The sequence below is a fragment of the Hyaena hyaena genome, unplaced genomic scaffold (assembly GCF_003009895.1).
Source record: "Hyaena hyaena isolate Hyena2069 unplaced genomic scaffold, ASM300989v1 scaffold_568, whole genome shotgun sequence".
Taxonomy (NCBI): Eukaryota; Metazoa; Chordata; class Mammalia; order Carnivora; family Hyaenidae; genus Hyaena; species Hyaena hyaena.
In genome coordinates this window covers 1203425-1275251 of record NW_024081199.1, presented here as the reverse complement: position 1 = coordinate 1275251, position 71827 = coordinate 1203425, and the positions used below count along the sequence as shown (strand labels likewise).

General features: G+C 42.5%; 1 protein-coding gene and 1 long non-coding RNA gene across 2 annotated transcripts; both read left to right on the top strand.

Annotated features, from left to right (window-relative positions):
• The first annotated feature begins 7859 nt into the window (after positions 1-7859).
• LOC120248119 lies at positions 7860-11939 on the top strand. Its single transcript, XR_005532497.1, has 3 exons — positions 7860-8008; positions 10168-10268; positions 11855-11939. It is a non-coding gene; the product is annotated as an uncharacterized LOC120248119 (long non-coding RNA).
• A 4162-nt stretch (positions 11940-16101) lies between these two features.
• HEATR6 (HEAT repeat containing 6) lies at positions 16102-57642 on the top strand. The gene is made up of 20 exons (XM_039256358.1): positions 16102-16322; positions 19957-20064; positions 21669-21809; positions 22258-22373; positions 23175-23289; positions 24822-24923; positions 25788-25925; positions 28289-28587; positions 29291-29468; positions 41727-41933; positions 42323-42422; positions 44187-44536; positions 45337-45459; positions 45826-45912; positions 48958-49092; positions 49691-49813; positions 50779-50903; positions 51745-51841; positions 52892-53096; positions 55522-57642. Exons 1-20 carry the CDS (start codon positions 16104-16106, stop codon positions 56091-56093), a joined length of 3540 nt encoding a protein of 1179 aa, XP_039112289.1. The 5' UTR covers positions 16102-16103; the 3' UTR covers positions 56094-57642.
• The last annotated feature ends 14185 nt before the right edge of the window (positions 57643-71827 follow it).

Here is a 71827-nt window from a genome sequence, read left to right as displayed (position 1 = left end):
GTTATGGTATCTTGATTAACTTTTGGGAGGCCAAGAGTTTGAAAGACCTGGATAAATTATGCAGTCTCTTTCTGTGTCAAGTTGATTAAACAATCCCTAAAATAGAGGCTATGGGTCTTGGGTCCTCCTGACACTTTGAGAGATGAAAAGGGGACCTCTAAGTTTGGGTTGTGAGAATAGTACCATCTCACTTGAAAATGGCTTGCAATGTCCCTCAGGTCTAAATGCCACATGATGCTGCCCAGGGAAGCAGCTGTTTTTGACTGGTACATTGGGATCAGTGCTATAGAAAGTCACTGATGGCCCATAAATCCGTGTGTATTTCAAGCTGGTCCAGCTCCAAAATATTTGTCACACTACCCTTCCCCTCTTCTTCACTGAGCTTCACTTTTTTATTTTAATTTTAATTTAATTTAATATTTTTTACAAATAGTTTATTGCCAAGTTGGTTTCCATATAACACCCAGTGCTCATCCCCACAAGTGTCCTCCTCCATGCCCATCTCCCTCCCTCCCCCCACACCCATCAGTCCTCAGTTTGTTCTCAGCATTCAAGAGTCTCTCATGGTTTGCCTCTCTCCCTCTCCCCCACTATTTCCCCTCTTCTCCCCCACGGTCCTCTGTTAAGTTCCTCCTAATCCTCCTATACGTGCAAACATATGGTATTAGTCCTTCTCTGCCTGACTTATTTCGCTCAGCATAACACCCTCAGGGTCCATCCATGTTGCTACATTGAGCTTCACTTTCTTAGTCTCATGAAATCCCAGAGCTCATAAATATTCCCTCTGCTACATCATTGCAATGCATAATAGTATAACCCCAAAGTCCTCGAGCCCCACCAGCCTGTAATTAATTAGCTGCTGCAACAAATAAATCCCCATATCTTACTGGCTTAACTCACTTGAGGTATATTTCAATCTGGTGTGAAATCCAAAATTGGTATTCTTTTTTTAGTGTTTATTTTTGAGAAGTGGGGGAGAGTAAGAGAGAGCAGGAGGGGGCAGAGATAGAAGGGGACAAAGACTACAAAGCAGGCTCTGGTCTGAAAGCAACAAGCCTGATATGGGGTTTGAACACATAAACCATGAGATCATAACCTGAGATTCAGTTGGATGCTCAACCAACTGAACCACCCATGTGCCCCTCAAAATGGGTATTCTTGAGTAGCAGACAGCTTTCCTCCAAGTGGTAATTTGGGGACGAGGTGCCTTCCATCTTCACCACTTTCAATACATGTCTTCCAGAATCATTTGTCTATGTGCTTTAGGCTAGCAATTGGAGGGTTGCACATGGTTGGGAGGGGGTGATTACGGGCCTCATCCCAGAAGTGGTGCGTATCACTTCTGTTCACATTCCATTGCCTAGAGCTCAGTCACATGGCCATAGTTAACTTCAGGAGAGGTTGGAAACTGCAATGTACTGTTCCCAAGAAGGATATGTGAGTGTCTACCTGCTGCTCATATGGAGGCTGGCCAAGGTTGCATAGGCCCATCCCTGGTAGTCAGACATTCCATAGAGCCATGCTTGCAGAATGAATGTTCTTCCTAACAGCTTTGCAAAAGGAAACATGAAAACCTGTACTTAAAAGCTGGATCGACATTTCTGAGAACCCGTAATAAAAGAAGGCTTGAGGATTCTATATAAAGTGGAAGGAGGAAAAAAGTTTTAATACTCAGGTATGGTGTTTTTTTTTTTTTTCTGTGCCTGAACATGGCAGGAGGCTTATTCACCCAAAGGAATCTCTACCTGTTAGAATTTTAGGTAGTGTGACTAGATGAGGAATTCTAGGTAGTTCTGTGGAGACTGTGAGAAGTAGAAAAGATGCCAGTCACCATTCCTAGAGCAGGTCTTGAGCCCTGTAATATTAATATTTGGATCTAAAATCTGGTGAATGAGAGTATGTAAGGAAAAGGCATAGACTGTGTGTGCGGAGGGAGAGCTTGGGATTTGGATCAGATGGAACTGAGTAGGAAGTTACTGGGGAGTAACCTCTCTTCATGTGTGTAATGGAGATAATGTCTGAGAGTACTTTTTATTTTTAAAGGGGATGGAGATAACATATATATTATATTACATATGTAATTTTAATTATAATATAATATATATATTACATATATAATTTTAAAGATCAATTTATGGAACACTGGGTGGCTCAGTCGGTTAAGCATCTGACTCTTGATTTAAGCTCAGGTCACGATCTCCCCATTCATGGGATTGAGCCCCATGTTGGGCTCTGCACTGGGAGTGGAGACTGCTTGGGGTTCTCTGTCTCTCTCTGTCTCTCTCTGTCTCTGTCTCTATCTCTGTGTCTCTCCCTCTCTGCCCCGCCTCCCTCACATGATCTCTTTCTCTAAAAAACTATTAATTAATAATTTTTAATTAAAAATATCTGTATATATGCTATTTTAAAAGTATATATCAAATATCCAATTTGTCTACATGTATGTTGGTAAAATCTGGTAGTAGAGGCACTTAATAAATGCCAATTACCTTTCACCCCACTCCATTTCACTCTGCCATTCAAAGTGTCCTCTGTTCTTTAGGTGTCTTGATTATTAGGTGGAAGAAACTATTTTACTTGGGCTTTAGAGTTTGATTGAAGATACACCATTACTCAATATTAAACACGGATCTGTCTAATCCAGAAAGGTTGACTGCCTATCAGGGCTTAAGCTTCCAAATACCTGTGACTTTACCCAGGTTCCATACCTCAGCCCATCTGCCTGGTCATGAAAGGAATACTCGACATAGGGGTGTCCTTCTTCTTGCTGCCCTCTCCACTCTCAGCATAGAGTGCAGGGACTGCCCTCAGACTCGCAAGGTGATTGGCCAGTCTAGTTAGCCACGGCTTGCTAGGGTCAGGGTAAAGAACTAGATAAAATGATGTGTGTGCAAAGATGAGGAAGAGGAGAGAATGGGGAAGGTAGGGGCACAAGTTGTTGCATCTGAAGAGGAAGCATAGGGTTATATCTCATGCCACCTCTGCTAGTGCTCAGCCGGCCACCTGCACTCCCCTCCCTTCCTGTGGGCCTCCTCTGTTCCTGCATTCACTGCCGTTTACCATTGCCATTTGCGCCTGGCTGCATATATAGTAGTGCCCAAGAGCACCAATGATACAGAATTCACTTCATTTAAAGGAGAAGCATGAGCCCATGTCTGTGTAAAGGAGAAGTGCTCACATTAGTGGGATTTCAAACCAGGTGGGGGAGGGGGTACTTGTGAGCTTCCTGCCCTAACAACAACCCTTAGAGATGAGGAAACTGGGATCCTGTAAAGACAGGATGACTTATGCAAGGTCACACAGTCATGACTCTGAGGCTTAAACTTGGGTGCACTTAGTTATGAGCAAGAATAACTTTTTATTTTCTTTTAAGTTTATTTATATATTTTGAGACAGACAGAGACGGTGGTGAGCAGGGTAAGGGCAGAGAGAGGAGACAGAGAATCCCAAGCAAGCTCTACACTGACAGCACGGAGCCCAATGTGGGGCTCAAACTCATGAAAACATGAGACCACGACCTGAGCTGAAACCAAGAGTCAGGCACTTAACCACTGAGACACCCAGACGCCCCAAGAATTCCTTTTTAAATAATACCATCACTGATTCTGAAAATAGCAACCTTTATTGAGTGCTTTCTGTCCTCCAGACATTGTGCTGAATTATGGATATAATTATCTCACCGAATTCTCACCTCAACACCCTGGGGCAGGTGCTCATTCTACAGGGGAGGAAACCAAGCCTCACAGGGGTTTGATAACTTGTCCATGGTCACACCACTACTGAGTCGGAGTCAGTGATCTACCCAGGCGGTCTGGCTCCTGAGCTCAGACTCTTGCCTGCTGCATGATCTAGATTTGGCACAGCACAGAAAGGTCTACGTGGGAGGGAACATGCTTAACATTCTCCTGGAGACCAGATGTTATCCTCAATCTCGGTCTCACGCTCTAATTTCAGAGGCCAGGGAGCAGCAGAGCTGGTATTTGGATCAACTGCATGTTCACTCATCATTGCTGATCATGAGCTCTTTGAACTGCAAAGGCTATCATTTGGAGTAGGGACTCTGGATGGGGACAGTCCCTTGTAGACAATGGCTATCCTCTTTACCACCTTGTAGAGAAATGATGTAAGACTGTGACTTCATTGATCCTCCTCTGGCAGATGACTCTTTAGACAAAACTTGGCCACATGCTACATTTTCTGACCTCTGGTTGGGCATCATGAACTCACATATAGTCGTTGAGTTGACAGTAATATCTGCTTAAGCCCTAGAAGTCCCTTCATGGTTCAGCTTATATTTTGCAGCAGAACAGAATATGGACAGATTTTGATTTCCCTTTCTTTTGTGATATTTCCTTAATGGACTGATACATTCTTGCATGGGCTTTGTATAAGTGCCCTGTTCCAGGGAATACAAAGACATACATTCTCTTTCATAGAAATTAATAATAGTAGCTGCCAGTTTTGAGGATTCTGCCAGCAATAGATATGTGTACATATAGGTTTATTTAATCTGCCCAACAAGCCAATGAGGTAGGAATTATAATGCTTGCTTTACATATGAGAAAGTGAGGCTCAGAAAGGGAAATTAATTTCCTCAAGGCCACACAGCTACCAAGTAGTGGAGCCAGATACAAACCAGATCCGTTGCACCCCCAGAGTCCTCACTCTTATGCACTGGGCTATACTTGCTTTGGCCTTCATGAACAGCCAGAAATAAGGGCCATATTGCTCTTCCTCACCTCTCTTAAAAGCAAAGTTACAGTTTTAGGTGGATGTGCCTTACCTTTAACCTGGCTGGGCACCAGAGTTGACCATAGCAAACAGCTTAGCACAAAGCAGTTGTGTTCTGCTAATGAAATCTTAACAACATGCCTATTGCTGTGTCCTTAAAAGCCCATCTACGTGTGTAAATGACCAGCCTGACAGTAACATGCACCAGTTAAGAGCTGCCTTTGGAGTTTGATCCTAGTTCTGCCATATTATTTTGGGTTTGTTACTAAACCTCTTTGTGATTTCGTTTTCTCATCTGTAAAATGGCAATAATAATGCCTGTTTGTATTGGAAACCATGTGTGGTGTCTTCCTAATTACAATGGCTCCCTGAATGTTCCCCCGATCCCCCCCCCACAGCCCTCAGCAGCTCTGTTTGTATTATAGGGTGAGGGGCAGAAAGCATTTGACAATCAAATTCTCTCCTGCAGCATTATAAATTTGAGATTGAGAAAATCTAATACTTTCTGAATTGAACTTAAATTGACAGTTCCGGAATGGTCACATTCCCTCCAACATATGGTTTGAGAAACAGGAAGGTCCACAACTGGGGAACCCTTTGAAGGTTGCTGATTGGGGCAGATTAGGAGTACAGTCAAGTTTAAATGCAAATGAAACTCCCCTTGGTAGGCAGGCGGGGGAAGGGGGGAGCAGATGACATTTGCTTACAGTTTTTTTTGTATGAACAGAATATTGTCTTTGTCCCAGACCAGCAGGGGTGCCGTAGAATGTTTACTTCCTCCTTTCTAGGAGCAAGCTCACCTTGTTCATGCCACACTCCCAGCATTTAGCACAAGGTGTGGTACATAGTCAGAGATCAATAAGGATTTTTCTAAAAACTGAATGCAATTTTTAAATATATTAATGTTAGTTCTGGCCCACTTATACACCCAGGAAGTGTCCACATGGAAGGATTCAAACAGGTGTTTATCCAGCTCCAAAGCCACGTCCTTCCTGTCGTTAGTGCCCTTATGGAGCTTCAATTTTGGCAAATAAAGGACATGCTTCACCCCGTTCACACCCAATCTCAACCTGATGTCCCCACTCTCTAGCCCTTCTATCTGTTCTCACCCATTAGCCAAAACTCCCATTCACTTATCGCTGTCTCAACTGTGGGTTCATTTAATAATGACTGAGCATAATAAATGCTTATCATTGAAGCACAGAAGACAAGAGATAAAGAAGACCACTCCCCCACCCTAGCCATCAGGATATTCACAGGAGAGATATGTAAAAATAACACTTAATTGAAATACAGTGTGCTAAGTGCTATGACCAGGCAAGTATACAGACAGAGTTACCTCTTCCAAGAGTGGGAGTTGAGGACAGTTTTGACAGTGACTTTTGTGCTAAACCTTGTGAGATGTGGCAGAGAAAGAAAGGGAAATGATGTTCCAAGTTCAAGGAACAGCTTGAACTTAGCATGAAGTACCTGGCAAGGGGCAGCAGCCAGAGCATCCCAGAGCCCTCAAGGGTGAGGAAGAAGACAGGAGGGAGGGAGGGAGGCTAGGGCCCAATTGCCAAGGGCCCTCTCAGCTCCGAGTAGCCCAAAGGACAAACAAAGCAGGTGCTTGGGGCACCAGCAAAATAGGGCACACAAATAAAATCAGAAAAGAGCACATCTAAAAAGAAATAGGTTTAATTTCAACACACATTTGAGTTTTGTTGAAATTTCAAAATTAGTTCAAAAAATATTTTTATTTCAAGGTTAAGCATGGAGAACATCTTTATAATTTTTTCAGTGTTTAGGGTCTCTTGAAGGCTTCTTTCTGTCTCTGACTCTGTTCCAGGAATTGGACACCAACCAACTACAGCTTTGGCAGGATTGAGTTGAGGCAGTTTTGCAGAATTGCTTTATGAGTAATCTATAGTTACTCATGCACTCCCTAACCTACCCAGGGGTACTAATGATTTATGAAGTCAGTTTTTTGTCCGAAGGACCTCTTCCTGGTGGCATTTCAGAAACTGTGAGAAATGAAGCAAGATAGGGAGGGTCTCTTCCTGTAGCCCTAGAATTAGGAACCAGGGCCTCTGGTGAAATGACAAGGATACTACTTTCTAAAGAGAAGTCAACCATCTCACCAGAGCTGTAAGAATCTGTAAACTGGTTCTGCCATGCCCAAGCAGCTCAGTCATCCTTATCCCATATTGAATAAGACATCTTACCGGACACAGTGTTCACAGCCAGAAGTTACACATGCCTCTGCCTGCCCCCACTGTCACTGGGGAGGGAAGGAGGACACATTTCTCAAAAAAAAAACAAAAAAACAAAAGCAAAGAGAGTACAGTTTTCAGAAAATAACTTATTTAGCTAAGGAGTGCTTATAAGAAAGGAGAAATGAAATCTCACTCCTCACCTGGTTGGTTACTGTGGCTACCCAGCACCCCCACTCCCACTGCAGTGCTGCCTGATGAGAGACATCCTGGAAGAGCCTAACATGTATATTGAGAATTAGGGTTCTCGGAATAGAAGGTGTACAAGATGAAGTGAAACTCCATGCCAAGAGAATGACATATATCATATAGGCAAAGACCACCACAAGTGCCTAAATTAGACCAAGCCAGGAGACAAATGTGGCCTCATTCCCACCAACAAGTGACCTAGGAGCACATCTGCCAGCTCTCCTGACTCTCCCTGACCTCAATACCAGAGGTCTTAGGTCCAGAGCAGAGAGAGGAGATGTTAAAGAGGGGGTTGCACCCTTGCTAACACCCAGTACCTAGACTGTGATTTCTACAGGGATGTATTCCATGCCTGGCATGCTCCTGGCCCAGAGGAGATGTTTACTTGTGTTAAAAAAAAAAAAAGGGAATGAGTGGATAAAGTACATAACAAAGTCCAGTGCCCACTCCCCATCCCAGTCCACCCCTTTGTCTGTCACTCATAATTTACCTGCTTTAGGAAACTCTTGTCTGCAGAGTCAGACATTTCCTGGGTCAGACGTTTGCTTAGGCAACAAGGAGGCATTACCCAGGATACCTACCGGTGTGAGTTCTTCAGAGTAGTTTCTGGGCAGGGCTTAAGGCTCTCACATCCCTAGTCCCACCTTTGGCCTTGCATTCTAATTCAGTGGGTGGAAGAGTATAAATTTCAGCTCCTCTCCGCCTTGCTGCCTTCCTGCCAAAGACTTTTGACGGCAACATGAAGGTGGGGGGCTTCCTCTTCCTGGTGATGCTCATCATTCTCAGCTTGGAAGTACAGGAACTCAAGGCTGCGGTGAGGCCACTGCAATTGTTGGGTGAGTCCAGGCAGAAGGCAGCCCTGTTCTCTGAACAAGGGAGCTGGAAAGTGGACCAGCAGAGACAGATGTGTGTAGGGGGAGGAGAGAAGAAAGGAGAGAAGGAAAGATGCTCTAGTCAAGGAGTCGCCTTCACTGCAGAAACCTCTCTCCCTCTGCTTCCACTCTTCCCCCCCCCCCTCCTTTCCTTGGGTCATCCTTCATCTAGACTCTCCACCCTTCCCTTTTGCTGCCCTGTCATCTCTTCCATCTCCCCCAGCAGTTCTCTCCTCACAGGCTTCTCGGTGTTTTGCAACAAATAGATCAGATCACTAGAGAACACATTGTCTTACTCATAGTAAACACAAATCATCTCAATTTCCTCTTTTCCCTTTACCACCAATATTCTCAAAGGAGGAATCTTAACTCTCTGCCCTTAATTTCCCCACAACTCATTCCTTCACCCCTAAAGACTGACTATCGCTCTTCCTGTCCTCATCAGTCTCCAGAAACTTCGCTCCCAGGATCTGCTGACAGATCTCTTGACTCTCCTCAGGAGTGAAAGCCTGTAGCCTCTGCAGCATCTGACATTGTTTGCTACTCCGTCAATCCTCAAACTTCCTTCTCTCCTGAATTCTCTTCACTGTAGCTCCTGCTTCTCCCTAAATATTCCTGGATTCAACTGTTACTCTCCTCTCTTTTTTACTGTCCTCCTCCCCCCTACATTAAACCAGTTGCCAAATACCATCCATTCTTTGAAATTGTTTCTTGCATGTGTTCCTTCCTTTCCCCTTCCCATTGCCACACAGCACTTCCAGCCCTGACTACCCCATGCTTGGGCCAGTGTGGGTAGTTTCCTGACAGCACCCCCTGACCCTCTTTCCCTCCTGGAGTCTGCTTGCTGATTGAATCTTGGTCTGTTCTATGCTATCACACCAGGATAATCTTTGTAAGCAAACTGTAGTCGTATCCTTCCCTTGGCTTACTAAATGGAATCCATACTCCTCAGGTCCTCAAGATCTGGTCCCAGTAACTTTATCCCCTACCTGTTTTTCCTGCTTAACTTCCAGCTATTCCTGTGTACTTCTCAGCCTTGCATTTGCCAGTCCCCTTGTATTCCTTGCATTTCAGGCTGAAGAGTGAGGAGATGGGGTACCTAGGGTGCAATATTGAAGGAGGTCCTACTCTCAGGTTTGTGCAAGTGCCTCCTTAAACTTTGTGCCCTGGGTGCCTCACATGCCTATATTTCCTCTTGTGAACTTTTGATAGTAATTATTTTCTCTTCTCACAAGACTCTACGACCACCACCCCTCAATTCTGCCATAAAAAGATTCCTGTACTTCAAGACTCACCTTTTCTGGTTAATCTAATTGGAAGTAATGTTCTCTCTCCTCTGAGCCCCCTTTCCTTTGGATATACCTCTCTCAGGACCCTGTCACATACTGCTTTGGTTTTAGAATTTTTTTAAAAAAAAATATATTCATGTTTATTTATTTTTGAGAGAAAGAGAAAGAGTGGGGAGGGGCTAGAAGTTTCTGTGTGGGGTCTTAACCAGCCCCTTGGACCTACTTCACTGGTTCTCAAGGACTGACTCTGAGGCTCTGAGAACCTAGGGGCCCTCCACTCAGGTCAAGAGTGACTCCTTGAAAATTGGCGATGTGTACTTCATCTTAGAGTCAGTTTCACCATGTGGGATGAGAGGGAGCTTGGCCTAGGAGCCAGACAGTTCTGAGTTCAGTTCCATTTCTGTACCTACAGAAATGAGCAATTTATCTCTGTTCATGCTGGCTGCCACACTTATAAAATGAGGTTAATCAGATTCACTGCGCAGGGTGACAGCAAGGCACCCTGGATGGCATTTGGTTAATGTGTTTCCCCTTTTCTGCCCCTTCTCCTGCAAAGTAGGGAAGTGAGGACATTTGATTGGGCTTCTTTGCACTGCAAACACAATTCTTTGCTTTAAAGTAGACCTTACTTTATTGGGATTATATGAATGTATTGCTTTTAACTGATATATAAAAGATGTTAATGAGAGTTGTTCTGTTAATTATTTACAAATTCCATTATTTATTGGACTGAAAGAAAAAAAGTGGAACTGGACCCTTCAGTCAGTCAAGAGCTGTCTTCTCTGATACTTGTGATTAAACAGGGTGGTTTTCAGCTGCTCTGTTCTAATATAGGTAGCTGCATTAATCTCTGCAGTGGTGACTGGGATTGTGATCCAGAAGAACGCTGTGTCAGCAATGGGTGTGGCCACATTTGTGTTCCAGTCTAAGGACAGGTAAAAACATTCCCTGCTTCCTCAAACCTTGTCCAAGCTAAGCAGGCTGCCTCTGGTGGGACTTTCTACAACTGGGCGGGACAGAAGCCTATCACTCTGGCTTCTCTGTCTTTACATCCTTCTCAAGAAAAAGAAGTACCTGTCACAGGATGGTGGTTTCCAAACCTTTAAAATAATTTCATTACCCAGTACATCCAGAAGAGAAATTGGACTATTTGGACAAAAAGAACGTTAAAATCGGTCACATTATGCCCCATCCCCAAATGATATCTGCTTGATACTTTGGTGCATATTCTATATTGAAATGAGATAATCTTGTGTCTATTTTGATTTCTTAATTATTTCACATAGAAATAGCTATGGAACAACAATACCAATGCTTCTATACCATCACCTTTAACAGCCTTATAGAACTCCATCATATAGAACTCCATGATATATGCTCATTTACTTAGTAATCCCCATTAATACACATTTGATGTTTATTATTTAATTAATACAGTTGTGATGAATACTAAATTGGTATAAATGCCCTTATTCATTTCCTTGGGATAAATTCTAAGAATTATAATTTATGGCCAAAGAGCATGTTCATTTTATACCTCTGATGAACGTTGCCAGATTGACCTATGAAAACCCCGTTCCTGTAGAAATATTTCAGGGTCCTAATATGATATTTTTAGTAGCCATCAAATGAAAAAAATGCATAATGAAAAGCTTTCATGATTCAGTCTTAGTTATAAATTAGGTTGTATATATTAATTAATGTCATAACACAACAGAATATAAACCTAAAAAAATTTTAATGTTTTATTTATTTCTGAGAGAGAGAGAGATACAGCGTGAGTAGGGGAGGGTCAGAGAGAGAGGGAGATACAGAATCTGAAGCAGGCTTCAGGCTCTGAGTTAGCTGTCAGCACAGAGCCCGATGTGGGGCTCAAACCTGCGAACCGCGAGATCATAACCTGAGCCGAAGTCGGACGCCTAACTGACTGAGCCACCCAGGCACTCCTTTAAAAAAAATTTTTTTTAATGTTTTATTTATTTCTGAGAGAGAGAGAGAGAGAGAGAATCAACATAAACTTTAAAAGTAAGCCATTTATACAGAAAACGATGTTTTAGTTTAGAATGAAATCTTGGGGTTTTTTTTCGGTCTTATCAGAAACTTTATTTGTTTTTTGTATCATTTTTAAAATTTACATTCTAGTTAGTTAACATATAGTGTAATATTGTTTCAGGAGTAGACTTTAGTGATAGAATGCAATCTTCTAAGTAAATGAATTAGGTATTAATTTGTATTAACCATTAAGACCAAGTAGCAAAAAACACATTTTTTATTCCTCTTCATTTCCCTATACAGGTTAATAACAGATAATACTTAAAAAAAAAAGTAAGCCATTTGTATTCAGAAGTTACTATTTGTCCAATTCATCCACAATCCTTGGGATGCTTGTGGCCCTGTTGGCTCTTTGCAGGTGCTTATTGATTCCCAGAACTGGAATCAGTCACCTCTCAGTTGCAATCTGCAATCCCAGGTCACCAATACAGCAGGTCTCATGCATAATTTTTTTTGGTCCATTTTTCAGATGAAGACTTATCTTAAGGTCATCCTTCTCCAATAATTTCTCATCACTTCCTATCTTCAAAGATGAGACTGGAACTCCTTGTCCAGAAAGACAGATGAAAATGGGGACCTGTGGATAGAGATTATATGCGGTGGGGAAGGAAAAAGAGTCATTTCTTTCAATAAATCAGTATTGTTAAAAGTATCCACACTGCTTGAGTTATTTGGTTAGAGTTGATGATGAGGCGGTGGGGGACACATGACATTTGCTGAACACTTGGTATACACCTGTGTTATATTCTCCATGAGCACCATTTAATTTATCCTTAAAACCACTTTGTGACTGCTTATTACCACAACCATTTTACATATAAGGGGGCAGAGGTTTGGAGAGATTAAGTAATTTGCTCAAACTCATATAGCAGGTAAGTGTCAGGGCCTTATCTCTAATCTCATGTCAAACTCCAGGGCCTATGCTTTTTAGCATTGTAGTTAGGAGCTCTGATTCTGAATTTCAAACCCAGGTCCACCACACAACTGTGTGATCTTTATCAAGTGTCCTAACCTTTCTGTGCTTTAGTTTTCTGATCTGATTATCAATATATACTTCATAGAGCTACAAGGATAAAAGAACTCAGTTCATGTAAAGTGCTTGGCATGCTTGGCATAGTGCCTGACACAGAAAACATTCAATAAATCTTAACTACAATTGTTATAATTATTACCAAATAGATGGGTTGATGGCCCTTAGTTCTATTTTTCTAAGATTCTAGAACAGAAGCCAAGGCCAATCCTAATTTATCTAGATAGTGAGAACTAGCCTTTCTCTTCTGGTTTTCCCCATGTTACAAAACATTTGGTCAACTTGCTGCCTGTGTGGCCCTTGACAAACCATTTAAACTCTTTATATTTTCTTTCTTTAGGCCATTTAAACTTTTCTTATTTTTAAAAAGGGTGAAGTAACAGTATCCACATCATTTTGATGGTAAGATTTATAGAACTTTATAGTTGACGAAGAATTTTCACAAAGACCCCATCTGATTTTCACATCAAGTAACAAATGGTAAGTTGGGGGCTCCAAATAAATGTTGAAGCCATTAATTCTGTCAACAAGTATTGGTGAGTGTCTATTATGATGCAGATGCTGTGCTAGCATTGGTGAACAGCTATAGATGTTACAGACAGTGAACAACAGTGAATCAGACAGATGGGGTGTGTGCTTTCACAAAGCTCACATTCTAGAAGAGGAAACAGATAAAAACAAGTAAACAAATAAGATAACTACACATTATGGTAAAGGTTCTGAAGGAAATAAATAAGGGTGTAAATTAGAAGAGGGAGGGGGTAAGGTAAAGCCTACTTTAGTTAGGATGATCCAGACTCAAATGAGGTGATAAAAATGAAGTCTTGACAGAGTTCCAAAATATGAAAGAGGCGATATTCCTGAGTAAGGCTCCAGATCACCTTATGCAGAATTTATAAAAGGAAATGGCTGTGAATATGCTAGGCATCCCTTAAAGTACCAAGGTCACTGTAGGATTAAAAAAAGATTGAGAGTGAGGAGGAATAAGGATATGTGAGATTTTCTTGGGAGAGTATTTGTCAAGCTATGAATCCACAGTTGGGGGGGGTGTGTATCATCTAAACACAAGCCAACGTAGGAGGCCTACAAGTCCTCCCTGAAAGTTTGATATGTTTCTTCAGTTGGTAATCATCAAAGGGTAGGAGTGTTCATTTCTTTAGAGAAACCACATTGCCATCTGCTAGGGTATATTCCATCAGAACTCAATAGACTGGTATCAATATACTTTACAATATCTAGGTCATTCAGTCTTGAATAACAATATGTGTGGGCCATTCTTGTTGCAACCTAAGATGAGCCACACCAAACCCTGATCCTTTCCAGTCTCTGTCATACCACCTCCACTGTGACGATCAGGTTTCACATCCTTCTAGCCCACTGTGTTGGATATCACTTGTGCACTGCCTCATATACTCTTGGCCTTACACTCTTATTCTTATTCTAATCATTGCTGCAACAACCAGCTTCTGTCAGGCATCTACTAGCTTAGCACAAGTTAAGACTCTTGTCAGAGCTTTGTCTTGGACTTGTACCCCAGTACCCTATACTTCTCACTTTTGTCTCGGGGCCTCTTTGTGCATCTAGAAACTCCTGCAGGAGCCACCACCCACTGATGCATGCTCAAATGAGAAGCACTGGAGAAATGATGCTTGGTGGGGCAAGGTTTGACAACAGAATTCAAAGGCTGACAGATACATGCTTCCATCTTCCATTCCTCAGGAAGGGGGTTCTGACAGCATTCCATAAGGCTTCTCAGAAAATCTTGAGGATTGAGCAAATACTCACCCCTTGCAATGGTTAATTCAATAGCACATATGTATATTGATTCCCCTTTCTTCCCTGTTCATTCCTGAATAAATCACTCATATAACAACCTCACCTAAGGCTCTGCTTTGGAAGAACTCAGACTAAGACATCTGTGACTCGGTTCAGCTCCTAATCTTTGAGCAAATGCTTTAATATCACAAATAAACGTACATAACATACACACATCTCAAGAATAAGCAATAATATACAAGCATAATGAAATCTGAATTCAAACAAAAAATTAATATTCTCCCCCTAAAAGCCCAAAGTCTTCAGAAAACTAGCTCTTCCAAAGTGTGCCCCCAACTGTCATTGTTAAACAGAAATGTTTGTCTCAAGATAAAACATGTACGTTCAGGTGACTTCAAGGCTTCCCCCAAGAATCGATGAGAATTTGCTTTAAAATTGCATAACTCAAAGGCTCAGGAAATTACCAAATGTAAATTTCAGCCCTTCACATCTTGGATGGCTAAAAAGTGTTTATAGCTTTTTTTTTTTTTTTTTTACAAATAGTTTATTGTCAAGTTGGTTTCCATATAACACCCAGTGCTCATCCCCACAAGTGCCCTCCTCCTGTTTATAGCTTTTTTTTTTTTTTTTTTTTTTTNGAGAGAGAGACAGCGGAGCAGGGGAGGGTCAGAGAGAGAGGGAGTCACAGACTGAAACAGGCTCCAGGCTCTGAGCTGGCCGTCAGCACAGAGCCCGACGCGGGGCTCGAACCCACGAACCGCGAGATCATGACCTAAGCGAAAGTCGGACGCTTAACTGACTAAGCCACTCAGGCGCCCCGTTTATAGCTTTTTAAAATGGCTATTTTCTTTTCCAGCTTCTTGCTTTTAATGCTATTGGAATTCTTGGGGTGTCCAATCTCAACTAGGTCACCCTTAGGCAGTTTATATTTTACATGGCTCAGTTTGAACTTTCAAATTACTTTTCTTGTATGGTGAAGTACCTTAAGATTCACAGGAGGATGCACACTTAACTGCAAGGAATACTGGGTAATGTATCCTTTATTCAGGGCCATTTTGTGCCTGGGAAAGAATCAGGGGCTCTCACACGATGTAAGAGTCCAAGGACGTCGTAGAACTAGCAGTTTTTGCCATTGCACATCGACAACGGCCCCTCCCCAACTCCAGTCCGAATCTGAGACGCTAGTACTAAATAAGCATGTCAGCCCTGCCCAGAAACAAACTTTCTAGGAGGACAAATAAGAATCTCAGTTTCAGGGGCACCTGGGTGGCTTAGTCGGTTAAGTGTCCGACTTTCGCTTAGGTCATGATCTCGCGGTTCGTGGGTTCAAGCCCCGCGTCGGGCTCTGTGCTGACTGCCAGCTCAGGGCCTGGAGCCTGTTTCGGAGTCTGTGTCTCCCTCTCTCTCTGACCCTACCTTGCTCACTCTGTCTCTCTCTCTCCTAGAAATAAATAAAAATATTAAAAAAAAAAAAAAAGAATCTCAGTGTCAGAGCTCAAAGAAAAGTGGGCGGCAAGTAAAGCCTCCAAGCTCATTTCCGACAATTATTCGCACAGCAGCGCAAGCGGATCCCAGGGCTTTGGTACGCCCGCTCTGGTCTAAAGAAGCCATTTCCTGGGGCACCTGGGTGGCTCAGTGGGTTAAGCGTCCGACTTCGACTCAGGTCAGAATCTCACGGTTGGTGGGTTCCAGCCCCTAGTCGGGCTCTGTGCTGACAGCTAGCTCAGAGCCTGGAGCATGTTTCAGATGTTGTACCTCCCTCTCTCTCTGACCGTCCCCAGCTTACGCTGTTTCTGTCTCTCAGAAATAAATAAAACATTAAAAAATTTAAAAAAAAAAAAGTATTTCCGGAACTGGCGCTCGGAACCGGGAATGCCCCGGAAGTATTTCATTGTGGTCTTACGTGGGAAAGATGGCGGCGGTGCAAGTGGCCGGGTCGCTGCCGGGCGCGCAGGTGCGGGACGTTCCACAAGAGCCACCGCCCGAGCAGGGCATTGGGTTCCGCTGCTTATCGGCCAGGCTCTGCGCCCTACGTCCGGATGACAGCAGCTCCGCCCGCACCGAGATCCACCTGCTCTTCGACCAGCTTATCTCTGAGAACTACAGCGAAGGCGGCGGCGTGACCCCAGAGGTAGGCGGCCTGCTGGGTGGGGAGGACTCAGGCCACGCCTGCTGGCCCTGGCCCCACCCTCAGGGACCCTGGCTGGTCGCTCCCGCCGGCGTCTCCCGGCTTCTCCCAGCACCGCTTCGGATTACTTAGTTCCGGGCTGGCTTGCTCCCTCCGAGTGTGGTACACTCTCTGCTCTCCTCTTTGTGGAAGATCCTGCAATGCTTGGCAAAATCGGCAGCTTTCAAAACCCCACTTGGTGACTTCTGCTCTGGTAACACCGTAGTTGGCATTTGGTCCAGCCCTCGCCCCCACTCCACTCCCTGCATATAAAACACCGTATATACAATTCACTATTACCATTTATTAAGTAGTGGCACTCGGATCGCCACATACTGTACCGCGCACGATTATAGGAACCTTACAACGTAGGTATTATTAGATCTACTGTTAAAAATACGGAGGCACATAAAGATCCAATGTCATATTGTTGGCAAAAGGCAGAGGTAGAATTGGAGCCTAAGCCTGTCACATGGTCCCTGTCATTTTCTGTTCCTCTGTGCTAGCCTTCTGCCTCCCCTTTAGAAGTACTTTGCCTCGGAGTAATAATAATATTCACACACATCAGGCCTTGGATACTATTTAATGAACTCCTGGAACTTGGCCCAGTCATACCACGGCCTATGGCCTTCAGAGGCACGTCAAACCTGACAGTTCCTAAAAATGAGTTACATTATCTCCCCAACCCGTCCCATCCCCCAACTCATGGAAACATGAACAGTCGGCCAAATCACACTAGCACAAACGCTGGTGCTTTCCCTTTCCCTCCTCCCAGATCTATCCAGTCCAGATTCTTCATAATGTATCTCATAAATATGTCTCATCCCCTTTGTGTTCCGTTGCCAATGCCTTAAGCCCTCAGGCAAGATGACTTTCTCCTGAACCCTTCCACTCAAACTTTTCTTCTGCCTGCAGCCCAGCCTTTCTCCAAACCATTCTTTGCCCTGCTACTAGAGTGCTTTTTTCTTTTGTGGGAAAAAATCTGATTAGAAAGCAAAACTCTGATTTGGGATGATCTTCACGACATATTGGTAAGTGATCAGAGCAAGTTCCAGATCAGTTCGTGCAGTGTGACGCCAGTACCGGGTGAGGAGCGTGTTTTCTTTCTTTCTTTCTTTCTTTCTTTCTTTCTTTCTTTCTTTCTTTCTTTCTTTCTTTCTTTTTTTTTAAATATTTTATTTATTTTTGAGAGAGACAGCATGAGCAGGGGAGGATCAGAGAGAGAGGGAGGCACAGAATCTGAAACAGGCTCCAGGCTCTGAGCTGTCAGCACAGAGCCCGATGCGGGGCTCGAACCCACGAACCGTGAGATCATGACCTGAGCCGAAGTCGGACGCTCAACTGACTGAGCCACACAGGCGCCCCGAGGAGTGTGTTTTTAACAGACTGTGTACATTTATAGATGTAAAGAGTTCACAACAACGAATGGAAGAGTTGACAACAAAACAGTCTGTGTCACTAGGGAGTGGAGTGGAATTCGGGGAGTACTCAGAAAGTTTTTCTCTGCTGGTATAATTTGATATTTTTACATCAAAAATACGTGCTTTTCCAGTCTCCTGTCACTTCTTTTGTGCCTTGTGTGTAGTCACTTAAAACCTGATGTTCCTCAAGCACCTACTAGTGTTTCACACCTATTGGTGTTGCATATTCCATTCCCTTTGCTTGCAGTGTCTGTTGTTGGTTTGTATGTCTGGCAGATTTAAAAAAAATTTTTTTTTAATGTTTATTTATTCTTGAGAGAGACTGAGCATGAGCGGGATAGGGGCAGAGAGAGAGCGATGCATAGAACTTGAAGCAGGCTCCAGGCTCTGAACTGTCAGCACAGAGCCCGATGTGGGACTCGAACTCACAGACTGCGAGATCACAACCTGAGCCGAAGTCAGACGCTTAACTGACTAAGCCACCCAGATGCCCCAGATTTTTAAGTCATCCTTCAGATCATTCCAGGTTATGCTTAAAAATCACCTCCGTATGACCTCTTTAGTTACCATTTCCCCATAGAGTTTGCACTTAATTCTTTCAATATTTAATTTACTTTAATGTTTTGTGAGTATTTCTTGATAATGAGCCATTTGAAATTCAGGAATATGTTCCCCTTTGGAGCTGGATGATCTAACACAGTAGGTGCCCCAGACTTTTTATCCAATAAACATCTTATAGATAAATGAATGGTGTGATTTGCAAATAGATTCCCTGCCTTTTTTTTTAAAAAGAATTACCTAATTTTACACTAAACTTATAGACGTGTCACTTCTTATCTTCCCAGTGGCCTTGAATATATGGTTTGCTTACTTTCTGTTTCCTTTTTCAAGATGAGAATGAATGAGGTTTATTTTTTAATCAAAAAAATTTAATTCCAGTGTGTCAACATACAGTGTTTTGTATATACACATACATACATATCTATATATCTCTCTATATATATCTAGTATGTCAACATACAGTGTATATATATATACATATATACGTATACACCCATCACCCAGTGCTCATCGTAACAGGTGCACTCCTTAATCCCCATCGCCTGTTTCACTCCTCCCCCCTTGCCCACCTCCCTTCTGAGTTTGTTCTCTATGGTTAAGAATCTGTTTCTTGATTTGTTTCTCTTTTTTTCCCCTTGGCTTGTTTGTTTTGTTTCTTCAGTTCCACCGATGAGTGAAATCATATGGTATTTGTCTTTCTCTTATTTCGCTTAGCATTATACTCTCTAGCTCCATCCATCGAGGTCATTGTAAATGGCAAGATTTCATTCCTTTTTATGGCTGAATAATCTTCTACTGTGTGTATGTGTATATATATGCATGTGTATATGTATATGTATGTGTATATATATATCACATCTTCTTTATCCATTTATCTATTGATTAACATGGGCTGCTTCCATACTTTGGCTATCGTGAATAATGCTGCCATAAACATAGGGGTGCATGTATCCCTTTAAATTAGTGTTTTTGTATGCTTTGGATAAATACCCAGTAGTGCAATTGCTGGGATCTTAGGGTAGTTCTATTTTTAACTTTTTGAGGAGGCTCCTATGTTCTCCACAGTGGCTACATCAGTTTGCATTCCCACCAACCATGCATGAGGGCTCCTTTTTCTTCAGATCCTCGCCAACACCTATTGTTTTTGTGTTTTTGAGTTTAGCCATTCTGACAGCTGTGAGGTGATAGCTCATTGTAGTTCTGATTTGCATTTCCCTGATAGTAAGTGATGTTGAGCATCTTTTCATGTGTCTGTTTGCTTACTTTTTGGTATTTTTAACTTCAGTGTGTGCTTTTTTAATATTCTGGAAGCCTCTCTTTGGTTATTTAATTGCACTCTCTACATATGTAGAGACTCTGGAGTTTTTAGCCTGACAAAAACCGTATTGTATCTTTTCCTTCTTTTTTGCACATCTCATTTCTGTGGCATCATTTAATTTTCTTCCTCCTTCCTGCCTCACATTTCATCTTTCCTCATTTTGAGTGTGAACATTCCTTTTCATTTTTCTGTTTGGCTGTGTTTGGGGGGTAGGGGTTGCTTCTTTACTTGACTAATAAATAGGCATATCACCTTTTCACTGTCCTTTTTTTTTTTTTTTTCTTTTTTTTTGGGGTAGGATGTCAGTGCTCTTCTTGTCCAAGCTTGCCGACTGGTGCCTCTTAATCAGAACCATCTTGTCAGCAAAGTGTCTCAACTTATCCACCGTTTACTTAACAGATTACAGGTAATCGTGTGTGTAACTTTAGAATTTATCATGAACCAAATAAGTCCCTTTGAAATACTACATCTGTGCTAGGTGTGATAGGCTGATCTTTTGAGAAATTGGAAAAAGCAGTTCCTTACTAGAAATGATAGTAAATATAATTCTGACCAAAACAGTTATTCTGCACAATTCTAGAAGTTTGTCCATTAGAATTACCCCTTTCTCTTTGGTTCAAGAAACCAATATCATTGAGGCCCCTAGGTTTTAGGGTTTCTCATGGAGCATGTATTTGACCAAGTTATATCTAACAATAAGTTGAAACAATCCACTACTCCTTTCCTACCAATAGGTTTTCCCCTTTCCCAAAGCTAGCATTTTTGTGTTCTACTTTTGATCTTCAGAAAACATAAGAAGTAGCTTGGGAGCAAGAGGCACTAGTTAGAAAGCACCTTGTTATTTATAACAAGGTCTGTGCTATAGCTCCCTTTTCTCCAGACTGTTTTCATTTTGCTAAACAAATCCCATTTTTTAAAATGTTTTATTTATTTCTGAGAGAGAGAGAGAGACAGTGTGAGCAGGGGAGGGTCAGAGAGAGAGGGAAACAGAATCCGAAACAGGCTCCAGGCTCTGAGCTAGCTGTCAGCATAGAGTCCGACCTGGGTTCAAACCTACGAACTGTGAGATCATGACCTGAGCTGAAGTTGGACACTTAACCGACTGAGCCACCCACGTGCCCCCAACAAATCTCATATCTTTTCAAGAACAGTTCGGAAATTGAGGCTGTTACCATAAGATGCCACATGAGTATGTGAATGTAGTTAGCACAAAATTTACAATTAGTACTACATAACCTAGGATGCTTTTGGCTGTAAGAAAAAGAAAAGTCAACCTAGAACAGCTAAAAAAAATTTTTTTAAAGTTGTAGCATGTCACAACCCCCAAGGGAGGCACTCCAGGGTACTTTATGAGAAGCTTACTGGCATTTTTCCATTCTGCCATCAGTGTATGGGTTGTCCTCAGCCAGCATCTCTCCTAGTCAAGATGGCTGCCTCAGTTCCAGGCATCCTGTGCAAAAAAATAAATAACCCCCAGCAGAAGCAAAAGAACAATTTATTTTGTGTCTCTTTAAGAATGAGGCATGTTGTCCCCGTCACTTTCCATCAGACTGCCCCTGATACTTGGCTGGGGAGAGCTAGGTCTGATCAGGTGAATAGTATTACCATGAGTGGCTGAAACCAGGGGTTAACCTTGACTGCACATTAAAATCACCTGCAGGGCTTAAGCTCCCTAGATGATTACAGTGTGCCCCTCAACTTTTATATCAGGGTTTCTCAATCTCGGTACTATTGATATTTTGGATTGGATGATTCTTAGTTGTAGGGCAGCTGTCCTGTGCATTGTAAGATTTTAGCAGCATCCCTGGCTTCTACCTTAGAAGGCAGTAGCATCCCTCTGATTGTGACAGTCAAAAATGTCTACAGACCTTGCCAAATGGTCTGACACCAAAAACATGGACACATGTGCTCTTTCTTTCATAGCCTGGTTCAAGTGAGCATACATGTCTGAAAAGGATAAAAATACTTTTTTACAAGTTAGATGATGCATATTTTTTCCTCTATCGATAGGTGATTGTTGATGAACAGAACCTGGATTTCCTGTTGGCATATACTATCTCTGCTATTCAGCAGTGTAGTTCCTGGACACACATGGAAATTCTCCAAGCCCTGGCAGCTCTGGTTTACTGCAATGGCTCAAAATGTCAAAAGGTAGCTTAAACTGTGTCTGCCTTTCCTTCAAAAAGTTAGGAACACAGGCTCTAAACCAGTAGACTCATGCTCAGGTTTCCATCCTGTCATTAATGAGAGCCCTTATGCAACCACTCTGATCTCATTTCTTCATGTATACAGTAGCTCCTTTGAGGATGAGGTGAGACAATCCTTATAAAGTGCTTGGCACTTGCTAAACATGAACCATTATTGTTATCACCCTTCAGTATGTACCCAAGACTAAAGAGCTTCAGCAGCTACCTAGGCTGAGAGTGACGATCGCAACTGGTGTTTTGGGGCACATCTTTGCATGCCCGTGTGAAGGATTTACCTAGCAGTCAGTCTTCTGGGACTTAACTGCCCTTTAGTTAAAAAAATACATCTATCTAAAGAGTAATATTTTCCAAGAAGCCTTTTCTGACCAACATTAGCTGTTATTTTGTTTTAGTACCTCCCAGACTTGCTTGGCAAGAGTGGGATTTTGATGAAGTTGAGTGACTCGGCTCACCCGGACCCTGAAGTTAGGAGAGCTGCAGTGCACTGTATGGCAAACTTATGTCTCAGGTATGTGGGTCTGGTCACATATCCCAGCTGTAATAAGACAGGGCCTCTCATGTCTGAAGCCAGAGCCAACTTAGAAAAATAACATACTTTGTGTTTCCCATGTTCCTTGCTAATAAGATCATCTTATATTGTTTATTTTTCATTTTAATATTATTTGTTTAATGTAAAGGAAAAAATAGACTAGGATCTCATCCCTAAAATAGGGAAAGAGTAATATATATGTAATATGTCAAGGTTTTGTTTTCTGTTGATATAAATTATAACCATATTAAATCTTCTAGAAGGATATAGTCATGAATTTAAGCTTTGTTGAGGCCTCTATCAAAGCCAGTGTCTTCTAAGAAAGTGGAACCAATGCCATCCACCAAGTTTTAGATTCATGCAATGGAAACTGAGGAGCACAGACTTGAACCAGTGTATCTTGTCTCCCCATTGTGATGTTGTCCAGTGGGGAGGAGGCAGGCTCAGCTGTGTGATTCTAGCCAGACAACCTGTCTGCATTGTTTCCCTCTATGCATTGAAAAGTAGAACTAAAAAAAGATTTCCTTCTCCATACTTCTTCACTTCTGTAACTTTTCCCTGTGGAAACCATTCTTCCTTCTTGGAATTCACTCCAGCCTTGTGCTGTCCCACAGCCCTAGTTAATTACCCAAAATGCACAGTCTTCCTTAATACAGTTTCATCTGAAGGTATATTCCAACTCCACTTGTCTGTATTACTGCTATTTTTAATTCTTACTCTTTTGCAAGCCCCGTTTCAAAGGAGACTGAGTTTGAGTTGCTTTCTCTCTATGTGTTTTAGTGTACCAGGACAGCCATACTTGGAGGAGCCCTACCCAAATATCTGCTTCCAGGCTTTCTTGACCACTTTACAGTCTCCAAAATCATCTGATATGGATGATATCACGTTTTGCATGGTAGGTGGGACTACCACTAATCTTGTGAATGTTACAGATGTGGCTAGAAGCAACAGTAGAACAGAAGCTGTTACTAAAGAGTATGATTTGGTTGCTGAATTAGTTTTGTCTAGAGATAAAGGCATAAGTGGAATATTTATAACCTACAAAGATGGAAATCATATCTTTCAGGTTTAAATTACAAGATAGTTTCCATTTGTTTTGCAGTTCTAGATTTTTAAAGAAAAGTATTTTTTTCCCTCCTGATTATAAAAGCAGTACAGTTTCAGTCTAGTAACAGTCTTTTAGATGGAAGGCTAAGGAGTAGATTTCAACAATATATGCAATATTACTTCTTTTTTAAAAATCTGATGCAGATATGACAATTTGTTCACATGCTTTAAATTCAGAGTGACACATTTCAAAACTTACAGATCTGAGATGGTGAAAGTTCCTGATAGTTCCCTGCTCAGATATAACTACCTGGAACAATTTGTTCTATATGCCCCTAGATATTTTTTCTGTATATAAATGACCATATTTTATAGTTTTTCAGTGGAATCATATTAAATATTGCTATTTTTACCATTTTATCTCCTTTTTAAAGTTAATATTTCTTGGGCTTCTTTTCAGTACCTATTGATGTACCTCATGCTTTCTAACTGCTGTACCTGGGAGACCTTGGACAAGTTACTTAACTTCTTGGGCTTCCATTTTCCTTTCTGTAAAATGGGACAAATGATACAGTTACATGAGCAGTATATGAAATATAGCAGTTAAAGTGCTTGGCAGATGCCTGCTTTTATGGTTGAGTTTCCCATGTAGCAGAGGGTTAGCTTCTTATATAATCATTGTCATAACAGATGGACATTGAAGTTTCTTTAGTGTTTCCTCTATTTCAGAAAAAGACTATGGTCCACATCCTCTCTGTGTGGGGAGTGTTTCTTAAGGACAGTTTTTTTTTTTTTTTTTTTTTTTAAGTTTTATTCATTTAAGTGATCTCTGTACCCAACTTGGGGCTTGAACTCACAGTCCTGAGATCAAGAATTGGATGCTCTACTGACTGAGCCAGCTGGGCATTCAAGGACTATTTCCTAATGAGAATGCTGAGTCAAAAGATCAATCTTGATGAGAATTGTCCTATAGAAACCTATTCCTACATACATTCTTTTGGCTTTAAGACCTAGTGGGGTTGCTGCGTCATAGAGATTTGCTGCTTCCAATCTCTGCTGCCACTTTTTCATCCCTATCACCTTCTTCCCACTACACACCTCTTCTATGTTTTTATTTTCCCCTTGCTCACCATTTGTACATGCTAGCTTATAAACATGTACAATAAGACCATTCTTTTCAGCGAGAACACTCTGATCTAGAAAATAATTAATAGTTCGTCAGATCTCTCCTCTGGATCTTCTTTTTTTTTTCCTGTGTTGAATGATTTTTTTTTCATCATCTAAAGACTTTTTCTCCTTCATCCTAAGTGATGCTAGAAAGTTGATCCCTGAATAACCAAATTTCCCATGCCTTTTAACTTGGCCTCTTTTCTCCTCTAGTTGTTACAAAATGCATTAAAAGGTATACAGTCTCTCCTCAATGGGGGTAAGATGAAACTGACACAGACCGAGGAACTTGGAGCTCTTCTGGCTGTGCTGAAGGTAAATGCTCATCGTGATGAGTGCCTTTCCTGCTCAGACCTCAGGCATAGGGACCGCTTTACATCATTACTCTAAAGCTAGCTTTCAGGTAATATATATTAGGAAAGATCATTCAAATGTTCATATCTAGGCATACTTCAGATTAAGAACTGAAAACAGTAAGCTGTGCTTTAAGGAAATTTATCAAAATTCTAAAATTTTACCTATGAATCTTCACTTAGGAAGGGAATAGCTTATGATCCGTAGACAGTTTAATTGTAGATCATCCCAAACATGTTTGTACTTGAAAGAGCAATCAGAACTTCTCTTTGGCTTTTGGCCCATGTAGTAGACAAGCCAGTCAGATGGCATTAGTAGGCTGCAACCATTGGTTTCTGAGCCTACTGGTCCATGGGCAGGGCCTTCTCTGTACACCCACTTTTCAGGTCAACCAGGAAGCGGCCTTGGGTCAAAGCTGTTTATAACTTACCTTGATTGTGACTAAAAGTTTAAATCTCTCCCTGTCCCATCTGCCAAATAGATAGCTAGATGTGGACGTGGATAGTGAAATAAAAATGATAGGTTGGTTAAAAAAATCATAGATAAAATAATTGGATAAAACAGGTTGGATACATTTTAAAATTTAGTAAGTAAAAATAGTAAGTAAATAAACTAAAATCAAACCTAACCTCATCTGGCCATACCAGATGGGATTAAACTCTTCTGTAAGCCCTAAACCTTCAAGATACCAATTTTCTGTCCCTTCGAATTTCCTTAGTAAGATTCTAGACCTTAAGTGGTTCATTGATGTGATTCAGAACATGGTGAATCAGTCTGTTTTATGGTTTATTTTTGTGTGTGCACTTCCTTAAACATCATTATCAGAAATCTATGTTTCATGGACTCCCGGGACTAAACATAGAGCTGCCCACGGTGTTATACCCCACTCCACTTCCTCAGTATGACGGGCGGCCACCTGTCAAACCACTTCAATCCGAAACCAGCGCTTCTCGACCAACTGTGGTATGCTTGTATTTCCTTAGTGTGAAGTTGTGGATTGTTTTTAATTGCTTGTTATGTGTATTTTCTGTAATTTGTGTCCCTACTTGTGCCAGAGGCTTACCTTAAATTTGATTTCCGTTTAGGATTTTTAGAATAGTAAATGTAAATTCATCAGGCTGCTGAAAACACCCATCTTATACTTCTAAGAGGTCTAGGCAGTGTAAGAGCTATAGCAGTGGACATTCACTTTACTCCTGAAGCCTCACATCCTCATTCCCCAAATGCTCGAAACCATGGGTCAACCCACTTTTTTACAAAAGGCTAATTGGTAAATATAGGTCTCTGTTACAACTGCTGGGTTTCTCAGCCTCTCCATATAGTTGCCATCTCCCTCATGTTTCCATTGAAGAACTGAACATACAGATATATGGACCATTGTATTATATCTGAACATGTATCAAGTATTACTTATAAAATGTTTATAATTCGAAATACTTTTACTCATTGAGTTACTCAACATTTACTGAACACTTGCTACATCCCAGACATTATGCTAAACATTAAGGATATAGACTCTGTTTTTAGGAATTTGGAGAAGCGCAGAGCTTGCTTGGGATTCTCTCCCTCTCTCTCTCTGTCCCTCCCGTGCTTGCTCTCTCTCTCTCTTTCAAAATAAATAAACTTTTTTTTTTTTTTTTAAAGAATGAGTAGTACAAAAAGGAAGGATGGGGCGCCTGGGTGGCTTAGTCGGTTAAGCATCCGACTTTCACTTAGGTCATGATCTCGCGGTTCGTGGGTTCAAGCCTCGCGTCGGGCTCTGTGCTGACTGCCAGCTCGGAGCCTGGAGCCTATTTCACAGTCTGTGTCTCCCTCTCTCTCTGACCCTCCCCTGCTCACGCTGTCTCTCTCTGTCTCTCCTACAAATAAATAAAAATATTAAAAAAAAAAAAAAGGAAGGAAAGTGGTTTTTTTCCCCCCAGAGGAAACAGAAGGTGCCTAAGCATAGAGAATGAGCATAGCCCATTTGTTAACCAGTAGGCTAGAGTGTCAAGTGTGTGCAGGGGAAGGCTGGGACAATTAGGTAGCAGAGACCAAATCACAAGAGTGTTACATAGTATGCTAAGGAGTTAGTTTTTATCTTACAGGTAGTGATGAAGACTCTTGTATAGGGGAGTGATATGACCAGATATGCATTTAGGAAACATCCCTGTAGTAGCAAGTAAAAAGGTGTGAGCCTGAAGCCACGTTAATAATCCAAAATAGAAGTGATGAGGACCTTCCTTTTTTTCAAAAAATTTTTTTAACATTTATTTAGTTTTGAATGATGAGAGAGACAAAGTGTGAGCAGAGGAGGGTCAGAGAGAGAGGGAGACACAGAATTTGAAGCAGGCTCCAGACTCTGAGCTGTTAGCACAGAGCTCCACTTGGGGCTTGAACTCATGAGCTGTGAGATCATGACCTGAGCCAAAATTGGATGCTTAACCGACTGAGCCACCCAGATGCCCCAAGGGCCTTCCTTTCTTAAAGTCAGGGACCTTTAGAATGCAGAGGGAGACATAGATTCCAAAGATATTTGGATGTCAGAAAGGAAGTAGGAGAAAAGAAACTGGCTTTTACTTACTATCTACAAAGTCTCAGTGACCTAAAACGTGCATTATATATAGTGGATTAACGTCTCTCTTTTATATCTAGAGTAGTGCTAGCTGTGGGTCTTGTCTGGGAGAAGAGAAAATTGTCACTCAAGTCATCTTCTATAGACTTGAAATCTGTTGCTGCTGAATGCTTTTACAGCTGTGCAAGAAAGGTGGCATTAGCCTTAAACTCACAGATGAGGAACATCATGCTAAGTGGAAGGCTAAATGATTTGCTCAGAGTCACAGAGGTAGAATTTAAACCAGGCTACCAGCTTGGCTTTGTTGCAGATACATCATCCCTTGTTTCCTGTAATCCAGTAGGGTGTGTGTAAGCACATAGCACAGCACCTCACACCCAGACTATTAAGTAAGTGCCATTTTTTTTTCCTCTCTTTTCTTTTTTCTTCATACTACATGTCGAGGACACATTTTTTTTTTAATTTCTTTTTTTTTTAATGTTTTATTTATTTCTAGGAGAGAGAGAGAGACAGCGTGAGCAGGGGAGGGTCAGAGAGAGAGAGAGGGAGACACAGACTCCGAAACAGGCTCCAGGCTCTGAGCTGGCAGTCAGCACAGAGCCTGACGCGGGGCTCGAACCCACGAACCGCGAGATCATGACCTAAGCGAAAGTCGGACGCTTAACCGACTAAGCCACCCAGGCACCCCTGTTGAGGACACATTTAGTAATTAATCAAATGAGAAGGTACCAATAACTCTCATATTAATGTTTTCATTTCCTCCTAAAATCAGAATAAAAAGAAGAAATCAAAAGTAAAATCAAGGAAGATTCAGCAAGGAGAAGAGGAAGAGGAAGAATCCAGTAGTGAAAGAGAAGCAGCCCCTGTCACTGACTTGGGCAGAGAGAACCTCCTTGAAGGGAGCACTCCCTGCTCCTCCTCCCTGGGAGTGCGGGGTTGGCCAGTAGAGGGAAGCCAGCAGGCGGGAAGAGACAGAGTCTCCGCCCCCTTCCGTTCTGCCAATTGGAAAAGGGTCAGCAGTAGTGAGTCTGACTATTCTGATGCTGAAGGAGGCATGCAGAGTAAAATGAGGTAGCAGTATTTTGTTGTGTTGTTAGGCCTTATAGTCTCAGGTGCACATCAAGTTAATAACTTTGCTTAAAAACATGACTGCTCCGCAAGATTTAGTTTGAAGATTTGTTTATGCTGGGCTTTGCGTCACTCTGCCTTTTGCCTTGTCCCCTTGGTCTGCCTTTGTATGTGTTATTCCTTTGCCTGGAGTTTTCTCTCACTTTGTCTGCCTTCTTGACCTATTAACCACTTCTCCACTTTGGTACTAGCTCAGCAATCACATCCTCTGAGAAGCCTTTTCTGACTACACCCCACCCCCTTCTTTGTGACCCTTTGAGATAGCTCCACCTTAGCATCCATCAAAATGCCCTGCAGTTATCTCTTTAACTGTCTGCCTCTGCCTCTCTCAGACTCCTTGGGGACAGGGTGGGCTTTATGTCTGCCAGCCTCAGCACGGTGCCTGGCACATACTACTCCTGATGCCAAGCTGTTGGCTTCTTATTTTCTGTCTAGTTGTGTTTTATATTGTCTACTATATTAACTTGTTATATAAACTTTAACATGTTTTGATTGTATTTTGAAAAATATTTTTCCAACTATCACATTGGCAGCTTTTGGGTTTATTCAGAATGTTGTTTCTCAGTGCATCATGTAAGTTGGTTGGAATAAATAGTACTTCATGTTTGTATTTTTTAAAGATTTTTTTCTTGCTTCTCTTGGATAGGTCTTACCAAGCCAAAGTTCGCCAAGGAGCATTAGCTTGTTTTCTTTCTACTATAAAATCAATAGAAAAAAAAATCCTTTATGGCTACTGGTCAGCCTTTGTTCCTGATACACCGGAACTTGGAAGCCCTCAGTCTGTGTCCTTGATGACTCTTACGTTAAAAGATCCTTCTCCAAAGGTAGGAGCACGTAAATTCTAAGCATGATACCAGGAAAGTGTTTGTTGTTTTCCCTGCCTCATCCGGTCTCATCTGAACACAGCTCTCATTACTACCAACCCAAGTCCTGACTCGAGAACCACTGAACAGGCAGGAAGACAGGACACGGTGTATGTGAGTAACAGGAGGAGAAGGCTCACGCTGAGGGCTCCACTTCCCAGGGCTTGCTTGGAGCCTGAGCGCACTGACTTGCAGCCTTGGTGTCCCTTTGGAGCTGCACTGAAGCAGCCGTGGCTCTTTCCCTTTTATGGGAATGTTGATTGCCATGGTATTTATAATAGGGAAAAATCAAAAGCAGCTTAAACACTCAGTGGAATATCTTGGTCCATCATTGTTACGAAGAATATGTAAAGCTTAGAAAAATGTTTATGATAAGAAACCTAAGAAAACTTCTGGGTGTCCCTTCAAAAGCTCTTACAGGGTTAAAAAAATAAATGGGCCTCAGTTATATACAAAAAAATTCAAACACCCAATACTCCAAGTAGTTAAGCCAGCAGAAAGTTTTCACATTAACTGAATCAGTAGCAAATGAGAACCTGCAAGAAAAATGGAAAATAAATGGTGACCGATAAGCCATTCTAGTAAGTGAAAGGAAAACTGCTATAAAGGTTAAAAAATACATATATTTGAAGAGCCTCTGGTTGCAGGGAGCTGCGGGCAGGAGCCCAAGAGATGGTGTTGGAGCAAGTGGCAGGCCAGGTAAACCACCTGCACTGCAGCTGCCCAGCCAAGGGGACGAGGCACCTGTGAGTTTGGGTTATGAGTACAGAGAGGTTATAGAGTTGGAGCTCATGAAAGTGGATTGAAATCAGTGTCATGGTGTTTATAGCTTTATAGTTTTTTTTTTTTTTTACAAATAGTAAATTGTCAAATTAGTTTCCACATAACACTCAGTGCTCATCCCCACAAGTGTCCTCCTCCATGCCCATCCCCCCCTCCCCCCCACATCCATCAGTCCTCAGTTTTTGTCAGCATTCAAGAGTCTCTCATGGTTTGCCTCTCTCCCTTTCCCCCACCATTTCCGCCCTTCTTCTCCCCCTTGTTCCTCCGTCAAGTTCCTCCTAATCCTCCTATACGTGCAAACATATGATATTTGTCCTTCTCTGCCTGACTTATTTCGCTCAGCATAACACCCTCAAGGTCCATCCATGTTGCTACACATGGCCAGATTTCATTGTTTCTCATTGCCATGTAGTATTCCATGGTATAGATAAACCACATCTTCTTGATCCATTCATCTGTTGATGGACACTTAGGCTCTTTCCATGTTTTAGCTATTGTGGAGAGTGCTGCTATGAACATTGGGGTACATGTGCTCCTATGCCTCAGCATTTCTGTATCCCTTGGGTAAATTCCTAGCAGTGCTATTGCTGGGTCATAAGGGAGTTCTATTGTTAGTTTCCTGAGGAACCTCCACACTGTTTTCCAGAGGGGCTGTACCAGTTTACATTCCCACCAACAGTGTAGGAGGGTGCCCGTTTCTCCACATCCTCGCCAGCATCTAGAGTTCTCTGATTTGCTCATTTTAGCCACTCTGACTGGCGTGAGGTGGTATCTCAGTGTGGTTTTGATTTGTATTTCCCTGATGAGGAGGGATGCTGAGCATCGTTTCATGTGTCTGTTGGCCATCTGGATGTCCTCTTTGGAGAAGTGTCTGTTCATGTCTTCTGCCCATTTCTTCACTGGGTTGTTTGTTTTTCGGGCGTGTAGTTTGGTGAGTTCCTTATAGATTCTGGATATTAACCCTTTATCTGATATGTCATTTGCAACTATCTTTTCCCATTCCGTTGGTTGCCTATTAATTTTCTGGGTTGTTTCCTTGGCTGTGCAGAAGCTTTTAATCTTGATGAGGTCCCAACAGTTTATTTTTGCTCTTGATTCCCTTGCTTTTGGGGATGTGTCAAGTAAGAAGTTGCTGCGGTGGAGGTCAAGGAGGTTGTTTCCTGCTTTCTCCTCTAGGGTGTTGATAGTTTCCTGTCTCACGTTCAGGTCCTTTATCCATTTTGAGTTGATTTTTGTGCATGGTGTGAGAAAATGATCTAGTTTCATTCTTCTGCATGTTGCTGTCCAGTTCTCCCAACACCATCTGTTAAAAAGGCTGTCTTTTTTCCATTGGATATTCTTTCCTGCTTTGTCAAAGATCAGTTGGCTGTATACTTTTGGGTCCACTTCTGAGTTCTCAATTCTGTTCCATTGGTCTATGTGTCTGTTTTTGTGCCAATACCATACTGTCTTGAGGATGACAGCTTTGTAGTAGAGGCTGAAGTCTGGGATGGTGATACCTCCCGTTTTGGTTTTATTTTTCAGTATTACTTTGGCTATTCGGGGTCTTTTGTGGTTCCATACAAATTTTTGGATAGTTTGTTCTAGTTTTGAGAAGTATGCTGGTGCAATTTTGATTGGAATTGCATTGAATGTGTAGAGTGCTTTAGGTAGTAATGACATCTTAACTATATTTATTCTTCCTATCCATGAGCATGGAATGTTTTTCCATTTCTTTGTGTCTTCTTCAATTTCCTTCATAAGTTTTCTATAGTTTTCATCATACAGATCTCTTGTATCCTTGGTTAGGTTTATTCCGAGGTATTTTATGGTTTTTTGTGCAATTGTGAATGGGATCAGTTTCTTGATTTCTCTTTCTGTTGCTTCATTATTGGTGTATAAAAATGCAACCGATTTCTGTACGTTGATTTTGTACCCTGCAACTTGGCTGAATTCTTGGATCAGTTCTAGTAGGCTTCTGGTGGAGTCTGTCGGGTTTTCTATGTAGAGTATCATGTCATCTGCGAAGAGTGAAAGTTTGACTTCCTCTTTGCCAATTCTGATGCCTTTGATTTCCTTTTGTTGTCTGATGGCTGATGCTAGGACTTCCAGCACTATGTTAAACAACAGTGGTGAGAGTGGACATCCCTGTCGTGTTCCTGATCTCAGGGGGAAAGCTCTCAGTTTTTCCCCGTTGAGGATGATGTTAGCTGAAGGCTTCTCATAGATGGCTTTGATGATGTTTAAGTAGGTTCCTTCTATCCCAACTTTCTCGAGAGTCTTTATTAAGAAGGGATGCTGTATTTTGTCAAATGCTTTTTCTGCATCTATTGACAGGATCATATGGTTTTTATCTTTTCTTTTATTGATATGATGGATCACATTGATTGATTTGCGAATGTTGAACCAGCCCTGTAACCCAGGAATGAATCCCACTTGATCTTGGTGGATGATTCTTTTGATATGCTGCTGGATTCGATTTGCAAGGATCTTGTTGAGAATTTTTGCATCCGTATTCATCAAGGATATTGGCCTATAGTTCTCTTTTTTTGCTGGATCTCTGTCTGGCTTGGGAATCAGAGTGATGCTGGCTTCATAAAATGAGTCCGGGAGTTTTCCTTCGACTTCTATTTTTTGGAATAGCTTGAGAAGAATTGGGATTAATTCTGTTTTAAATGTCTGGTAGAATTCCCCAGGGAAACCATCAGGTCCAGGGCTCTTATTTGTTGGGAGATTTTTGATCACTGATTCGATTTCTTCACTCGTTATGGGTCTGTTCAGGTTTTCTATTTCTTCCCGTGTGAATTTTGGTAGTGAGTGTGTGTTTAGGAATTTGTCCATTTCTTCTAAGTTGTCCAATTTGTTGGCATATAATTTTTCATAGTATTCCCTGATAATTGCTTGTATTTCTGAGGGGTTGGTTGTAATAAGTCCATTTTCATTCATAATTTTGTCTATTTGGGTGCTCTCTCTTTTCTTTTTGATAAGCCTGGCTAGAGGTTTGTCAATTTTGTTTACTTTTTCAAAAAACCAACTCTTGGTTTCATTGATCTGTTCAATTGTTTCTTTGGTCTCTATGTTGTTTATTTCTGCTCTAATTTTTACTATTTCTCTTCTTCTACTGGGTTTAGGGCGTTCTTGTTGCTCTGCCTCTAGCTCCTTTAGGTGAGCTGTTAGATTTTGGACTTGTGCTTTTTCTAATCTCTTGAAATAGGCCTGGAGAGCAATGTACTTTCCTCTTAGGACTGCCTTGGCCGCATCCCATAGATTTTGAATTGTTGTGTTTTCATTTTCATTTGTTTCCATATATTTTTTAATTTCCTCTCTAATTGCCTGATTGGCCCATTCATTCTTTAGAAGGGTGTTCTTTAACCTCCATGTTTTTGGCGGTTTTCCAGACTTCTTCCTGTAATTGATTTCAAGTTTCAAAGCATTGTGATCTGACAGTGTGCATGGTATGATCTCTATTCTTTTATATTTATTGAGGGCTGCTTTATGTCCCAGTATGTGATCTATCTTGGAGAATGTGCCATGCGCACTTGAGAAGAAAGTAAATTCCCTGGCCTCAGGATGTAAAGTTCTAAATATATCCGTCAGATCCATCTGGTCCAATGTGTCTTTCAAGTCCATTATTTCTTTAGTGATTTTCTGTCTGGTTGACCTATCCATTGCTGTAAGCGGAGTATTAAAGTCCCCTGCTATTAGCACATTCTTATCTATAAGCTTGTTTCTGTTTGTGATTAATTGTTTTAGATATTTAGGTGCTCCCATATTCGGTGCGTAGACATTTATGATTGTTAGTTCTTCCTGATGGATGGACCCTGTAATTATTATGTAGTGCCCTTCTTCATCTCTTGTGATTGTCTTTAATTTAAAGTCCAGTTTGTCTGATATAAGTATCGCTACTCCGGCTTTCTTTTGATTTCCTGTAGCATGATATATATTTCTCCATCCCCTTACTTTTAATCTGAAGGTATCTTCCCGTCTAAAATGAGTTTCTTGTAGACAGCATATTGATGGATTTTGTTTTTTAATCCATTCTGCTACCCTATGTCTTTTGATTGGAGCATTCAGCCCATTTACATTCAGTGTTATTATTGAAATATGTGGGTTTAGAGTCTTTGTATCTTTTGTAGGGTTCATGTTTGTGGTGGTGTCTCTGGTATCTTTGTTCCTTGCAACCTTTCCTTCAGAGCATCCCCCTCAGGATTTCTTGTAGGGCTGGCTTCGTGGTGACAAATTCTTTCAATTTCTGTTTATTTGGAAAGGTTTTTATCTCTCCTTCTATTTTGAATGACAGGCTTGCTGGATAGAGGATTCTTGGCTGCATATTTTTACTGTTCATCACATTGAAGATTTCCTGCCATTCCTTTCTAGCCTGCCAAGTTTCAGTAGATAGGTCTGTCACCACTCTGATAGGTTTCCCTTTGTATGTTAGGGCCCTTTTCTCCCTAGCTGCTTTCAAAATTCTCTCTTTGTCCTTGTATTTGGCCATTTTCACTATGATATGTCGTGCAGAAGATCGATTCAGGTTACGTCTGAGGGGAGTCCTCTGAGCCTCTTGTACTTCCACATTTACTTCCTTCCCCAGGTCGGGGAAGTTCTCTGCTATAATTTGTTCCAGGACTCCTTCAGCACCTTTCCCTCTCTCTTCCTCTTCTGGGATTCCTATGATACGGATATTGTTGCGTTTGACCGTATCGCTGAGCTCTCGAATTCTTCTTTCCTGTTCCTGGATCAGTTTGTCTCTTTTTTTGTCAGCTTCTTGTTTTTCTATAATGGTGTCTTCTAAATCACTTATTCTCCTTTCTGCCTCTTCAATCCGTGCATTGGAGGCCTCTAATTTATTATGTATCTCATTTATCGCATTTTTTAATTCTTCATGCCTGTTTTTATTTTCCATTCTGTCTGTAGCCATAGTTTCTTTGATGTCCCCTATGTTTTTTTCAAGCCCAGCTATTAATTTTACCATTATTATTCTAAAATCTTGTTCAGTTATGCTGCTGATATCTGTTTTGAGCAGTGCATTAGCTGTCAATTCTTCTTGGGGTTTCTTTGGAGGAGAGCTCTTACGTTTTGTCATTTTAGTTAGCTTTCCGGCTCTTGTAGGTTTTAAAGACCTGTTATGCTATCTGTTTCTATGAGCGCTGCTATATCCAAGAAGACTCTTTGACTTTCCAGGGCCTATCCTTTCAGAGAGTGTTTTTTGAATGGTATCTCTTGGTCTCTCTTGTTGGGACCTTGGTTATTTTATTTTCCTATTCGTAGTGATATTTGGGACTCTCCACCTTGTGTACTCTAGCTTGTTTCTTGAGGTAGCTCTGGAAAAGAAAACAGATAGACAAACACACAGGAAAAGGAGCACACAAACGCACAGGCTAATTCAACTAACATGCAAAGCTAGAGGGAAAACGAAAAAGTTAAGAGAAAAGACGGAGGAGGGAGGGCGAATAATATGGAGTATAGAATACATAAAAGGGTCAAAAAGGGGAAAAGAAAAGGAAAAAAGAAAACTGATGGACAAAGAACGGTTTAAAGCATATACCTGGATTTCCCAGCTACAGTTAAATAGACGTGTGTATGCAGTGCTGGTTGAAAAGCATAGAGAGAGAGAAGGCAGGGCAGGATGAGGCAAAATTGGAAATAGAATGCACAGGCAGAAGGGATAAGAAGCTTTTTTCAAAGAGGTAAAGGGTAGAATATGGTTGGATAGGTGATAAAAGGATGCTGGAATTATCCAGAGAAACTATATAGTCTAATTACTCCTGAGAGAAAGAGATGAAAATGTCGGTAGGTGTAGAATTTACATTTACAGAATGGACTTGTTGTGATTGTTTAAGCAAGCTGGCGACCAGAGTTAATCAGGTCAGTGTTCTGGGGAAAAAAGAAAAGAAAAAGAAGACGAAAAAAAGAAAGAGAAGAAAAAAAATATGGAGGAAAAAAAAGGAAAAAAAAAAGGGAGGAGGGCAGCTCTCAGGCAGGGATGGACGTGGCGTGATCCAATGCCTCAGGCGGCAGTTCTGCCTTGGCGGTTGTGGGGAGGAGAGTGATGGTGCTCCAGTCCCTTCTTGAACCAAGCGCTGCACCTCGCTTTTTTGGGCGTGTAAACTCCTCGTACCAGGAGCGCAGCCGAAGTTGGTTGCACTCTTCAACCCAGGCCAGTTCCAATCTCCAAATCCCCGTCCGTGGGCCCCGCTGAAATTGCTTTAGACACAGCTTCCCAGGCAACCCCCTCAGGCAATTCCAGGCCCCCTGCGGAGCTCTGGGGGTGGAGTCAGAATCGCTGCTTCCTTCTCTGGGTCGGGCTGGCGCGCATGGGCGGGGGCTTGCCTGCCGGGTGCTCTGAGCCCGAGCCCGCTGGAGTGAGGAAAACCAGGTCCCACTATGGCTCGTCACGCGAAACACGAACTCACAGGCAAATTTCCCAGTTTTTAGCTCATTGCCTTCCCTCTCGAGTTCCAGCCTGCCAGGAGCGTGGACGCCCGGTGTCCGCGCGGCTCTTTCAGGGGCCCCAGCCGCCCTGGAGCTACAATGGCGGCAGGCGCGCCGCTGCTCTGAAGTCCAGCCACCAGGAGCCAGCACAAAGAAGCAATTTGTGTGCTCAGCGCCCCCCCCCCGCCCCCCCGGGACCAGTTGGCGTGAGGGGACCTGGTGTGCAGGTATTTGGCAAGTACGGTCTTTCCATGCACCGAGCAGAGGTTTTTCTGTCTCGGACTCTCTCCTTTTCCCCTCTCACTCCCCGTAGAGGGTAGTGGGGGATCACCTCCCACCCTGGAGTCTCCGATCCCGGACCGATTTTATCTTCCCCAGTTCGCACTCACGTTAGAAGCCTCTCTCAGTGGATTCTGCGTCCTTTTTCTCCCAATCTCTCAGGTTTTATAAGGTTTCCAATGGCTTCAGATCTTTTCTGTGTGATGTATAGGCGCGAGTGCAAATACAGAGCTCCTTCTCCGCCATCTTACCCCCTTTCTCTATAGCTTTATAGTTTTTAATGTTTACATTTCACTTAGAGTGGCATGAGAAATTTTACTGCAAAGTGGTCCTCCTTGATTTGGGTATTTTTTAGATATGGTCTTGCTCTTTAACTGTGGTGAGTGCAGTGCAAGAAATGTGATGCAAAGGAAAGGTATAAACTTCCTTCTGGAGATGTCCTAGCTCCAGTACAAAGGCCACACGCAGGTCCTGGAGAAATGGAAAAACAGTCATCATTCTTAGGATTTGGAAAGATCAAAGTAATGAGTAGAACTTGTCCATTCCATGTAATGGCAAGTGAAATGATTGTAGCCAGCCGCTTTGTCATAGATTTTAGGTTAGAAGGGTGTAAATAAGTGTAATCATGGTCCACAGTGAGACTTAATGCACACCTCTGCAAACTGTCTGTGCACCAAGACATGTGCTAGAAGCAAGTGTTGTGGTCGGTGATGTCAGTGAGAGAGGCTTTTTACAAAGACTCCTAGAAAGTTGTATGCAAAACTTAAAAGTTCACATAAATGGAATGGAGCAACAGTCATTGATCAGAGCTAGATTAAAAGGTACAGCCATGTGTAAAAGCTGAGGTCATCAAAGCTCGAAGGCTCATTGTAAGTATAGAATTGGATGCCTGAGGTTTCTCTTAGTCAGGATGAAGCATGAGAGTAGTGCATCTTGTTGAAGTGCACAGTGATGCCAATTTCAAGTTCATGGCAGCTCTGATATGACCTATGGTAGATTGATTTGGAAGCAAAGTTTTACTTATATGCTGAGAAACTTTCCAAAGAAAAATGGACAGAAAGAAAGGGGACTGGACTCTTCATTCAGAACACTGGCAATAGATTACTTTCAGGAAATTACAGTATGAAATGTTAGAATGGCTAATTCCAAAGGAGAAAACTTAGAAATTACCTTTAGGATTTGGCAGTGGGCAGTACTTGGGAAATGGTCATGTTTTTATAGGTTGGAAATGTGCTTCAGAAGGCACATCTTGTATGTTTCCAGATGGCACAGGGCAAGGTGGCAATAAAAATACCATGACTAATTTATGAATTTCTTCTATAAGATTTCCTTGGGTGTTAAAAAGGTAGATTATGTAGCTATATCAAGACTTGATCTAGGGAACAAACTATGGGACAAACTTTCTTGGTACCTTGAGAATTATCCCGATTTTCAGATTTCATAATTATTTATTTCTTGTTTGGAGATCTATGAAATGTGGAAACAAATCAAAATCTAGAGTAATAGCATAAGGAAAGAGAATAAAGCACGTTTTTAACTATCATGGACTGGTAGGTTTTCCCTTAAATGGCCAACTGAGGGCAGATGGCCTTGGCTTGCATATTCTAAATCTAGAGACCCCGACACAGTGTTCAAATGCCCCCACCCTGGGGCGCCTGGGTGACTCAGTCGGTTGAGCCTCCGACTTCAGCTCAGGTCATGATCTCACGGTTCATGGGATTGGGCCCCGCGTTGGGCTCTGTGCTGACGGCTAACTCAGAGCCTGGAGCCTGCTTCAGATTCTGTATCTCCCTCTCTCTCTGACCCTCTCCTGCTCATGCTGCCTCTCTATCTCTCTCAGAAATAAATAAAAATTTAAAAAAAATCTCCATACCCTAAAGGCAACCAACTTTGGGAGTGCGATCAAATAAAGTTAACCTTGAACAGGTGTGCAGAATATTCAGTCCTGGGACAAAGCCAAAGAAGGGAACAGCCAAGTGCATTGAAACCTCACTGTTACCCACTCCCAGCCATGGCTTCTTTATCATCCTCCCAGAAAGACTGAGACCAAACAGACATAAAAAAGGAAAAAATAAGAATTGACTAAGCTAATTCAGCAGACATTTCTGCCACGTCCTTAAGTAGCAAGAAAGGGAAAGTGGTTTCCTGTTTCATTACCTTTGAACAAGACTTCATGTCCAAGGAAGTGTAACTACCCACTGGTGAAATGGAGCACACTGATGTTTATCAGATTGAAATGTCTTCATCCATCATTGCCAATATTCAGACAATAAAAACTTAACAAAATGAGTTCTCTGGAGAGTTGCCCCTCTTATGATTTGCTTGCACGTCAGTAATTTCTGCTGAAAGTGCTGATCAGAACTGGTAAAGAGTATATTAAATATTGATGTAAGAGTCAGTGAAGCAAAACTTCAACAATTCAGTGTCATAAGTAGTTTTTTTTTTTTTTTAGCAACAGATCTATTAAACAGGGTTTAAAGGAAAGTAAATCAGAACTATGAGAAGTATCTTGTGATACAGTATCACATTTTTAACAGATTTCATACCTTGGTGATACATTTCAGTGCTTCCTTTTGTTTTCATCTGTGATGGTCATGGATACTTTTTCCCACTTAGGTACCAAAGTTAATGGAGCTAAAAATTTTTGGCTTTTGAGTATCAGTTCATTTCTTTCCACAACTTGGTTTTAAATCATAATTGGTTTGTGAGCTGTGAGAATTATGATTTTTTTTTAACTGCCTTCTAAAGAAATGGAGGTTCAGCATAACATACCTTTTTTCAGACCCACCATCTAATCAGGAGTTGGCAAACTATGTTTTTGTATGACCCATGAGCTAAGAATAGTTTCATACTTTTAAATGGTTGTTAAAAAACTTTTTAAAATGGTATTTCATGACATGTAAAAGTTATATGAAATTCAGATTTCATTGTCCATAAGTAAAATTTTATTGGAACATAATCATATTTATTCTTTATTAGTGTCTCTGTTACCATGGCTGAGTGATTGCAGCAGAGAATCTCTGGCCTACAAAGCCTAAAATCTACGGTGTGTGCTACTGGTCCTTTGCAGAAGTTTGGCAGCCCCTTATCTCAGTTTTTCTTGGGTCAGCTGTGCATGAGTTCTTTCTCACTTACGCTCGTGCTCGTGCGCTCTCTCTCTTACACACACACACACACACACACACACACACACACACAATTTCCTAATACACACAACTTCCTAACTTAAATGATTATGCTTAATTCCAAAGACTTATATTGTCATACTACAAATTTATTCTCAAAACAGTAAATCTTTAGTTTTTGGGTTTGTTTTTTTTTTTTTTTGAAGATTTTCTGGAGAAACTTTTTCACACCAAACTCAGATGTACTTCATGATGAGCAAACATTTTGATTTAGAATTACAATGTTGATTCCTCACTTTTAAAATATCTGAAAGTGTTTAGTTGGTATTTTGGGGGTCTGGCCAAAGAGGGTACAGTATTAAATAACTAGTCCTACATTTATCACCTGCATTCCATTTTGGTTAAATTGGTTTTCTTTTTTTTTTTTTCTTACCTGAATTTTGTTTATTTGTTTTTAATGTTGAGAGAGAGCGTGCAAGCAGGACAGGGACAGAGAGAGAGGGAGAGAGACATGGGGCTCAGTCCCATGACTGCAAAATCATGACCTGACCAAAATCAAGAATCAGATGCCTAACTGACTAAGCCACCCACGTGCTCCTCTTTCTTGATTTTTAATACCACAAAATTATCAGAGTATAAATTGAAAGTAATCCTTTAATCTTATAAACAAAATTTTGCTTCAGGGACACTTTTCCTGGCAAGTTCAGCAGATCATTGACAAAGGTGCACAGATTTTCCTTTCCTTCCATAAGGTTTTAATTAATGGTTTTCCTTTCTTTGATTATCAAAGACTCTCACTATAGGCAGTATTATTTTCTGCACCTAAGAATGTTTCTGAAAAGCTGGATCACTGATGATGCCTGCCAACTTTAATATGCACAAAGTTCCTAATATCCTGTTTAATTAACTTTGAGCACTTACGGATGTAAAGTAGAATGTTTGATGTGAAACAGACTCTAGACTTGTGTATTTTTTTCTACCCCATGAGCTGTTTAGTTCTCCCTTTTCACTTGGCCTTTGCTTGAATAAATTAGACCTCTCACTTTTTAAGTTATTCTCGTGTTCATGATTTCAGACTTTTATATTATCATGTAGCTTAGACTTATTCCTTACTGTAAGAAAACCTAGGGACACCTGAGTGACTCAGTCGGTTAAGCATCCGACTTCAGCTTAGGTTAGGATCTCACGGTTCATGAGTTCAAGCCCTGTGTCAGGCTCTGTGCTGACAGCTCAGAACCTGGAGCCTACTTCAGATTCTATGTCTCTCTCTCTCTCTTCCTCCCCCACTCATGCTGTCTCTCTCTCTCTCAAAAATAAATAAAAACATTAAAAAAATTTTTAAATAAAAGAAAGAAAACCTAACAGCAGTGTGATAGAAGGTTTTTTTACACTTGATCTTAGCCAAAAGGTCGAGAAACAATGAGAAGGTTTTTTTTTTAAAGTGAGGGTGCAAGTGGCCTAATTGATGGCTACTTTTAGGACCTGATAGATAATCCTATTGCCTCTGTTTTTCTAACTAAAATGATCCTAAATACTTCAAAAATTAAAATCAAAAAATAGGAAGAAGGGGACTTGACTCCTTATTATTAACTAACTGAGGTGAATCATTCTGAAATTTCAGACACGTGCGTGTGCTCTCCAAGTTTTATCCGCCATCTTGGAAGGCTCAAAGCAGTTTCTTTCTGTTGCCGAAGATACCAGTGACCACAGAAGGGCTTTTACTCCCTTCTCCGTGATGATTGCATCCAGCATTAGAGAGTTACACAGATGTCTTTTGTTAGCTTTGGTGGCCGAGTCATCCTCACAGACCCTTACTCAGATAATTAAGGTAAGCGTGCCAAGTTATCAGTAGGTTCTGGAGGGGTTTGTCAGTTTCGATTTTATATAATGTTTTACATTGTCCAAAAGTAATTTGACTTAAGTAGCAATTTTACTTAAAGATATCCTGTTTCATTTAAAGCTATCCTATTGTGCCTACTGGTTTGATTTTACCTTATGATTTACTAAATATATGATTTACTAAAAATACTCCTATATTTTTAGTATTAAGTTGTACCAGTGAGACTACAAGTGCTCTTCCCTAAAAAAAGGACAAAATAGAAAAAGACTGATTTGCAAATCACTCTCATAGACTTTTTTAATTAAATGCTACAAAATGCTGTGTTTGTGCTGGGGCTTTAATCAGGCCTATTGATGGGCTATTCTTGTCTTTTGCAGTGCCTTGCAAATTTAGTATCAAATTCACCTTATAACCGTCTGAAACTCAGCCTGTTGACCAAAGTCTGGAACCAGATAAAGCCTTATATCCGCCACAAAGGTTGGTGGTAGTTTAAAATCGATTGCTTTTTTGTATCAATCAAATCTATAGATTATTAGTTTAAAAAATATTGAGAGCATTTTTTATAGCTCTAAGATATCTTTACTCATTCTCAAGTTTTTGGGGAAAGCAGCTATTGCTAGAAGCCCACTTTTGACCCCGGAAGCCTCAGTGGACACCTGAAGGAAGTAAGCTGGAGAATTAATTGTAAAGATGAGTGGTTCTTCGCTGCTGGAGTGCAGTGACTTTAGAATTCGGGTTGAGCCAAGTTCAGGATGGGGGGTGCCCTCTGGTACATAATACATAGTTTCTATCCTTCAGGCAGAAGTAAGGATGGATGGACAAATCACATAGACATCATCCTCTCTTTGGAAAGAAAAACTGGAATATAAAATGTAACTTCTGTAACATTATCTCGTCTGCAGTTCGGACAAAATTCCAGAACCTCAACTATCCCTCCGCCCCCTCCCACTGACTGCAGAGTCTTATTTCTTGTTATATCTTGACTCACTCCCACACACAATCTATCTGTGCCATAAACACTTGCCTAGAGAACATCTGTTTTTTTTTTGTTTGCAAACAGACAGTGAAAGTACTATGTGGTCTGATGCCCATACCACATTCTGATAAGTTTTTCAGTCAGAGTTCTTGAAGGAGGCAGTGATGCTTCTGTGTCCTCATGGGAGGGGTACCAGACCTGGAGTTAGGCCGAGGGTCTGCAGCTCATTCCCTTTCCACCATCTCATAATTGTGGCTCTCTCAGAACCCTCATTTTCTCCTAACAGGAAGATGTCAACCTACCTCCTAAGATTTTTTTAAGGCTTAAAGGAGATAACAATGTATACATTGTTATAAGTCCAGTTCACTTGATTCATCAGTGTGTAAAATGGGGCCCAGAAAGATAAATCTTGCCTTTGATGTCTGTCATGTCCGTGGCAGAAGTAATATTGAAACAACCCAAGTCTTTAAGGTCAGTCCCCTGCTCATTCCACTGCACCAGCTTTTCTTCATCTGCAAATTGAAGGGAGTGGACCATGTCTCACCTTCTGGCATTTTTATCATTAAAATGGCCAAACCCACAGAAACTTGAAGAATAGTACAGTGAACATCTGCATATCTCTACTTAGACTTAACAGTTGTTAATATTTATCGTGTTTGCTTTGTCTCTGCATGTATGTTATGTATCTGTGTATGTGTGTATCCATATGTGTGTATAAATAGGTTATTTTTGAACCATTTGAAAGTAAACTCCAGATGTGATATTTCATCCTAAATACCTCAGCATGCATCTTATAAGAATAAAGACAGTCTACTAAAAAAACATATCCCCATTCTTGCACCTAAGAAAGTTACATCAATTCCAAAATACTGTTTCATATCTACGCCACATTCACATTTCACCATGTCTCAAAAAGTCTTCTCTCCCTCTTTGTGAGGACTTGGGTTCATTCCAGGTTCATGTGTTTCATGTCATTATTATGTCAGTTTAGTCTCTGTTCTTTTACCACGCTGATTTGGGAAAGAGTCCAAGATCATTGTCTTAAAGCCTGTTTCACATTCTCAGTTTGCCAGATAGGTTCTTTACAGTGTTGTTTAACCTCTATTTCTGTCCCATGTATTTCTTTAACCTGGAAGTTAGGTCTGGAGGTTTAATTGGATTCAGGTTACACAAGGATGCCAGCATTCTTCATCACCTGAGGGGATCATTGTGATCCTTGCAATAGCTATTCCCACAGTGATAGTGATTCCCATCAACTTTGACAGATGTGAACGTTCGAGTGTCAAGCCTCACTCTCTTGGGAGCCATAGTGTCCACTCATGCGCCTCTACCTGAAGTCCACCTCCTTTTACAACAGCCCTGTTCTTCCGGACTCAGCAATAGCAATTCAGCAACTCCTCACCTCAGCGATTGGTGGAAGAAAGCCCCCTTGGGACCGTTTCTGGAAGAGACTTCAGTTAGCTCCCCTAAAGGGTCTTCAGAGCCCTGCTGGCTTATCCGACTTTGCATTTCCACTGTCGTACTGCCCAAGGAAGATTCCTGTTCCAGTAGCGATGCTGGCTGTGCGGCAGGAAGCACCTATGAACCATCCCCCATGCGACTAGAGGCCTTACAGGTAGGGGGTTTTGTTTCCTCATTTCTAGAATGGAAGTAATCATTCTTCTTTCAAAGTGCTGATTGAATATGAAAATAACCTATAACCGAGCCTCAGATCAGTGGTGGTAGGGAGTTATATTTTAGGTGTGAGTGCTTTGTTGTTTTGGTTTGGGTGCGGGTTAGGAGAAGACTTGGTTGCAGATGTCACATTTATTCCTTTTTGTTGCAAGCCATTTTAGTCACCTCAGTTTTTAGTGACAGGTTGTGTACGCTAGGTTATATAGTAATTCTGAAAGATGTACAGTTAAGCTTTGATCTGAAACTTTAAGTAAATATTTAATTCTCCATAATTTATCTTGCGTCTTCTGTCTGCTTAGAGACAACAGGAAGAAAACAATCCTAGATTAACTCATTTGCTTCTTTGGTACTCAGCTATGATCTGAGACATGGTTTTGGTCCTGGGCTCTCTGCTGAGTGTCCGGTTGATATTAAACATGTCCTTTAACCTTTAACTTTTTCAGCCTTAGCTTCTTTAGCTGAAATGTTCAGTTAGTACCTGCCTCAGAAAATTGTTCCCAGGCTTGAATACTATTGATAACCTTAATGAAACGCATTTCAAAAATTATAAAGCACCATAAAGTTATATGATACAGTTAATTGATTTCAGTTATAACATAAAGAGTATGGTTGCTCATTTCAATCAACATCAGATTCCTGCCCCTTGTTAAATGTGAGTGATTCCTGAAATATTAAAACGCTTTTCTGGATTTTGCAGCCCCGCATTTAGGTCTTGGGGTTATTCCTCTGCTCCCTTTGCAGGTGTTGGCTCATCTGGCCAGGGGCTACTTTTCAATGGCTCAGGTGTACTTAATGGAGCTTGGAGAGGTGATTTGCAAGTGCATGGGAGAAGCAGATCCGTCCATTCAGCTTCATGGAGCAAAGGTAACTTTGATGAAAAGCCATGTACTTTTTTCTTCTCTTCCTTTATGTTCTTCCCTCTGCTCCATGTCTGTCAGTTCTGAGGCTTCTTAAAGGGGTTTCAGGTAGGGAAAGTCATACATTACTTTATTATCAGCTCTCCAAAGAAACCCAAAAAATTCATTTGGTAATAAATAAACAATATGTTTCTGATGGTTTTGCTCCTGAAAGAATGCATCTGACTGAAGTTACTGACTGAGTTATGAAAAGAAGAAAATTCAGTTGGAAACTGTTTTTCCCCTTGATTTGAGGTCCTCTCCAGACACATGAGGTTTTCTGCCTCTAATTCTAATACTCTGCTTTAATAATCTATTTCTTTTGCCTTGGCAGCTTCTGGAAGAATTGGGGACAGGCTTAATACAGCAGTATAAACCAGATTCTACCATAGCATCTGACCAGAGGGTGCCAGTCACCGTAGTAAGTACATGTCATTCAGTGCTCTCTCAGTGCTGCAGGCAGTTGTGAGGCTTGGTAATAAAGTGAAGTAAACTGGTTTCTTCCAGTGTCAAAAACTACAGCTTATGATCCGTGATGATATGGGACTGGCATGAATAAGATTTATTTGCATTTCAGTTTATTTGCACTTCAGTATGTGGTCAGATTATGTGTAACATATAGCCAGCAATTGAAAAACCAGTATTTCTTTCCCATAAAACCTTGTGTGGTTACTCATCCCGCCCAAGAGGCAGACTAGAATGGTGGGAAGAGGATTTGGAATCCAAAGACGTAAGATTCAACCTACGGAGCACCATTAATGGATGTATGAGCACAGTTTCCTCATAAAGAGGAATAATAATCTGTAACTAGATTGAATGAAACATAAGGATGCTGGCAAATAGTAGGTGCTCGATTGATGTCAATTCCCTTAACTCCCTTACCACCCTGCCACATGATTCTTATTAAATTCCTGTGACCTTAGGTTGTTTCTGTTGTCCCCACACTGTGCCAGTTCTTTGGAGGAGGAACACGTGACCCTACCGAAAAGGGCTTCTACTTGGTGCCAAAAGCAAAGTCAGCTCAACATTAGTGGTGTTTTTTCCTTCTGCCCTCCTCATCCTGCCCATTCTTTTCCGTTTTCAGTTTCCATCATCCCTACAAGGAGTTAAGACTATCTAGCCCTAGTCCTTTCCTGAGACTGCCACTCAAGCTGAAATGTACCCATTCGCAGGGAGAGGAGTTGAGCTTTGCTCAGACATGGGTTTGCACCCGAACTTCTCCCCCTGCTGGTCAAGTCACTATAGGCAAGACTCCTCCATTCACATGCAGGTTGTTTCATCTGTAAAAAAGGGATGGACTTTCTATATTACTTGCCAGTTGCTGAGTATTAAATTAGCCAAAACACTTAGCAGCCTACAACAGTATATATTTTCTCACATAGTTTCTGTGGCTCAGGAACTGAGAGTACCTTAGCTTGGGTCCCTCTGAGGCTGTGGTCAAGATGCCGGCAGGGGCTGCAGTCAACTGAACTTGACAGGGGTTCAAGGATCTTCTTCCAACGTGGCTCAGTCACATTCCTAGCAAGTTAGTGCTGGCTTTTGACAGTGGGCCTCTCTTAGCTCCTTCCCACAAGGAACTCTCCAGATCGCTGCTTGAGTGTCCTGTAGATACGGCAGCTTTCCCCACAGCAAGAGAATCAAGACAGAGCAAGGCAAGAAGCTGTGGTGTTCTTATGACCTCGCTTTGGGTTTTTTTTTTTTTAATGTTTTCAACGTTTATTATTGACAGACAAAAGATAGAGCATGAACAGGGGAAGGGTGGAGAGAGGGGGAGACACAGAATCTGAAGCAGACTCCAGGCTCTGAGCTGTCAGCACAGAGCCCAGTGCGGAGCTTGAACTCATGAATAGCAAGATCATGATCTGAGCCGAAGTCAGACACTCAACTGACTGACCCAGGCGCCCCTGAGGTTTTTTTTTTTTTTAAGTTTAATTTATTTTGAGAGAGCATGCAAGCAGAGAGGGGCAGAGAGAGGGAGAGAGAGAGAATCTCAAGCAGTCTCTATTATCAGTGTTGAGCCTGACACGGGGCTCGAACTCATGAACCGTGAGATCATGACCTGAACTGAAATCAAGAGTTGGACACTTAACTGACTGAGCCACCCAGGCATCACACCCTTGCTTTGGAAGTTTCCACAGCTCCCTACTGGTTACACAGGTCAGCCCTAGACAGGGGCTAGGTGGGGGGCCACCTCCTTAACATAGGAGGCGAAAATCCATATGGGCCATCTTGGAGGCTGGCAAGCATACCTGTCCAAAGTCTTCTGGTTTGGGGTGGGGAAGGCCCAGAGTGGGTAACTAGAAACTGGGCATTCGGGAAGGACAGAACTGGCATGTGGGACACATGGCAAAACTCGGGACTTAATCCATAGGGCAGAAAGCAGATACCGAAACCATAGACAGAGTTGCAAATGCACCTGAAATCATAGGATCTTTAGAAAGGATGGAAAGGAAACTGTTCAGGGTACCCTTCAGATGTCTACCTTGAGAGCTTTAATAAAAGTGAGATGAATCTTCATAGTGCCCACAGGAGAGCCCACTGCTAAATTTAAGAGTCTCCACCATGCACCTGACAGGGACTTGACACACAGCATTACATCTTACTGTCACCCAGACACTACCAAGTAGACATCTTCGCCCTGTGCTATTGAAGAGGAGCCAACACTTAGGTCCAGTGACTTGCCCAGGGCTGCAGAGACAGGAAGCAGCCACTGAGGGATTCAGCCCCAGCTATGCCTCTGGATCCTGTGCTCTTTGGACTCTGGCACCTGGCCTCTGGGCTGTGCGGGATGCTGATGCCCACTCGCAAGTTACACCATATATTTGTGTATATATGTGCCTCAGTTTCCTTGTGTGAAAATGGAGATAATGACACATACTTCACTTAGTTGTACTGAGGACTGAAATGGGTAGATATGTGTAAAGCCCATGGAGCAGGGCCTGGTGTGTGAGAAGCTCTCTGAAAAACATGAGCCATGGCCACTGTTACCGCCATTATCCCCTGCCCCTCCTCATGATGGTCATCACTGCCATCACTCTGGCCACCTAGCTATAGCCAGCAGTTTCCTAGTCCATAAAGTGGAAGGATGCAGTCCTTGTTTTTTTAATGTTTGTTTATTTTTGAGAGAGAGATAGTGCAAGCAGGAGAGGAGCAGAGAGAGAAGGAAACACAAAATCCAAAGCAGGGTTCAGGCTGCTGTCAGTATAGAGCCTGATGTGGGGCTCAAACTCAGAAAAGGCTAGATCATGACCTGAGTGGAAGTCAGATGCTTAACCATCTGAGCCACCCAGGTGCCCCTGCAGTTGTTTTCTAAGGCTCTTTCCTCTGCTGTGGAAGGACTCGAGGAAGCATTGATAGAAGGCTTTACGAAACGTTGCATTACTAGGACCACCTGAGGTAGTCTGAGCAGTGAGTTGGTTCTGCTGTTGTGTCTGGGGCCATGGTTGTAACTGTGCCCCTGATCCAGGTGGTGATGTTCTGGACAATGATGCTGAATGGCCCTCTGCCCAGAGCCCTGCAGAATTCAGAGCACCCGACCCTGCAGGCGAGCTCCTGTGACGCCCTGTCTTCCATCCTGCCCGAAGCTTTCAGCGGCCTGCCGGTAACTCCAGGAGGGTTTTCTCACCCTTACCTTGTGCCCCCGAGCTCCCTGTGCTCAGAGGGCAGGTGGTAGAAGTGGGAGAAGAGGCTTGGAAGTCAGAGACATTTCAGAAAGACTTCAGAACCAAAAGTTAGGAGGACCTGGGTTTATGTCTTCCACTCTCTGCTCTCTGATTTTCTTAACATCTCTAAACCTGAGTGTTATCTATAAAATGGGCATGATGTGAGGAATCACTTGAAGTGTGGGCAGTACTTGGCCGGTGCCTGCCATGTGTGTATTCAGGCTGCTCCTCTTCTTTAGTCTTCAGTGGCATTTGCATGAATTAGCTTTTATAAAGAGTCTTCCTTCAGGAAGTAGGAGAACACAGTGACCTAACTCACACAGTGGGGAAGGTGAATGGCCACAGGTGCAGTGTGTGCCCAGCACCTAGCAGGCACTCACCCAGTACCTGGATCCGCATTGCCCCTCTGCTCTCTACCAAAGTAGCCTCAGGGTCTCCCTTGTGTTCAGATGCAGATGTGTCCCAGTCGCCTGTTGTGGACAGTGGCTCATGGTTCTTTCCTTCTCACTTTGCCTCCGCCCACCTTTCTCACTGCAGAGCGACAGGCAGATCCTGTGCATCACCATGCTGCTGGGGCTGAACGACAGCAAGAACCGTCTGGTGAAAGCTGCGACCTCGCGGGCCCTTGGAGTCTATGTGCTTTTCCCCTGTCTCAGACAGGTCAGAGTGAGCCTGCACAGCCCTTCCTGCCTCTGTGATAGGCCAGGGCAATGTCTGTTTGGGGGCATGTAGAGCTCCTGAGTTAGACAGTAAGGGACGCCAAATTGCTCCTAGTTTAAATACGAGAATGCCTGTTAGTCTATTTCTAATTATTTAGCACACTGCCCAGGGCCTTAGGTGCCATGGTAACATTTATATTAATGAATAGTTGGAAGAAAAGAAATGGGACATTGCCATGGTATAGTAATAATTTAGAAAGCCAATGTAGAGTTTTTACTAAGAAGGAAATTTGCTGGGGCGCCTGGGTGGCTTAGTTGGTTAAGCGTCCGGCTTTCGCTTGGGTCATGATCTCGCGGTTCATGGGTTCGAGCCCCGCATCGGGCTCTGTGCTGACTGCCAGCTCAGAGCCTGGAGCCTGTTTCAGTCTGTGTCTCCCTCTCTCTCTGACCCTCCCCTGCCTATGCTGTCTCTCTCTCTCTCTCTCTCTCTCCTATAAATAAATAAAAAAAACATTAAAAAAAAATTAAAAAAAAAAAAAAAGAAGGAAATTTGCTTTGTCACTCTTACTTGTGACATTCATCTCACTGAGAAGTGTGTAGTGAATAGGATGTGTTTTGGAAATGCATTTCATTGTCAATGTCATTTCTCAAGGTGGAAATCAGTCTAAGCACAGATTTGTAGATAACTGTCATGGACCAGGTTGTAAGATGTTCAACAAGACCAAAATCCATAGGCTCTGGAGGTGTGCGTGGCATATACCAAAACCCTGGAAGACCTTTCTCTGGGGTTTTAATGAGTGTCCACATTGTAATACAGCAGAACAGTAAATTGAGTCAATAAATTTTGATTTTCAAATCGAAATTTGTGGTAAAGGCTTATATTTTTGTCTGAAAATAAATTTCAGAATTTCCAAGGCAGCAATGGGAGCTCCCAAAGTAACTACAGTATTTTATTTTCTCTTATAGGATGTCATATTTGTTGCAGACACAGCAAATGCAATATTGATGTCACTTCAAGACAAATCTCTGAATGTCCGAGCCAAAGCAGCTTGGTCCCTGGGCAACTTGACAGACACTCTCATTGTCAACATGTAGGTGACTCAGCCCATTTCCCCTGGGTCATTTCTGAGGTTGAGGCCCCAGGAGGATATCTTTGATCTTTACTATAAAAGAACAGTAATTCTCTCATATTGTGTAGTCACTCTTCCTGCTTTGTTGTGTTTTATTTTCCTTCAAATAATAAGATTATTAAGTCATTCTTTATATAGACATGTATGTATTCGTGTGTCAATATTTAATACTGTATGCTGATCTAAGTAACATATTCACATTATAGAAAATGTGGAAAATATGAAAGTAGAAAGTCAAAACTATAATATAGATCACACTATTCTTTAAATATCAAATTTGTAATTTTTCAGAGTAATATATTCATAGGTTAAAAAAAATCAAACGATACAAAAGGGGTCATCGGTATAAATAAAGCCTTCCCTGCCAGAGGCAACTATTGTTCCTCATGTTCTAGTGCCCTGCCTGTCATTGCTTAGCTCTCCTGTACAATGTGTCTGAGCATCTTCCCGACTTCTGCTGGCTTTTTATAAATTGTTCATTACTATTATATAATCACCACCGTGAAATGATATTTTAACCACTCCCCTGTTACCGAACATATGCATTATTTTAGGCTTTTATAAGCAATGAACATTTTTGTACAGAAATCTTTATTTTGAAATACACCTTTTGATCACATTCCTAGATGTGGACTTCCTAGATTAAAAGGTATAAACTCCTAAGTTCTTGGTATAATCAAAACAGATTCGTTGAGCTGTTCTCCCAAGTTTTTATAGTTCTACTAAATGAATGCATGTGTATATGTATATATTTAATTGAATTTTACCTTTTAATGTATTTTGTCTGCTTTGGATGGAACAGGGAAACACCAGACCCAAGTTTCCAGGAGGAGTTCTCTGGTCTCCTACTCTTGAAGATGTTGCGATCAGCTATAGACGCATCCAGGGATAAAGACAAGGTAGACCCACAGCAAAGCCTGGTATTTCTCAGTTAGAGACTTAGTGTATTATAGTCGTATCCCCCAGGTCTATCTCTGTTGAAAGGAGATAGAGAGAGTACTCAGGGTATAAAGTGGCCTACTCCACACTTGTACAGTTTCCTTCCTGTCTCCTGTCTCCTGAAAAATACCAGTGCTGTTTGTAATAGTATCCTGTGATCTGTCCGAATATCTTTTAATATTAGTCTGCTTTTGTTTTTTCCAAAAAATCTTTAGGCAGAAATGACAAGTCAGAAAGATGAACAGCCCTTGGCTCCTATTGGACTAATAAGTTAAAACATAGATATGTGTTTTAAGGTCAGGCAGACATGGTTCAAATCCTGGCTTGCCCTTTAGTAGCCGGGTGATGTTTGGAATATTATTAACTTCTCAGAAGGTCTGTTGCCTCATCTGGAACATGGAAGTCATTACATCCACCTCAGTGGCATTGGAGATGCCTTGTGTTAAAGCACCTACCATAGTACCTGACCCATACCGAGTGCTTAATTTAGTACAGTGATTCTGAAAACCTGGGAAGCCCTATGTGGACTAATTGGTTCAGAATTTCTGGGATTAGGGCCTGGAAATTGGTTTTGGAAAAAGAAAGCTCCTCAGATAATTCTAGTTTGCTGCAAAGGTTGAGACTTTCTAATGGAAAAGTACTGGACTGGGATTTTGAAACCTCACCTCTTGTCGTCTTGCTGCAAACCAGCTTTGCCCTGTAGCCTCTGGGCCTTCCACACCGTCTCTGTAAAACCAGGAAGATGGACCTCTCTGGAGTCTATCCAAAAATACAGTGAGGGGCTGTGGAGGACCTCACCTCTCTGATGGCATAGGCTGTTCAGCACACAACACCTTGCAGAGTTTCAGGAAGCTGCACTTCTACAGGCTGCTGTTTTCATTGGCTTTCTGACTTGAAGCTGTCTAAGACTTCCTGGGTTTTTTAAAGGTGAAATGATACTTTCTGTAACATGTCTTTGTCAAAGTAGATTGCTAATGCTTTTTTTTTTTTTTTTTAACTTTTTATTATAGGTAAAAAGCAACGCAGTCCGGGCCCTTGGAAATTTGCTTCATTTTTTACAACCATCTCACATAGAAAAGCCCAGGTTTGCTGAAATCATTGAGGAATCTATCCAGGCCCTCATTTCTACTGTGCTGAATGAGGCTGCCATGAAAGTCCGATGGAATGCTTGCTACGCAGTGGGGAATGTATTTAAAAATCCTGCTCTTCCCTTAGGTAAGAAGGTGTCCTTCTAGTGGAGGGCCTCAGGACAGCACACCGAGCCTACAGTGGTATTCAAGATGTTCCTGGTAGTGTTAACTTACCACATAATAGAAAAAATGGAAATGTTCTGAATGCCCAGGTTTAGGGGAATGGTTGAGATAAATCACAGTATGTATATTCAATGGGATCTCTTGGAATTATGTATACAAAAAGTTTTTGATAATCTGGGAAAGTACTTCTGATATTAAGCAAATTAAAACAGGATATGCAGTTGTTTCTACAGCATGATCTCAGTAAATGGGTGGAAAAAAGACTGAAAGGAAATTAGCCTGATCATTAACAGTGATTGCCTCTGGAGGGGGTGATGAGTAGGACTTTTTTCTGCTTTCATTTTTCTACAAGAAGATGTTATTTTAACAAATGATTGGGGGAGGGATGAAAGAAAAGCTGGCATGGAAGAAAAGGTACAAATTGGAAATCCCATATGAGCCCTTGGTACTGAAGTGGGCTGCTGTGTAGGAAGAGGGCACTTCAGTAATGACAGGCCGTGTACCTTGATAGAGCATCAGTGGCTTATAGCTGCTTAGGCATATAGATCAAAGCCTCCAAATCCCCATTCCCTTTCCTTACCAGCATTTGCCCTGTTTGTCTCTGTGACAAGATTTTAAACAAGGTGTGTTTCTGGAGGTAAAACCATTCTGGACCAGCAGAGCGTGCATCAAGTTAAGGAGATCTGGCTCTGGTCCCCTTTATTGCCATGACCTCCAGGCTAGGGGATGCCTGGCTGGTTCAGTTGGAAGAGCATGTGACCCTTGATCTCAGGGTCATGAGTTTGAGTCCCATGCTGGGGGAAGAGATTACTTAAATAATTTAATTTTTTTAAAAATGCTCTGAACGAAAAGCTAATGGAGAAGTAGCTTTATGGCTTTTTCCATGGAGGAAATAACCCCAAATAACCTTTGGAGTTGGAGCTCATTAAGGTGGGTGTCTGCTTGCCTGTCTTTAAAGGCAGTAAAGAAGTTAGGAAGGGCTGGGAGAATTAGGGAAGCTGAATTCTTTAAAAAACATTTTTTTAAATTTTTTAATGTTTATTCATTCTTGAGAGAGAGAGAGAGAGAGACAGCGGAAGTTGGGGAGGGGCAGAGAGAGAGCAGGACACAGAATCTGAAGTAGGCTCCAGGCTCTGAGCTGTCAACACAGAGCCCGATGCAGGGGTCAAACCCACAAACTGTGATATCATGACCTGAACTGAAGTCAGACACCTAATTGAGCCACCCAGTCTCCCCTAAAATTTTTTTTAAATTAACTAATGAATTTATTTTTGAGAAAAGGCATGAGTGAGTGAGGGGCAGAGACAGAGGGAGAGAGAGAATCCCACTCAGGCTCCATACTGTCAACACAGAGCCTGCAGAGGGGCTCAAATTCAGTCACTGTGAGATCATGACCTTAGCTGAAGTCAGCTACTTAACTGATTGAGCCACCCAGGCACCCCAGGGAAGCTGAATTCTATTCTATTGCCCATCTTGAGGAATAAAAACCACTCCCAAAACTGAGTGGGGAGTGGTAGCTCTGATGAGAAAGAAAGCAGGCTGATTTCCTGGGACTGACCAACAGGAAGGGAGAGAAGACAGAGCTTGGGACTCATCTTCTAAAAATTAGAGAATTGAACCTTTTCTGAGTACTCTGTTCCCCAGTCACTGCCTAGATGGCATCTTCTTTTTCTTTCCAATAAAACACATGACTTGCTATGTCCAGAGCAGTGTCTGGATACTAATCTGGATGACGAAATATTTTTTTTTTTTCCCTAGGGGAGAGAGAGAGAGAGAGCGTGAGCAGGGGAGGGTCAGAGAGAGAGGGAGACACAGACTCTGAAATAGGCTCCAGGCTCTGAGCTGGCAGTCAGCACAGAGCCCGACGTGGGGCTCGAACCCATGAACCGTGAGATCATGACCCAAGCGAAAGTCGGACGCTTAACCGACTAAGCCACCCAGGCACCCCTACGAAATATTTTTTGTCAGAATGAACAAGGCTGAGCATACGGTTTTGCAGTGTGTGCACTGCTCAGAAGCAGGTGACTGAGAGCACAAGTGGGGTTACAATTTAGTCTGCGCTCCTCAAGCCTTACCCCCTTAGGACAGCCTCTTCCCAGAGAAGAAGCCTCTTTCACTGTTGCCAAAGTCCCCATGTAGAGTAGCAGAGGCCCCATGTATGCGGCAGGCTGTTTAGGGGAATGGGAAGTTTGGGGGTCCATACTCAGCCTCTTCCCTAGAATCCCATAGTGAGTACTGGTCACCCTGATCTTATAGGGTTAGCATGAGAATTGAGTGAAAATCTAGTGATTAGCTGGAGCATTAGTGTGTGTGCTTCCTCCGCCCTCTCCACTCCCCTGCTTGTTTCTAAGCCTTCATCTGTTGTAATGCCGGTGGGTTCTTTCTAGGAACAGCGCCGTGGACCTCCCAGGCCTACGATGCCCTGACCTCGGTTGTGACATCATGCAAGAACTTCAAAGTGCGCATCAGATCTGCCACTGCCCTTTCCATCCCGAGCAAGAGAGAGCAGTATGGGTCAGCTGGGCAGTATGTCCAGATCTGGAATGCATTGGTCACTGCCTTACAAAAGAGTGAAGACACCACAGACTTCTTAGAATTCAAGTACTGTGCCAGCCTGCGGACCCAAATCTGCCAGGCACTGGTCCACCTCTTGAGCTTAGCCAGTGCCTCAGACCTGTCCTGCATCAGAGAAACCCTTGAACTGAATGGGGACATGGTGCAGTCCTTTCTCCTACAGTTTTTAAAATCAGGAGCAGAGGGAGATGACACTGGAGCGCCCCACGGCTTAGGCGAAAGAGACCAGATGGTCAGAACAGCCCTGGAGCACATAAGCAGCATCCAGGGGCTGGCTGGCGACTCAGCCAAAAGGACCATCATGGACTTTTTAGAAGATACCCTCACCATTTATTTTGACTCCTCTGGATCACAGGTGATGCTCCTGGGACTGACAAATCGGTGAATAGTCCACCATACTTCCAGGTGTCACGTGGGAATAGAAAGACCCTAGCTTGAGTATCAGATATGTGGGATTTAATTTTAGGGGCAGAAACAACCCATTCAATTTTATTCAGAATGGGCTCGCATCTATTTAAATTCTTCTCAAAGGGCTTAACCACTTTAGAGAGTGGTTCTGCCACATTGGCCACAGTCCGGGTTGTTGGAACCTATTACCTGTGCAGCCGGGAGCCAGGAAATACGGTTGTAGGGTGGGCTGAGCAGACTGGGTGGTGTGAAGGGTGTTTGGCCTCAGACACCAAGATAAAGACAAAAAAACAAAAGAATTTAGGAATTGTTATACTGTACATTGTGTCTCTGGGGTTTTTCTTTTTATAATAAACTAATGAAAATAGTGTGCCCATAACCTCCTCTGTTTTTAGATCAAGTTGCATTTATAGGAAGCCTCAGGCAGAGCTGATGTTTGGCTGGTTTGCACTGGGGTAGCTACTTCAGTTGCTAAAATACTGAAAAGTTCCCCACAGCTGCTGCACCGAGCTCCCGGGTGTGCACCCTGGAAGCCCACCCTGTGCCTCCCCACAGGCCTCCCGCTGAGGAGCTGCCTCCTGGCACGTGGCCATCACCCTGAGCCCACGGCCAGTTTGCCATGGCCGCACCACCACTGCGGCCTCAGCTTCCTAACACCCCTGAGGAGAGTTTGGCCCCTACACTAAAGGTATGGTTGTTTCCCCACCTTTGCATTTGTGCCTTAAAGGAAGAATTCTTTAATTTAGATGGGCTTTTTAAGTTATATTTTGATAATGTCTGAGCAGTTATAAAAGTGATTTCTCACTGAAGAATTATTTACATTTACATTTTGCATTTCTCTCTTAACCACCAACAGTTTATGAGAATTGATTTCATGTAGGAACTTTGATACATAAAAGAACCAACTAAAATTACTCCATACTTATATTTGATCTGGGATAAATAAAAATCAAGATTTATAGAAAGGGTTTTGGCAATACATTATTTAACTGTTGTTATTTAGCTTAAAATTCATAGCTTAAAATACATATGTCCTCAGCATTTCTCCTTTGCCCCTGAGTTGCTCTTTCCTCTACTATGTTGTCGGTTGCTCAGGACATACTACCCAAGCAGATGGGAGCAGATGAGTCTGGTAACTGAAAGCCCACTTTTCCATCGGTAGAATGTCAACCGGTTTCCAAACAGACTACGGGTACAGTAAGAACACCTGTGTAGAACATTCTTTAAGCTTGCTTTTCTTTGGATGTGATTCTGGAAACAAATTGCTACAGAGGCCTGAGGACTGAGGTGAACCTGTACTGATCCTAATGATGAATCTTGGAACTTCCTTCTCTTCAAGGAATATGTTATTAGTAGCAGCTTGTTTACTTGTCCTAAAAGTAAAAATGTGGCATGGAATAGCCACTGTTTGGGGGGCTTTCACTGGTGAGCTTCTTGATAAAATATTTGTGAAATGACTTTGAGTGGTTTGATTTGATGATTTGCCCTTATCCTTTGTTTATCTTGAATAAAATGTATTTATTTTTAAAAAACTTTCACTTGTGTACTGGTTTCCTAGTTTCTGAAAACAGATGTTAGTGTGTTTCATATGGAGGGAAAAGCCCAAGGGTGAGCACTTGTAGAAACTCCAGGAGCCCGGGGTACAGCACTGTGGGTATACCCGAGGGGCAGGGGTTCCCTCAAGCCCCGCGCCAGTGCCTCAGGAAAGCTGCCATCGTCAAAGCCTCATAGACAGTAAAGTGTTAGAACAGATTATGATGCAGAAGCAATAGAAAGTCCAGCTCTGATGCAGAAATTCTAATTCAGAAAGTTCAAACCCTGAACTTTCTTTTGATATTTAAAAGAAAAACGGGTGCCTGGATGGCTAAGTTGGTTGAGCATCCATCTGACTTCGGCTCAGGTTATGATCTTGAGGTCCGGAGTTCGAGCACCACGTTGGGCTCTGTGCTGACAGCTCAGAGCCTGGAGCCTCTTTGGGATTGTGTCTCCCTCTTTCTCTGCCCCTCTCCCGCTCACGCTCTGTCTCCCTCTCTCTCTCTCTCAGAAATAAACATTTTTTTTAAAAATTAAAAGGAAAAAGTCAACCAGGAGAAGAGACCATCCAGATATAGATGGCTAGAGCCTCTGTTTAATAAACTGACAGAATGATGACGCCTCACTTCCTTTTGAAGCTTCTCTGTGACCACTAAAAGAAACCCACTAATTCTGACCCACTTGTAGGCCCTGAGGAAGGCACAGGCTGTAGCCTGTTGAATGGTATTAGTTCATAGTAAAGCAGGGGTCCTGTAGTGATTACAGGGCAGCAGGGACCCCAGGGATACCAGGGCAATAACTGCCTTGATTTTGACATCTGTACATGAACACAGACCCTGAGCAGAACGTCACCATCTTTCCAGCACAGGAGTTCTGTGATTTCTAGCTACTCTGCTTCCTTTGGCCTTCACTTTGTGAGTACAGTGCAGTGCTTAAGAGCCCGAGCTTGAACCCTGGCTCTGCTGCTTTCTATCTGTGAACATCTTGTGCCTTAGTTTTCTCATCTGCAAAATGGGGATAATAATGCCTACCTCATAAGGAGATTAATAATAAGTAAGTATGTAAATAGGTGGACAGTTCTTCAAACAGCTTCTGGTACTCAGTAAATGTCAGATATTTTCCTTGAATTTTCAGGGCACTAGGCAGAAATACTATCAACACACCATGGCTTTTCATGATGACAAATAGCTGGATTCTCCTGACTGCACCTTCGGATGAGGTGTGACCTGGGATGCCTTGGGAACCTGGATCCAGCAGTGTGGGAGAGGCACTACCGCAGGATCTCGGTAGCCTGCCAGATACAGCTCACCATCTTGCTCCTTCAGGTCCCTGTGGACAAGGGAAAGGACTTGATGGGTGGGAGGCCACATACTTAACAGGGCAGTAGTGACACCTTCCCTAGTTCTGCTCAGGACCCATCCCTAAGGGCCAGTCAGGAATTACAAATTCAGTGTCCACAAGCTTTGGAATTACACCTGGGTTTTAAAGGACAACTCTACAACTTAATAACCACACCCCTGGGCAAGTTACTTGACCTCTCATCTGTAAAATGGGGATAAATGTACCTCCTAGGGTTTTAGGAGTAGGTCACGTGGTATCTGGCTCGGAGCTGGCACAGAGCAAGCACTCAATAATAAATGGTTCCCTTGTTACGCTTCTCTCTGATGTTCTTCCTGGGCTTGAATATCTATCTCTTCATTAGAGAAAGATCACTGGAGTGGGATCTGCTTTTGGTACAAACATGGAGGCCTCAGGTCACAACTGAAGGTATCTTCAGCTCTAGCGAACAAACATTATATTAGGGTTGGGGTCAGAGGACTCCAGCACCACCCCCAGCAACAGCAGCCCACAAGCTGGGAGGGAGCCGGTGGTGGTGTAAACTCTTGCAGGTTTAATTTAAAGCAGCAGCAGCGTGTGCCATTTGTAAAAGCCTTTCCTTGAAAATTACTGCTCTGTTGGGGCCCCTGGGTGGCTCAGTCATTTGAGCAGCTGACTTCTGCTCAGGTCATGATCTTGTGGTTTGTGAATCAGAGCCCCATATCAGCGCAGAGCGTGCTTCGGGTCCTCTGCCCACCCCCCACCCCCGCCCCTCTCCCACTTGCACTCTCTCCCTCAGAAATAAAACATTTTTAAAAATTAAAAAAAAGAAAAAAGAAAGAAAATCACTGCTCTGCAATTGATTCTGTGACCAGCTAGGATTTACTGTAGGAACAGGGGCATTTCTTGAATGAGAAGTTCTATGAACAAAGTATTATCACATTAACAGGTCAAATAAGAAAAACCCAGATGATCATTTTTATGAATGCTGAAAGAACATTTAATAAAGTTGAGTGTCCTTTTCTGATGAAATTCTTTTAAAAAAATAAAAAAAGATGCATTGTTAACATCCTAAAATATACCGATCTTATCAGTGACTTTACTTAAAAAGTCAGAATCAAGACAAGGAAGCCTGTTACCATGACTATTACCTAACCTACGAGATTGAATGATCAAGGTGATTAAACTAACAATAGAATCAATTTTCCAGAAATTTTTTTCAAAGAGGGTTTTCAAAGTATCATTATTTGTAGAACACCAGTCTGAGAGACTGAATTCACAAATCACTATTGGGAAGAAGTCCAGATAAATCGACTCAGAAAATAATAGTACTAATGAAAGTTTTGTAAGGTAGCCCAAATCACTAGCTCTTCTGTATGTCAGCAATAATGGGTGCTATTTTTTATGTCATAAAAGATTCCGTTCACAAAAGTAACAAAAATAATAAAATACCTAGAAATAAAGCCAATGCAAGGATTTTGTGTGAAAATAAAAAATTTTCAAAGCTCATAGAAGACATTAAAAAAGAAGGTATATGATGATCTAGATAGAAGGACTCAATATTATAAAGACTGCTTCTCTTCAAATCTATAAATTTAACTACATTCCCATCAAAATCAAAATAAAATTTTTAAAATGAGAAAATGATTCTAAATTTCATCTAGAAAAGTGAATGCAAAAATTCAAACCAAGGAATCAGGCTTTTAGCCACCACCCCATGGGAGAAAAGAGAATTTCTCCCCGTGCCCCTGGAAGGACTTTCCAGACTTTGTAAATCCATGTTTGTTAATAAAAATCCATCTCTCATTCCAGTCCTACTCCATCCTGTTTCTCCCACCAGATGCAGCTATAGAGCCTGGACTAAATGCATAGAGCAGCTATCATGAAAGGAAGGAATAAACAGGAACATTAGGGAGGGACCGGAGAACTCAGAGCCCCACCAAACTGGTAAGAGGTTTGCCATTTTTCCCCCCTGGTCTCCCCTGGCCTGGACTCCAAGCAGGCAGAGACCTGGACCTGCAGACCAGATGCAGATGGAGAGAAGCTATTTCTTGCTCTAGGACAGGGAAGGAGGACCCTGGATGGGGAGTGCGGGAGGGGAGTCCTGTTGTTGCTTCTTTTGTTCTGGACACCAGCCCCTTGGCACCACCAAGGCAGGTGCCTAAAAGTGCAGGGAGGGAATTCTCCTCTCTGTCCAGTGGAACCAAAGTCCCCTGCTCTAAGGGAGTGATGACCATTGCTTTCTCTCTCCCTCTGGGTTTTCTTATTGGACCTCTTAATGTGATGACAATTTCTTTTTTGTTTTCTTTATTTTTTGAGATAGAGAGGGAGAGCTTGAGCAACAGAGGGGCAGAAAGAAATGGAGACACAATCAGAAGCAGGCTCCAGGCTCTGAGTTGTCAGCACAGAGCCCTACTGGGGCTAGAACTCAGGATATGTGAGATCATGACCTGAGCTGAAGTCGGATGCTCAGTTGACTGAGCCACGCAGGCGCTCTGATGACATTTTCTTTTTTCTTTTTTCTATAGTTTATTGTGAAGTTGGTTTCCATATAATACCCAGTGCTCATCCCAACAAGTGCCCTCCTCCATGCCCATGACCCCTTTCCCCCTCTCTGGCACCCCATCAACCCTCAGTTTGTTCTCAGTATTTAAGAGTCTCTCATGGTTTGCATGAGCAACAGAAACAAGAATTATTTGGGTAAATATAATCAACTATTTTCCTCATCCTGAGCCCTTTATAATGTATATAATCGGTGAAAGCAAAACTTACATAATATAGTCTGGTGGGGCTTTTAGTGAATGGAGATGTAATATGTATGAAAATTATAAGAGGTAAGGTACAGGGATCTATATGGTAGTAAGATTTCTATACTTCACTTGAAGTGATAAAATATTAATCCTAAACAGACTATGAAAAGTTAAGTGTTTTTTGCAATCCCTAAAGAAACCACATTTAAAAATTACACAAAAATGGGACACCTGGTGGCTTAGTCAGTTGAGCGTCCAACTCTTGATTTTGGCTCAGCTCATGATCTCCTTCCTGGTCAGTTGTGAGACTGAGCCCCTCATTGGACACCACCCGCACCCCAAGCTGAGAGTCTGCTTAAGACCCTCTCTGCCGTCTGCCCTTCCCCCACTTGCTCTCTCTCTCGATTAAAAAAAAATCACACATAAAGATATAGTAAAAAGTTCAATAGACACATTTTTAACAACGGGATACAACAAAAGAAATTCAGATAATCCTGAAGAAGAAAAGAAAAAGAAAACAGGAATAAAAAACAAAGGGAACAAATAGAAAACAAGTAATAAAAGAGTAGCCCTAAATCTAAACATGACAACAATTAAATTCAAAAGATCTAAAATATGCTAGTTAAAAGAGATTGTCAGGATGCTAAAAAAAACCCCTCCAGGGGCGCCTGGGTGGCTTAGTCGGTTAAGCGTCGGACTTTCGCTTAGGTCATGATCTCGCGGTTCGTGGGTTCGGGCCCCGCGTCGGGCTCTGTGCTGACTGCCAGCTCAGAGCCTGGAGCCTGTTTCAGTCTGTGACTCCCTCTCTCTCTGACCCTCCCCTGCTCACGCTGTCTCTCTCTCTCTCTTCTAGAAATAAAAAAAAAAAAAAATTAAAAAAAAACCCTCCATACCTATTTACTATTTATTAGAAACTCATTTTAAGTAAATAGTGCAGTTAAAAATAAAAGGACAAACAAGAAAACTATAGCATGCAGACACTGAATAAAGGAAAGCTGGAATAGCTACATTAACATCAGACGAAATCAACATCAGAGCAAGGATATTTACCAGCGATAAAGGAGGACATTATAGAAGATCAACACACAACGAAGACATAGTAACCCTAAATGGCCGTGTACCTAACAACAAATATTTAAACTGTGAAGCAAACACTGCTAGAACCAAAAAGAGATGTTGAATCCGCATACTATCAGAGTTGGAGACTTCAACACTTACCCCTTCCTCAATAGCCAATAGTAGAATAAATAGACCATATTCTGGATCATAAAATGAATGTCTACAAATTTCAAAGAATTAAAATCATATGCAATATGATCTCTGACCACAAAAGAATTAAGCCAGAAATCAATAACTGGAAAAATCTCTAAATCCTTGGAAATGAACATACTTGAAAGTAATCCTTGGGTCCAAGGATTGTCTCTGAGGACATTAGAAAGTCAGAAAATTGTTTAAACTGAACAAAAACAAAAATACAATCAAAATGCATATGTGCAGCTAAAGCAAGGCTTTGATGGAATTCTGTAGTGTTAAAAAATGAGAAAGGAGGAAAGTCTCAAATCAATAATCTCCATTTCAAACGTAAGCTGTAGAAAAATAAGAGAAACCTAAAGCAAGCAGAAGCAAAAACATTATGCTGAGTGAAGGAAGCCACTCTCAAAATGGCTTCTCATACATACTGTATGATGCTATGTACATGTCATTGTGGAAAAGGTAAAACCATAGGAAGAAATCTGTGTTTGCTACGGATTAGGATGGAAGAGGTATTCAACTGTATGGAAGCCTGAAGCAGTGTTTTGGGGTTGATGGAACCATTTGGAATCCTTATTGTGGTGGTGGTTACATAAATCTATACAGAGACTCACGGAACATATACTCCCTCAAAAGTCTATACAAATGATAAGTGGGGAAGGGGCAGAGGGAGAGCGAGGGAGAGAATCCAAAGCAGGTTCCATATGATCTCACCAACCACGAGCTCATGACCTGAGTCATGGCGCTTACATGACAAGAGTCAGACGTTTACCTGACTGAGCCATGCAGGTGCCCCAATAATGATAATTTAAAAAATCTCAAGTCTCTCTCTTGATGTCTCTCTCAGTGTACAGAGTTTGTTCACCTTTAGGTACCCATAGATGACAGTGTGCCAGGTATAGTAGCACTAAACATATCTTTTAAATGGATGAAAAGCATTTATTCAGAAATGACTCACTGTACTCAGGACACCTGGGTGGCTCAGTCGGTTAAACCTCCGACTCTTGATTTCAGCTCAAGTAATGATCTCACAATTCGTGAGATCCAGCTCGGAGCCCTGAGCCCTGTGTGAGGCTCTGCACTGACAGCATGCAGGTTGCTAGGGATTCTCTCTTTCTCCCTCTCTCTGCCCTTCCCTTGCTCTCTCTCTCTCTCTCTCTCTGTCTCTCAAAATAAATAAATAAAGTTAAAAAAAGAGAAATCACTCACTGTACCCAAATGATGGGGGCTAATATTCCTAATTATAATGATAATAGCTAACATTTTTTTTGGCTGCTTTTAATTTATCAAGCACAGAAAAGATCCTAGACGTGTTATCCTACCGCAATTATAACTTAGAACATCCTACTATATACAAGAATACATCCTGTAGCTATTTTTATTAGTTAACAGTTTCAACTCTTTTTTTGTTCTTTGATTCTTTTGGCACACGTTCTTAAAAGACTAAAGCAGCACGTCTTGTACAGGTAAATTGTGGCAATGCAGAAGGATGGCCAGCAGATGGAGACAGAGAACATAAAGTCATTTAGTAGACCCAGTGCTTGTTTCTCGGACCTAGGAGCCAGGGAACCTGGATTTTGGGTAGTTTTCAGTGGTAGAGCACTGAATCTAAAATCTGGCTGAATTGGAATCACTTGGGGAAGCTTAAAAACTACATATTCTGAGTTTATCGGTCTGGGGTGCGGTTTTCGGATTAGCAAGTTTAAAATCTCTACCAGTGATTCTAATTATAGCAAAGTTTGAGACCCGCTACCTAAGAAGGAGTTAAGAGCAGTGGGTCTCAAGCTGGCGAGTTTCAGAATCACATGGAGAACTTGTGAAAAACAGAAACTCAGGCTGTTGGAGTCTTCATTCTTTTGAGAACCAGTGCGTACCAAAAGGGTGACATATTAATGTAGTTAAATATACAATCAGGACTAAATCTGATATCTCACACTAGATTCTAATATATCTAACTTCAGACATTAAATGTTTAAGAAAAATTTACATTAGACAAATTTTAATTGAAAATAATGCTAACGATGAACGCCATTTTTCTCTTGGGTCAGCTGGGCTATCTTCTGGAACACAGAAGCAAATTCCCTCTCCAGAGAGGCACAAACTTCTGTCAGGTTCCAGGAGTGTTAATATTTGGCCACTTTGCAGCAGGGTATTAGAAAAAAGTTGAGCTCCTTGGACAACTGGATTATCAGCCTTCATGAAGTATGCTCCCAAGATTTATTTTCACTTTCTTTCCGCAAAGTATTTAAATTAATATTAGAACCTATGTAATTAATTTTGTAAATAACATTTACCTCTTTTCCATATTGTAAAAGTAATGAATCTATCTTCACTGTAGAATTAAAAAAAACCAATAAGTATGTGTAAGTAAAAATGACTTGCGATAATTGCTATTATCATTTTGGTATGTTTCATTTTAGACTTTAAAAATTGTTTTAAGTTTATTTATTCACTTATTTTGAGAGAGACAGAGACAGGGCTAGTGGGGGTGGAGCAGAGAGAGAGAGGGAGACAGAATCCCAAGCAGACTCTGTGCTGTCAGAGCAGAGCCCGACGCAGGGCTCAAACTCACGAAACCTTGAGATCATGACTTGAGCTGAAACCAAGAGTCAGATGCTTAACCAACTGAGCTACCCAGGCATCCCTTATTTCTTTTCCTCTTTTTTTTTTAAATTTTGGTTTAAATTTGTTTAAGTTCATTTTAGATTTTTGATTATACATACATGTGTGAGTACAAGCACACGCCATCCATGTGGGCTCATATGATCACTCCTCCAAATATGTTGTGGGGAATTAGTCTACGAAATTGTGACTATGTAGTTTTGAGTAATCTGCTATTTTATTTAATAACCTATGATAAGCCTTAAACATTTTCCTAAAACATGATTTTAATGACTTGATAGTAGTCCATAGTCAATACGTCGTGATTTTAACCAGTTCTCCATTGCTGGACAGTTGGCTGTTGTCTGGTTGTCTGTTGATTTACATGCAGCTCTTCCATAGACATTAGAATTTTATTTGGTTGTGTGATATGAGGCAGAGATATAGCTGTATGCCTCTCCAATCATCTCTGCACCACTGATTTAATAACCACACCATCCTCCCCTGGGTTTGCGTGCCTTCTTGCTCAGATGATACTAGCTTATACTCTTGCAGAGCTGTGGCTGTGGTGGACTGCTCAGTGTATTCACCTCTCTGCCCCTCTGTCCTGGTGCTAGTGCCCAGTGCATTGATAGCTGATATGGTGTGGGTGGGTCTGTGGTAGCTTTGGGTGTGAGACTGATGATAAGACAGAACCTGCAGGCTCTACCTTTCTAGGAGGCTGCCTGGATCATGATCTCATTAGCTTCCATCACCCTGTACCCACATGGCTGTCAGTCCCCTCCAGCTGCTAGTCCCTAAGCCTGGGCCTGCCCTTCTTCCTGAAACTATGACAACAGCCTCCAAGAGGGTGATCTGCCACTAGCAGGCCCATAGGTCTCCTCCTCTTTCTCATTATTCCCTGAGCCCTTCATATGGCGTGGCTGCTTACCAGACCCCTGCCCACCCCAGCCCACAGTGGGCTCTAGCCATGTGGGCTGCATGCCTGTGCAGGTCTTTGGTCAGTCCAGAGGCTCCCTCCAAGCCCTTCGGGCCCCATTTCCTCTGGGCCACCTTCCCTGAGCACCCCTGACATGGGATATTGCAGGTGCTCAGCTCATAGAGTTGTTACAGGATTGAATGAAATGATCAAACTCCTAGCAGAATGCCAAGCACTAATAAGACGAAAGTGAATGCTAGCTATTATCACTGTGTCTATTATGCTCCTTATATTGCTCCCCACCCTGTATTAAAATCACCCTCTTATCTGGCCATCTTCCTACCAGACTGTGAGCAACTTGAGAGTTAACTTCGTGTCTTCTCCACCTTTTTATGTCCCCCACCAAGCACTGGGCCAGGCACAGAGTAGGCACATGGCAAGTAACTGTTGAACGAAGTGTGAAATATCCTTATTTCACAGATGAGAGAGGGAAAAATGACTTGCTCCAAATGATGCTGCCAGTAAGGGACAGAACAGGAATTGAATTCAGATCTTGGAGGCTCCTTTATCCAATGCTGTTCTCTCTACACTGCTACTAACTTGAGGCCAGATATAGAAAGAATGAAAATACAAAAAGGAGTGATTTTCAAGCTTATCATCTTTTTGCTGTGTTTTATACTGGTCTTCGCAGCTATGGTTTTCCTGGTAATTCAGGAGCTCAGGGGAAGACTTTCATACAGCCTTGCTCTCAGAAGAGCGAGCTATGACATTAGAGCTGACAGCAGCCTTCTGGATCATCCAGGTCATCCTCTTCACCCCTTCACTTCAAGGCAAACCAAGACCCTGAGAGGGAAGTCAGTCTTCCACAGTCACACAACAGACTGAACTCCCTTTACAGTGCTACTTTTATCCATGGGAAGTGAAGTGGTGTCAGCCTGGCTGAGCAGCAGAAGGCAGCTCTGTTATTTACAGCACAAATGCTCCACAGAGGCCTCCAGCACAAGCTGTGGGACCCTGCAGCCTCCAACAGCCCATCAGAGATGGCACAGAGGGGGCAGGAAGAGAACAGCTCAGAGGGCAGAGGGCGCATGGTCTGGGCCCCACACAGAGGGACGGGTATAGTCCGCACTCTGCCAACTGTTGATGGGCCGTGCTCTTTATAGCTTTGTCAGGAGGAGGATGATCACCTTCCCCAGCCTGAAGATTTATGGCTAAAGAAGGGACAAGGGACATTCCATTCCATTCGGGCCCTTTGAAAGTGGGTTTATAGGATTATCTCTGGGTTGGAACACTCTGCCTTTAGCTGCAGAAGGATTGTCACTCGCAGTCCCTGCTTTTCTGCCAGCACCTGCAGGGCCCGCAGCTAGAGAGATGAAGTGCATTGGCCTAGGTAGGGAAATGCAGTTGGATGTGGCCACAGTGTGGGAGTGAGGGTGAAACTCTCCAGTCCTGGTAGGGCAGGGCCAGCTCAGTAGGGGTGGTGGGTGGGGCCAGTTGGCCACCCCAGGATTAGTGCTGGGACTTGGAAGAGGCTGGTCAGGCAAATGGTAGGATTGCCTACCTGGCTCCTGTCCCTCCAGAGACTGGTAGGCATCCTGTCCTTCACTCATCACCCTCCCCCACCCAACACACAAATCCAACTGCTGTGTCAGGCAGCTGCAGGTTGAGGATTCAGAGATGGAAAATATACTCACTCCGGCCTTAAAGAGCTCACAGAGAGGCCAGTAAACACAATGTGACAGTCAATGTGGAGTCATCCCCCCTGCAAGAGAAGACAGCAGCCTGGGAAGAAGGACCAGTCTGTCCAATGGCATGGAAGTGTGGCAAGGGGCCACAAGAGTCAGGCAGGGGAAGGAGGCAGGACAGGGAGGTAGGTACATGGAGGTCACAGAGACCTGTGTGCATCCTGAGGAGCTCAGATTTTTTGAGGGCCACAGGGAGCCATAGGGGGTTTCAGGAAGAGTGTGAGTGACACACTCAGATTTGCACTAAGGTGGCAGCATGAAGCTTAGGTTAGAGGCGCTGTGGCTCTCACACCTGGCTGTGCTTGTAATCACTTGGGAGTTGTAAAAAGGCAGATACCTGGGTTCTCCCTCCAGAGAGGCTGCTGTAGTGGGTCTGGGGTGTGGCCTGGGCATTGGGATGTTGAAAGTCCTCCTTCCTGCGAGTACAATGTACAGTAGAAGGTGACCCATTGGACAGAAATCCCAGGTAGGAGGCCTGTGGCCACCTCGGTGAGAGATGGCCAGGCAGTTTCTGTAGATGCAGGAGGGCACACACTCAGGACGGAGAACAACAGCCCATGGTGAGTGGTGGATGTGGCTTCTTAGAAGAAAGGGAGAGAAAACATTCTAGCAGTTCTTCAAAAGGCTAAACATCAAGTTACCATATATCTTAGCAACTTAGGTAGATACCCCAGGACAATGAAAACATACATTCACACAAAAACTTGATCCAGGGGCCGCCTGAGTGGCTCAGTCTGTTAAGCCTCTGACTTCGGCTCAGGTCATGATCTGGCAGTCTGCGGGTTTGAGCCCCGCATCGGGCTCTGTGCTGACAGCTCAGAGCCTGGAGCCAGCTTTGGATGCTGTGTCTCCCTCATTCTCTGCAGCACCCCCATGCTCTGTCTTTCTGTCTCAAAAATGAATAAATGTTAAAAAAAAACTAAAAAAGGAAAAGAAAAAACTTGATCCTAATGTCCATAAACTGGTGAATGGATAAATGAGGTGGAAATTCATGCAATAAAGTGTTATTTAATAAAAAGAGGAATGCAATGCTGATATCTGCTACAACATGAACGAACCTTAAAATCATTACACTAACTAAAAAAGTCACAAAAAAACACATGCTGTATGATTCCGCTTATATGAAATGTTCAGAATAGGCCCATGTATCCGACAGAAGACAGATTATTGGCTGCCTAGGGCTGGGGTGCCAGGCAGATTTAGAGCGAAAGGCTAAGGGCTCTGGGGTTTTCGGGGCAGAGGTCATGAAAATGTTCTAAAATTAATGGTGGTCACATGACAGATACCCACCTGATTAGTAAAAGCCATTGGATTGCACACTTTAAGCAGATGAATTGTACCGTATGTGGGTTGTACCTCAAGGAAGCTTTTAGAGGGAGAAAGAGAAGGGCTAAGCACGATCCTCAGTTTCTGACGCCAGTGTCAGCTAGATGGTGGCTTCATGAATCAGGTAGCAGGCATAGGGAGAGGAGCAAGTCAGGGACTGCAAGGTGTTGATGTAGTCACTCATTCAGCAACTGGATTCTGAGCACCGTGCAGTGGGGTACAGCAAAGAACAAATCAAATATGCCTTCCCTGTGGATCTTCCCCTCTACGGGGAAGAGAAAATAGTACAATAACTAACCTAGTGTGTCGGGCCATTGGTGAGGCAGGGAGCCCTACATCACAGGAGGATGGAGAACGCTGGGCCAGGGCTGTAGCTTGAGATGAGGCAGTGGAAAAGCCCTCCTGCAAAGGCGACATTTGATGGAATGTAGGGGCAAGGCTCTGAGGAGGAGCAGGAGGTGGAGCAGGGAGCAGGAGCAGAACCGTGGACGCTGGGCTTGCTCTGAGGAAGACAGCAGCCTTCGGAGAGTCATGGGCAAGGCAGCGCTATGAGCTCATCTACCTTGTATAAAACTCCCTCTACTTCTGGTCTCTCAGCCTCAATACAATCAGCCTCTGGGGCAGGATAATTCCTCATTATGGAGCCTACTCTCGGCATGAGGGACCTCTGACCATGCAGCAGCTTCTCTGACTTCCACCAGTGCTTCTCTGGGCTCTGTTGTCCTTCCCTATAAAGTGAGTGAATGGTGCCTGGCCTGGCTAGCTCTTTCAGTAAGAAAGTGTGAGTGTGCAGAGAAAGCATGGGCTTTCCAGTGTCAGAACCATTTTCTAATGAGGGCTCTTCCATACACTGCCTGTGTGGCCCAGGAAAAGTGACTTGGATTCTCTGAGCCCCACCTTACTCATCTCTAAATGAAAAGAAAAAAATACATATGGCATATATACATGTGTAATGCCTGGCATGTACTAGAGGTATGACAAATGTGGGATCCCTTCCCTGCTCAAAGGGTGTGTGGAGATTAAAGAGTGTGGGCGCCTGGGTGGCTCAGTTGGTTGAATGTCCAACATTGGCTCAGGTCATGATCTCACAGTTTGTGAGTGAGGTCAAGTCCCACATCGGGCTTGCTGCTGTCAGCGCGGAGCCCGCTTCGTATCTTCTGTTCCCCTCTCTCTCAGTCCTTCCCCCATTTGCACTGTCACTCAAAAATAAATAAAACATTAAAAAAAAATTTTTTTTAAACCACTTCTCAGTAAGGCCTCCCTGGCCATCCCAATCCAAAATGTGAGCCCCCACTGTCCACCCCAACCTTGTTCATGTCCCCTTTACTTCCTTACTATTTATCACTAGCTAACATTTTACTTACCTGGTTTATGTCTGCATCCACCCTGGAATGACTATGACTTGAGGTAAGGGGTTTGTGACTGGATGGTTAACTGATACTTGCCCAGAACAATGCCAGCATGTGAATTTTTGTTGAATGCAGGGATGTTTCTTTGGCTATTATGCTGTTGTGTTATCAGGTTTCATTTCTTCCACGCCTCAGAAGCCCATGTAACGCACATGTAGAAGGCATGCAGCTGTTCGACATCAGGGCCCCAGCAGGAAACAGTCTGAGCAGAGATTTCAGGGGAGACAGGAAACAAGGAAGAGCCTACAGGGGGAGGCAGGGAGCCATTAAATGCAGTCAAGAGCTGCTGGGTAGGGGCAGCCTGGGTGGTTCAGTCGGTTAAGTGTCCGACTTCAGCTCAGGTCATGATCTCACAGTCCATGGGTTTGAGCCCCACGTTGGGCTCTATGCTGACAGCTCGGAGCCTGGAGCCTTTGGATTCTGTGTCTCCGTCTCTCTCTACCCCTTCTCTGCTCATGTTTTGTCTGCCTGTCTGTCTCTCTTTCTCTCTCTGTCTCTCAAAAATAAAGCGTCTTCTGGGCTCTCCCAGACCACCACATAATAGAATACTGTTCCTTTCTCACTCTCCACCTCACCCCGGGCACAAGAGAGGAAGAATCCTCCTCCCTTATAAACCAGCCGAGTCCATAAGACAGCAATCCATGAAGTGTTAATACTAGGGCTCCCAGAATCCACCTCCTCTGTCTTCCGCTGCTCCATTTCAGCTTTCTGGGCCTCTCACTTCCTTGGGTTTTTAAGACTGCACCAGTTTCAACTGACTCTGGCCCCATGACCAGTGCCCTCAGTATGGGATCCTCTTTCCAAACACTGATCTTGATTTCATGTTCACCCTCTAGTTTCATGCACCTGACATTTGGGTA

Excerpts from the sequence above, each read along its gene's own strand:
- HEATR6 (XM_039256358.1), top strand. The coding sequence starts at position 16,104 with ATGGCGGCGGTGCAAGTGGCCGGGTCGCTGCCGGGCGCGCAGGTGCGG. Across the intron at positions 24,924-25,787 it reads CTCTTCTGGCTGTGCTGAAG|AAATCTATGTTTCATGGACT; the intron begins GTAAATGCTCAT and ends CATCATTATCAG. Across the intron at positions 42,423-44,186 it reads GCCTTATATCCGCCACAAAG|ATGTGAACGTTCGAGTGTCA; the intron begins GTTGGTGGTAGT and ends CAACTTTGACAG.